Below are 54,968 nucleotides of genomic sequence, written 5' to 3' on the forward strand. Positions count from 1 at the left end.
TTGAGACAACAAGAATTATTGTAAAATTTTTTCCCTTAAAAACTTCTTCCTTATTGAAAAGAATTTCTTCCTAATATTTTTTAGTTGGAATGCATGCTTAAAACGTGAATTGATGCAAATATTACAAATAATATTTATTTTCAAAGTAATTTTAACATTTTTTGATGGGTACATAGTTTTACATTTACATACGTTGTACATGATAACATGTTGTACATGATTGTAAAACTATTGAAAAGTGCAAACATCACATCTAAAAATAATGTACGTGCAATTTCACTTCTAATGTGTTGCACAATATTTTTTTGTTTGTACTAATTTTTATAGTTTTGTAAGTTCTCGGTTTATAAGTCCTGAATGAATGTAGTAAGAATATCTCATGCTTTATTCGCTATTTTATCGATGTCTATTTTCACATGCTTTATTCGAAATATCGGTGTATATTTTTAACAATTATGATATTTAAATAATTTTTTATGTTTCACTCAAAAACTAAGTTAACGATTTTAAAACGTTCTTTGAATGACAACTTTCGTAGAACATAAGAACTAGCTTAAGAGCTTAAAATTATGCTGCTTAGATTCAAGCAATATTAATAAAATTTATAAAATTATAGTAGAGTATTACTCTGCTCGCCCAGAATACCGCTATTGAGCCTTGTGAAATTTTCTTCTTACAAAACACACCTGCAATTTGAAGAAAAATATTGTATGTTCCTCTTACTCTGCAATGTTGTAACACTAGTTTTTTTTTTGTTTCATATCCTGTTCCTTAAGACTATTTAAAGTATACAAAAAATTTGGTTTTTCTTCTCTGTTTTTTAGTTATAACATTCTATATATTTACGGCTTTCATCCTAGTTTTCTGGCAATTTTCATCTGACTTGTGATTTTTGTACATGCATGCATATACTATTTATCTTCTTGTATATATATATTTTGTTACTTCATAGGGTTTAATTTTTGATATATGCATGTACATAGAAGAAAAAAAATAAAAGAAAATAATTCAAATAATGGTTTCAATTTGATTCGGAATATTTTAAAATAGTAAAGATGGAAAAACAAGAGCAAAGAAAATCAAATAACAAAAATAAATAAATAAAAAAACATAGATTTTCTTAACATAAAAAAAAAAAAAACAAAATTTAATAGTTGGAAAATCGTTTTAAAATAGCTTTGCATTAAAAAAAAATAAGAATTCAAAACGAAAACATTTTTAACTTATGCATACATTTTGCATATTTGCAGGGGTGTGTTTGAAAGTTTCCATCTCATTTTTAGATTTTTTATTGCATATTTTTGATCATCTTCAAAAATTTTTAAATTTTATAAACAAATTCACAATTTTAAAGAAATTACTGGAAAGGTATTGTTCTTCTCTTGATTTTTTTTTTATTGAGATCATTGATGTATTAGAATTATTTCCAATTGAACTTGTTATAATCGAATTTATCGTTATAAAACGTGGTTGTTGTAATCGAACATATTGTAATTGAATATGATGTTATCAAACCTGTTACAATCAAATTTATAATTTATATGAGCAAAAAATGTGTAATTTTATATAATTTTATAATTTATTTGTTATAATCAAATTTATATATTTATTTATATATTATTGTGTGCTTTTCCTTATTATTTGATATTTAGAATATGACTGTTGTAATCGAACTTGTTGCAATTGGGTTTGATGAAATCAAACATGTTGTAATCAAAGTTATAATTTACATATTACATATGCATTTAAACGAAGAAATACAACTTGATTTCAAAGAAATTAAATAATTCCCCCGACAAGAATAGGATCTATCTTCTGGTCACTTTATTATACATTTCGTTTTTTAAGAAATAAAACAATTTTCACATTAAAATATAAATATTTTATTTATTTATATAATATTTCTTATATTAATACAATTTTTTTGTTTTTTGCTTGTACTTATTGTTTTAAACTTAGTCCTGATAGTTGTGTCCTAGAATACATTTACATTATTTTCTGCATATACATATGTACATTATATATTATTAGTATGATAAAGATTTGAGCATGTTATTTCGATATTGTAAAAAAACAAATTCCATTTTCTTTTTTTGAGAAGAGTGAAATTGAAAAAAAAAAGAATATTATAAAACAAAACAGAAAATTCTTTATGGATCTGTGAACAATTTATTTTTATGTCCACGTGTCAGAAACATGAGTGCAGATATGAATGACATGCAAAATTGCATATATTCACATATTATTACGAAAATATAATGCTTTTGTGCGTTTGTAACCATACACACACATTCATATACCTATGTTATAAATATATAAATATGTGAAGTTGTATGTTGCTATACAAAAATCAAGAGAAAAAGTAAATTGTAAATAAAAGTTTATGAAGTATTTCTGAGATGTGACGTCACTTTTGTTTTTTTGGCCTTCATTCGATTTTTGCATTTACTTTAATGGAAGAGCTTAGGAAGAAAACGGAGCATATCGGAGCGTTATTTCAAAAAAAAAAGAGAACTTAAAAAGTATTTTTTTTCATTCATGTTAAACATTTTAGTTTTCATGTTCTTTGCTTCGATTTTTTCCTTATTATTTTTTTATATTTTTGTAATTTAAATATTCTGACAAAAAAGAAAAAATATGTGACATAAATTTAGAACAAAAATTTTTTGTTCTCTCGAAACAAACAAATAATACATATGTAGAAACAATGCATTCCAAGAAGAAGAAGAAGAAGAAACAAAAAAAAATGAGAAAATTAAAAAAACAAGAATTGAATTTTAAAATTGAAAATTCGAAAATGAAATTTTTGGCCATTTCATCCGTATAAAAATACACAAAATACGTGTAAAAAAGTGGAGGAAGAAGAACAAAGGTGGTAAAATAAATGATCAAGAAACAAAATTTATTGTGAACGCAGCACCATATTTTCTCGAGTATGAAAATTGTAATAATGACAAATATTAGCGACGCTCTTTCATATTTTTCAATTTTTTTTTCTATCTTTAAAGGTACAACAATCATTGAGAAATGTGAATAGTGATTAAATGCACATACATATGCAATATTCAATCTTTTCGTTTTGTATTGGGGGAATGCATAAGTTTGAGCTATGACTACACTTTTAAAATGTAGGAAAATCTGATTTAAGTTCAGTCAAGTTCAGGAAGCTGAACCGGATTTTACTTCTAAAGACGGAACCAAGCAATATACTTGAGTATATTATAACGAAACAATTGTAACTTGAAATTTTAAAACAAATTGTACAAATTTATATTAATAGTAATCATACAGTTTGTTTTAAAATTTCCTGATTTTACGAAAATTCTAATGAACAATGAGGGTTTGCATTGGCTTATGATTAAAAATCTTCTAGACTTTAATTGTTTTGTATTTAAATTTTTTTTCGCCTTGATTAGATTTTAAGAAATATTGCAATTTATTCAGATTTGAAGAAGGTTACGCAGCAAACCTAAGGACATTTAGTATTATAAGTTCACCTCGTTTGTTTTTCTCCTATATGTTTGTTATTTTTCCTCGTGAATTTAAATATTTCAAGGATAGTTTATAGTTTTCATATTTTACGAATGTAGCAAGTAAAAAATTCCAATTCATTTGGTTTTCAAATTTCATTTTATGAGTGTTTTTTATTTTTTCAGTTCATTTTTATGAATTTTTGAGAATTCTATTGAATTTTGTAGACGTAAACAATAAATTCTTTTAATTTAAAATAAAATAAGAGTGTATATGCGATAAGAGAGAAAACATGTGAGGTGAGAGTAGATCTATGAATATTTATTAAATTTCAAGAGAAATTCATTTTATTTTTTAGAATTTTTGACTATTGTTTAATTTTTTTTGCATTTAGTTTAGTTCGGCGGGTATTTTTAACTATCAATCAATAATAGTTTTTAGTTTAAATTCATAAATTTTTTATGAGTAAAGTTTTTTTTTAACAGGAAACTTGTTTGTACTAAATTGGATAATTTTGTACTATTTAGGAAAATAGATTGATAGATTGAAGGTTATTATTGAGGTCAATTAAAATTAAAAACTATTTGAAATTAGAATTGACATTGTAATTAAATTTTCGGAATAAATTAAATTGAATTGACTATAGAATGATGCTGCGTAAAATGTCATAAAATCCAATTGTTTACAAGGATTCTGATTTATTTCATTACACTTTTCTTCCTTGTCAGGTAGAAATTTTACGAAAGTTAATCATAATTAACAATTGCCTTTAAAGTACTCAAAATTTTTATATTTAAAAATTTTATTCTCTATGACTCAAAAATTTAATTATTAAAGTTAAATACACTTTAATATTTTAAGAGGAATATTTCAATTTATTGTTAAATTTTAAAAAATTAATATTATAAAATTAAATTTATTTTATTAGTATTTAAGTATCGCCGCACATTAATTAATAAAACAGAAAAGTTAACAACATATTTTAAATTATTTTGTAATTTTATTACATTTTTAAACCTATATCGTATATTATGTATTATATGTGTATGTGCTTTCATATAAATTGTACGTGTGTCACTGTAACATACAAGCCACCCATTTATAAACATTTATTAATCATTTTTTAAAATGAAAATTTAACAACACCAACAAAACCAAGTAAAATATAATTAACGGTGTAAAAGAAAATTGGAAAATAATATATGAGAAATTGTAAATTTTTGTTTTTGTATTTTAGTTTCACATACACAGACACCTTTAAGTAATTTGGAGTCTCCGAAACCGAATTATGGATTGAAGAAGTGTATATGTATATTGTTATAGTGCAAGCTTACATGTCGATACATCCAAATTCTTAGAGGCAAATTATCCTAATGTGGTCGAGCAACTTAAAGTGCTCATATATTTTGATATATGAAAATTGCATATTCACAGAAAAGATGGACTTAGCCTTCCGAAGAATTTTTATAGTACCTTGAACAGTATTGAGTAGGAACTCAGTAATACTGTAATGTTGTAACATTTGTATAATTTACAATAATAATTATTGTCGGTGGAATATCTATCAAAAACGAAAAAACCACGAAAGCCGGACTGCCCATAAAAGTAGTTGAGTTTCATAATTGAATTAATTTTGAAATATTATCCTTTAATTCGGCAGAATAACTTTTTATATTATTCTTTCATTATAATTTTTCCATTTCAATTTTCATTATTATTTTCCATTGTAAATGGACAATCGTGTCCATTTTTCAGGCTATTGTCAATAAGTCTTCTATTTTTGATTGTTTACTACATTTTTTTTATTTGCCGTATGTTAAAGAATATCGAACAAAGCTCTCACAGATCCAATAAAGGAGAAAAAAAACAAATGAAAAAGAAGAATAGGGAATGGAAATTAATATATATATATATATATATATTTTTGTTGTACCATCAATTTATTACACTGTCTGCAGTCTTTTACAGAAAATAAAATTACTTTCAGAAATACGCATTTCAAATAATAGCAAAAAAGGAGACTCGCGTACATCTTACGACAACAATTTATATTTGTGTTAGTGAATGGAAAAAAGATTAAATCTATAAATTTAAATGAGGAAAAAATTATGGTCTTCCCCAGAAATTTGTTTGTGCGTAGGCTTACTCTTTATATGCGTTGATAATAATATGAAAAATTATTTTGATTAATACATGAACAATTATTATGTATTTGGCTGGTTACCTGTTAAATAATTTAATTTTAAGACAGCATACATGATAATTATACAAAATTTGAAAATAAATTTTAAAAATTTATTCATATTAAATTGAAAATTAAAGTCAAATTTTTCAATTGGTTTTGTTTTAGAAAGTTAGCAATGAAGTCGAATGCAGAAATAATATTGGAGGCAAGTGAATAATTGCTAGAAACTAGTTAGTTACGTAACTGTTCATGTAATGACAAAATTTCCGTGGTTGCGTAGGCTTGGGGCCAGGAATAATGTTATTGTTTGCACATAACAAACGAGTCCTCTCAATTAAATTTCTGCCGTATATAAAATATTGTGCCAAGCGTTAAATTTTGCGAGTTCAAGTTAATTTTTATCGAAATTTTTAATATCCTTCAATACAGAAAAAATAATAAAAGGTAATATTAAAAAAATAGTAATTATATTTACAAAAAAAGAAACGAGATCACAGTTAAAATATTCTCTTTCAACTGAAATAAATTTATCCTTGTCTTCATTGTCATCGTCGTTATTATTTTATTATTATTTTATTCTTGTGTTATTTCTGAATATTTATTCATCTGTCCCTAATGAAATTATTAATAAAATTGTATCTGTTCAATATAATAATATAAAATTTAAAGAAAGTTAAAGTAAAAATGTTGTGTATGTAGAATTTTCTTTCACAAATATTGTCAATTAATTTTTTTTAATTGCTTTATAGGTAATTTTCCGAAACGAATAACAAGTATAAGAAGAAAAAACAAGAAATACAGAGATACTTAAATTTTGTCAACAAATTAAAAATAAACTCAATACTCAATGTGATTTCAATTTGGAAATTTTGTTATTCTTGTAAGCTAATGGGAATTGAGGAACTATTGTCAGCCGTTATCATAAATATATTTGCAAACAATATAATATAATGAAAACGTAGGAAGAAACAATTTACTGATCGTATAATATGAGGTGAGAATTTGAAATACTTATTTTTTAATAATTTTAATTCAATATATCATTTTAGGTTTGAGTTTAAAAATGTGCTCAACGAATATCTTTTACAGGAATGTGGTTGATATTACAATAATTGATGATTATAGATGAAATTTTTTTTTTTTTGGACACTTTGGTGAGAATTATCTTGGATCTTATTTAGTTCCTGTTGTAACACATACGTTACACTCGGATGAGTTAAATTGTTCACTACCTTTCACATTACAAATTTTTCTTTTGTTAAAATAGACAGGCTACTTTTAAATTAGTCTATTTTGCAGAAAAGGCTTTGTTTTGCAGATCCAAAAGATTATGTTTTTTTAAGTAATTTCAAAATTTTAAATTAGCGTTTCCCTTCCAATTTGTTAAATACTTACATTTTATTGAAATTTTTAGAATATGCTCTTGCACAGTAATATTTAATTACTGTAATTTCTTGCACAGTAATATTATATATGAATATTATATAGGAAAGACATAATAATGTTATATATTTAAGATATATTATAATCAAAATATATTTATGTACCTTATTTCCAGTTTATTAGTTTATAGTTGGTTATTTTAAGTTTACATACAGTAAAATTAACATAAAGACCGTTTAATAAATATACCAAATAGATACCAATAATATTTTCATTATTTTTTATTTATACAATATGGAAATTATAATTATACAATAATATTGTATTGAGGTCAAAGAAAATTTTATAAATCATGTACATACATGCATGTTAAATGAACAATTTACTATTTTATTATTCGTATATAGTGCATATACTTATGGGGATAATAAATAGGCTTAAAGTAGTGGTAAAATTGTATTATTATTATTATTATTATTAAAGTTATTGTTGAATTATGAATGTATTCTTAATTGAATATTTCAATTAAATTTGTTTTAAATTTGAATTTTTTTAATGCATGCACAGAATTTAAACGTAGGTTTAATTTTGCTAAAAATTGTAATAAAAAGTTGTAAACTTTACTGTTAAGGCTATTAGGATTATTCATTAAGTGTTAATAGAAATGTGGTATGAAATATTATTTGATAGTAAAACATCATTAATTTTTAGAATTATTCGATCTTAGAGAATAATTTTAATAGGACAGTTTTAATTTTAAATATTTTTATTGTTTACTTCTTTTTAAATAAGTCTAAATGATATTATTTGTCTAATTAAATTTAGGTTACTTTAGACATCATTTTCTCATCTAATAAACCATAAGGAGGCATTTGACCTGTTATTAAACCATTATTATTATTCAATTCATTATTGTAGCCATTGTTATATCCATTACTATTAGGATTTCCAATTCCATAATAATGATTATTTAATGTTGTTGTTGTTTGTGTTGCTCCACCAAAAACATTGAAACCAATTTTAGTAAATTTTTGTATTGCTTTCCCAGGCAATTTAACAATTGAACCCCAATCATAATTTTTATGAAAAATATTATGAAAATAATTTTTATTTGGTTTTTTTGTTATAAATATATTAGATTTTATTGGTGTAATTGTTATAGCATCTGTATATAATGGTGTTAAATTTGGTAAATTTTTGCAATTGTAATACTCTTGACTATATAATGGATAGGTAGTTGTATATTGTGGTTTATGATACTGTAATTGTGGTCGTTGTTGTTGTTGCTGCAATTGTAAATGCTGCAATTCCTGTAATTCAAAATACTTTGTTGGTTGATCTTTATATCTTTTGACATCAAGTGAAAAATCAGCAAATGGAAATAATTTTTTTTTAAAACTAAATTCAAATAATTTATTAGATGTTGGAAGTAATTGATAGTTAATATAATGTGGTGAATAATATGATATTGAGGGTATTGGCGGCGGCAGTGGTGATGGTTTAAAAGTAGGTGTTGGTATAATTATATTTTGTTGTGGTCTTATAAATATATCATCGATATGATCACTTAATATTGGTTTATCATTAGTTATTAATGAAGAATTATTCATTGTTAATTCTTGTTTAGATGTTGTTGATGTTGAAAGTTCTAATGTTGATAATGAATCATTTGATGGTATAGGACTGTCATCATTATTATCTTGTGATGATATAATATTAATTCTAATTAATGAAATTATCTGTAATGAAAGAATAAATTGCATTATTAATTGACTAGTAAATCAATTATGACAATTTTTCTTGAAACCAAATAATTTTTAAGTTATTTATTCAACAATTTTTCTTGAAATTTGGAAAATCTTATTAAAAAAATTTTATACAAATTTAATTTATGTATTTATGTACGTTGTATTTTAGAAAAGTTTTCATATTAGATTAATTTTCAGATTGAAAAATTTTTCGAAAAAGGAGTAAAAAGTAAGGAGTTTTCCCTTTCTCTAAATGTCTTTTATTTTAAAAATTATAAAAAATAATATTTATTACAATGCAAATTTCTTACCCATTTCGTGTATTTTCTTTAATATTTGAATCTATGTTGCAGATTTTAATATGTTTACTTTATTTTTATTTTTTTTAATTTTTTTTATTCATTACTTCAATAATTTGTATGTAATTTTTAGTATAATTGCTTTACAAGTACATATATAAAATGAAATTAAGATATTTTCTTCCGAAATTTCTTTGCTAAAAAAAACTTGCGGGAATTTTAAGTATAGGTGCGCAAATAATTACAAAGAATTTTTTTTTGAAACCCTTCATTAAACAACAATAATTAAAAAAGAAAAAGTATGAACATTTTCATGAAAATTTATGAAGGAAATGTAAAATAATTATACGATTACATTACAATTGGGTTCTTGTAATTGTGAACACTAAAGTGTTTTTTTTTGTTTTCGAGTAATTTGGTTTAAATAATTGAAATATGTAAAGTAGTTTTTCGAATTGGTATAAAGAATTTTAATGATTTTAATTGTCACTTTTAAAGCTAAAAATTGTAAAATTTTTATTTAAGATTAAGGTTTTTTTCCGAACTGTGTTATAAAATTATTTGATAATGTTTTTTTTGATTTTGAATAACATAATGGACCTTGAATAGGATTCTTTGTGTTATTTCGGAGGGAATGCATATAAATATTTTATATATATTTTAAATCTTGAGAATACTCTTAGCAAGATAAAATTTTAAATGTTATTCATGTGTTGGTTGTTTTCTACGTATTTTTTTACTCCCGTGTTCCCAGCTTTTACTTTGCTCTCTACTAATTTCAATATTAACACACTGAATTTAACAATTTATAATTAGGAGATCCAAAATTCATTTAAAATAGTATTAGAATTCAATTAGAAATTATAGGAAATTTGTCAATTGAGAAGTTTTGGGAAATTTGTGATATTGTGATTATTAATGCTTTTCTATACTTTTAATTATTCAAAATATTGAAAAATTGGCCAAAAAAATTCAAATTGCACTGTAGTTAATAATAATAAACACTCATAAATGTAAAAAGAACCAAAAAATAAAAAGTGTAAAACAAAATACATAAACTCACCAATAATATTATGTAATACCGATTCAACTGAAATTGATTCATTGCTTTTCAAACTTTTATTTTTGTTTGTTTCGATTTCTTTTTCCACAATAGGAAAAATATACAAACAAAGAGAAAGAAACTTTTGCTGTTTAATATTATTTTTTTCTTCTATATTTTTCTATTTTCTCAATATTTTTTTTTTTGCGTTTTGTGTTCGCCTCAGTTCGATGGTTGGTTTGATGGTGGCTGGTGCGTCAAAAAATATTAATGATGTTTTTCTTTATTATTTTTCTTTCTTAACTTTGACTTATAGCTTTTCTTTTTCTCTTTTTCTGATAAAATATTGAAAATCTTTAATAATAATGGTTTTTTTTGGAAATTTTTATATAAACGTTAAAAATATTTAAGTAAAGAAAAACAGGAAAAAAGGGCTTTTTGCACAACACAAACATAACAAAAAATAAGAACAGAAAAAAATTTAAACGGTAGCGCGTTTTCTCTTTCTTATTTACTTAAATTTCGTATTTCTCTTTTTTTTTCTTTGTATTTTTAATGTGATAATCTTTTGGAATCTTTGAAGGATTTTGTTATAATTTTTTTTTATTTCTTGCTCCTTTTCTTTAATTTTTAAAAAAAGAACAGGAAATGTAATGATAGATGTTGTACACATAAATGTATATACATTAAATATAACGGTATATTTCTATTAAATTGTCTAGAATATAGAAGAATAACAGGATAAACTTTTTTTTTCTTTACAGTGCAGAAATGTAACTGTAAGTATTATAAAAGTATAAAAGCGAAACAAATTGAACTTTTCGAAACAAAATTTATCTTTCCACTGAAATGATTTCTGGAAAAAATAAAGAAAAAAGACAGAAAACTGAATTAAGAACTGGTAAATGGTTTGTAAATTTGTAATAAAGGTAGTAAAAATATAGTAGTGGTAGAGTAGTTTTAAGGAATGATAGTGATAATATGATATGAAAAGTATATAGACTACCTAACTATTATAATAACATAAAAAATAAAGTTTAAATGATAGAGAAAGAGAAAGAGAGAGAGAAATTGAATAGAGTTGTAAAATTTTATATTTTTACCACTTTTCTCTTTATTTACCATATATATTTTTACTGTTATATAAGAATTATTGAGAATTTCGATTTTTTTTTTGTTTTGTTTTGCTCTTTAGGGTAGCCGTATTATGATTATGATATTATATTAATAATATAAATTAGAAAAATATTTCTGTGTATGAAGAAGTAAAATTTTAAGTATATATTATTTAATTTTCATTAAAATTAGCAATTAATGTACTTTATTTTTATTTATATTTTTATATAATAATTCAGAATGAAAAACAATATAACTCAGAAACTGTTCATTTACCTTAAGTACTTACTTTTTAAGAAAAAATTTACTTTTTTTTTATTCGTTAAACACTGGTGTATAATTGTGTACTCCCAGATCAATTGAAAAATAATCCAAAATTCTTATATTATTATATTTGATAATATTCGTTTAATTTGACATGTAATCTTCTCAACTGTAATAATAGCGTCACATTATTTGCGTTCCATATATTTGTTTATACTAATCATGAGCAGTCAAAATAGAGCACAGTTACACTACCTGCAACAAATTCGTAAAAAATTTGTGCAATTACGTTATTTTTCTCCGGGAAGTGAAAATAGTTTTCCTTATTTATACAACAAATCGATTTTATGCCTTAAAATTTATTTTCATATTTAATTTTAATATTTGAAATGTCTTTTATACTACGTTAATATTTGAACAATAAAGAAAAAGCTGCATGAAAAAAGTTGTTATACCCCAAAAAAGTGATTGCTATGTTTTACTAATATACCGAAAAAGACCGTTCCATCTACTTATTACGCATATATATTCTTGAGTAGTTTGAACACGTTCCATTTGCAAATGTTAAGTGTAATATTAACGAAACTCTTTTGTCGTTGTTGGATTTTAGGTAAAATGGTAACCCCCAATATGTTGATACTTTTATATAGGTAATTCGTATCTATTTTTTATATTCATTTATAAATTCGATAAACTAACAACGAATGGTGATCCTCAATTGTATTAATAAATTGAAAATTTTTATATTAAAAAAAAAATGTTGGTATATGGTTTTTTTTATGTCGTTTTCCTGAACTAGTTAAAGTTTTTTTTTTTATTTTTTTGTAAAGTTAAACTTTTAAAAAACATTTTTAACATGAAATTTTATATGTGAAATATCGAATAGATCTACTACACTATACCATTATGTTGTATAACATTTATTATGAACTAATGTTAGTTAATTGTTATACATTTATACTAATATGATATGCTGGTACATTTCGTAATAAACTTTTATTATGTTGTTAATTGAAAAGAAGTCGATTAAATGATAGTAAATTGAAAAAAGGGTAAAAAGTATATTGTAGTAAAAATTATTTTTATCAGTGTATTGCAATATAATTCTTTTTTGTGAAACATGAAAATTATGATGGTCGAATTAATTTTAATTTAAACTTTAATTTACCTTGAAATATTTTTTTTTAAATGATAAACGTACAGTTTTAATTTAGTTGAAGTATAGTTGAATTATGGAATTTTATGTGGATGAGGTATATGAGATTATTTTTAATTAATTTATGTTGGAAAAATTTTTTGTAGAAAATTATTGTAACATTTTTATTTTACATGTAGTTCGTTCAATTTTTGGAAAGTTAAATATTTAGTTGAAATATTTGATTTAAGGTATTAAGAACTAATTTTTTAATAACATTTTTTTTTTAGATAAGAAGAATTTGAAACAGTATTGAATTAAAAACTACCCCGACTTCCAAAATGCAGTGTAAAAGTTTAATTATAATGCACTGCCGATCCAGAAGTCTGTAGAAATGCAGTCTCTACTAAAACGCATAGTTGTAATAGTTACTACGCAGAGAAAACCAGAAAAAACAACCGAGAAAAATTTTTTGCTGTTTGTACACACTTCAAATTAACGTTAGCAAATCTTGTTTTTTTAATTTTTCATTTAAAGTAACTTCAAATATGGCACTTGTCATGATTTCCCGCTGGTATAGTTACTGCAGTTCAAAATACAGTATAACTGCTTTGTGTTTTACTGCAAAGTAAATTTTTTAATAGGTTTTGCTATTAAATAACAAACTATCCGTAACCGCACTTTGGAAGCCAGGGATCGTTTGCTATTTACTAGTAATGGGACAGGGATAATATAGATTTTAGAAATTTTTAGAGTAATTGTAAAAGTCGATTTTATAGAAAATTTTAACTTCTTAGCTCTTTCTTTTATCTCTTAAAATTGATGATAAACTTTAAAAGTATAGTGATCTGCTCTTTTCTAAACTAGATGATGCACAGCATAGGTTTATTCAAATACTCACGAATTCTCAATTTTCTTTTACACATTCTAACACCTGATTTGTATTCAGACCCCGTTAATCGTTTTATTTAATGTCGTGTCAAATTCAGGTAATTTCATATTTATTTTTTATACGTACATATATAATAAATCCTATATTAGTAAAGAATATGAGAGTGTACCTTCATTAAATGCATTGCCATTATACATACCAAAATTATAAAATAAATAAAACAATAATTTAATTGATTTATCCCTTAAGATCTCATATATCTCTTATATAAAATGGTGTGCACATACATATGTAGATGTACATATAGGTTAAGTTGAAACATATTAAAAAATATGCATGTTCTAAAACTCCCAAAAAAAAGGTAAATTGTACTTTTTGTACGAAAGAAAAAAAATCATTTTATCGTTCCTAATAAACAAATCAAAATATATTTTATATGAAAAACGTATTGTAAAAAAATTTTGGAAGAAAAAATTGTAATAAAAAAAATATTGTAATATTTTATAATCAAAAATATTTTCAACAGCAAACAAAACAGAAAATAAAGAAAAAAATCCAAAAGACAGAAGAAAAATGGTTGTCCAGGGAAAAATTTTCTTTAAAAAGTTTATTATATTGTTAAAAAAATTTTCTTATAAAGAAAATAAGTTTTAATTCAAAAAAAAAAACAATAAGCCGGAAAAAAACTTGTTTAAAAATGTGAGAAGAAAATTTATTAATTATAAAATTACAAAGATTTACTGGAAAAATAAGAAGATGCAAGGACGACATAAGTGAATTCTACAATCAGAATATTTTGTTTAGCTTCTGTTTTTATAAAAACAGACCCAATATCGGTGAACGGTAACAGAGGACAATCTGAGTTATTAACCCAGTACAAAAGCGAACCGGCAAAATCAACTGTTCAGTATTTTGCATTAATGACTGAAACACATGCGGAAAGAGATGACGTTAAAAAAAGCCAACGGTAAAATGGGAATTCAGATTTTACCGCCGACTGTTGATCAAATAAATAAGATCAAATAAATAATATTTCCAATTTTTAAAATTATAACTTTATTATATAAGATTAATTGTACAGCATTTAAGATACTCAAATTGTAAAACTGCTTTTAAAATAGTCGTTTGACTATCTTAAACATATCAATTTGTATATGGAATGAAAATTTTAAAATGTAATTTAGTAACTTTTAATAGAATTACCCAATTTGTAATAATCTTCCTCATATACATACTTTTTAAATTCATATTTCCTTCCGAAGTGTAAAATTTCATTCTTTTAAATACAATATATTAAGTCTTAAAAATTCATAACTAACTTATAACTAATTTTTGGTAAAAAATAAGTAAGAAAAGTTACCACATAATACAAAAATACAATTTATGTGAAATATCCATTCAAGACTTACAATGTATAAGAGGTTGTGTAGTAGATTGTATTATTCAAAAAATGATATTTCACTTCTTTTTCATTTTTTGGTCCAGAAATGAAGAGAAGAAAATTCTTTAATAACAAAATTCTCAATGACACCTGGTCACATCTTTATGTGTATTAAATTAAAATTGATTTCTTTAGAAAAAAAATACCCAAAAAAAAATATTATGAGTCTTACATTTTAATAAAGTTGAGACTCTTTTCAGCTTTATATACCCTTATTTTTTAATAAAATTGATTGTATGTGACCAAGGGGTTCTCATATAATATTTTAAATTTTTTTTGAGCACATATTCAAAAGAAACTACTAATACTGAGGGGTTCTTTATCATACCAGTCATTTATAAGCATGAGAGTAAATTAAATACATACCTTATATACAAATATAAGAAAAGAATTAGAATTATTTTTTCTTTTTCAATTTTCATCAGAGAAAACAATAAGCTCAATTTTTATAAAGATCTCCTATTATGCAAGTATCAACTTTATATTTGACTAGAAACGTTAAAGAATATTGAAGTATAACAGTAAATATTCTATATTTCAAGAGCAAATTCTGTGGAAAGTTAATAATACCTACATTTTCATCATTTTACGTTAGTTGTCATGAGGAAAATTACAAAAAAAATCTATTCTTTTTACTTTGTGCTTTAAATGGAAACTTTACAGTGTTATTGACTTTTTTTTATACCTAAAACAAGAAAATTATATTTTAAAAGGACTTCAAGAAAATATTTAAGATCAAAAAATGGAAAAAAAAATTTAAAATAGATTTGTTTCAATAAAAATTTTGTGAATTTTTTTTTCTTACCACATACATAGGTTTAGTATCTGCTATTTTAGGTTAAATGCTATAAGTTAGATATGTAAGTATGCAATAGATGTGTGTAGTTTTAATATTTTATATTATGTAGATTAAATTGTATGTTTAAAATATTTAGAATATTTAAAATGTTATTGAAAATATGACCAGAGGCAACTTAAAAATTTATTTAATGTATCATAATTTTTTTTCTTGTAGATCGGACATATTACCATGAGTCCAGAAAAAAAAAAGGTGGATCGAACTAAAATTTAAATGGAACCGAAGAAATCTGAATGAAATATACAATTGACGTTATATCATTAAATTGCATTGCTGACAATGGTAGAGAAGTAATATTGTGAGAGGAGATTGACGCTAAGACGCCGAAGAAAATGCAATATTCACTTAGCAAGAGAGAGGAATGATGGTGTTGTCATCCTTATTTTTAGTTGCAGTATGTTATCAAATTCTGTATAATAGGCCACATCCAGTATATCAAATGCGTGTAACTGACTTTGGTTATGAACACCAGAGCAACTTAAAATACAAGTGTCATAGATTTCAATATACGTTCCCATCCCAATAGTTTTCGTTTTCCATTTTTTTTTGTTCAGGTTGATGCGTAAGTGATTTTTAAATTAAAAAACGTGATTTTTAAATCGTAATTGAAAATCCTTCAATTGCAGATGATTGCCATCTGATTGCAAAATTTTCAAATCCTATGATCGTACACACTTTAAAAAATCATGTTCAGAAAATTTGTCACTGAAAATAACTCTAAGATGAAATTAAATAAAAAATATAAGAAAAATGAAAAAAAATAAAATTAAATTTAAAAATAAGAAAGTAAAAGGCAAATATTTAAGGAAAAAAAATAAGGACCCTTTCTGTATACTTAGGTTTAAAATCAGATATTGATAAAATTCAATGGCTCCATTCCAATGGTAATGATTACATAGTGTTATTTCGATTACTGCATTAGATTACATATTGATAACAAATTTCTTCCTTTAAAATCACTAGGTTTACATAGATAGTAGGGAATTGGAAAAGAGAAAATAGTAAAAAATTTGGAAAAAAAAATTTACCATTTTGGTTCTTGGGTGTTTGTTTTCCTCTTTTTTGTATTAGGATATTGTTGTTTTTATTTTCTTGTGATTTTAAAGTACACAAGGGAATTAAGAGAAAATGTTGAAAAAAAATTATTTTTTTATATAATATTTTATTTTAAATTTATTGGCAATTTAAGAATTTCCAATCATTTATAATATTTTCATTTATGAATACATTAGGGTATGAAATTCAAGCTCTTTTGTGAGAAATTAAATTAAATTTTTATTTTATTTTTTAAAAAAATTTTCTAATACTATTCATAATGATGCATATTTGAATAAAATTAATAATAAATTACAAATATAAAATGTAAATCTTACAGGGAATTCTGATAGTTTGTAAAATATTTCCTTGCATTTTGAAATTTTTAATTTTGTTAAACTGATCCCCCACATTTAAGAACCAAAAATAATGTAAGAATAGTAATTCTTTTTTTTCGAACTCAGGTTTTTTTATAATTTTTCAGCTTGAAATTTAATTTCTTGCATTTAGAGAGCTTGAGACTTGGATCTATTTAATTTTATTACCAAATTGTTTCAAAAACTTCTAGTAATTTCAAAAGTTTAAATCGCATAACCTTGCAATCGTCTTTTCCTTGTTATGTCTGATCCTTAGAAGCGCTCTATACGTGTGATTATTTAAGAAGTATTTTATAGATTAGTAACAGAGGTTTTTTTTAAATAGAATATGAGAAACAGTTAATTTTTAGGTGAACAGGAACATTCTAATAACTTTTAAAGTATTCTTTTTTCGTACGTTTCATCTTAAACATTTAAAAAAATAATTTTTAACTGATTGAAGAAAGTTTTATCTTTTTCAGTCCTAAGTTGCCAACATTTAACTTCTTTGTATTTTTATGGTATCAAAGCAAATTTCTCTCCCTTTGCTCATATAGTTAAAATTTTGTAAGTTGCATCCAAATTTGGTTTTATAACGTATGTACAAACAATACACAATAATTATAAATATTGTACATGTCAGCCGACGAAAGAGATTAATTTTATGAATATTAAGGACATTACATAAAAGAAAGGATAAATTTTTGTATTTTTGATAACCTACATATTAATTCAGAAAAAAAAATTAATTTTATGATAACCTACATTTCATTTTCATATTATAAGTATTAAAGTCACAAAATCATACTGGTACCCAATAATTTTGTTCATGTTATTAAAATGTGTATGAATATATTAAAATGTGTACAACATGAGATATGAAAATGGACATGTTAAGATATAAGAATTTCTCTCTTAATTTTCTTCTCTTTTAATTTTTAGTTTAATAATTTTATAAGTTCAAGATATTAATGTATTATGGATACAATATTGTCATTGTAGCAATTTAATTATTATTAATTTTTAAAATTGCATAAAATATATTTCCAGATATTTGCCAAAATAGCTTAAAGTTTGAATTTTACACAATTCTAATAATTAGAAAAATTATTCATAATCGCTCTTTTATTTTTAGGGGTCAGAATCGGCGTCTGCTTCCAACTTTAACAAAAAATTCATTTGCTTGAAATTTGAACATTTTCAAAGTTGGTCGGAATTTGAACATTTTCAATGGTGCTCGGAATTGGTAAATAACGAAATTTTGATTTTACTTGAGCCACTAAAGGCTATATGTATGTACATAATGTATATAAAAAAGCAAGCAAAAACATATAAATTTATTTCTTACAAATTATGTACATAATGTTTTTTGTTATCTATGTAAAACAAAAAGAATTTGTAAAATTTATATTTTATTTTATAAAAGTTTTTATACTCTTAATATTTTATTTGTTTTGTTACCATATCACAAAAAGTTCATGTATGTATATGATAGGAAACATGATTGAAATGTCTAAATTTTTGATGGATTTGTTACAAAAATTGTACCGAAGTGAGTTTGTACCACTTAGATATACATATTTGTATACATATGTATATAAATACATATATACTTATTAATATTTGATATCTCGATATTTTTGTAAATATTAAAAATGAATATTCATAATATCTAATTTTATTTTGATTTGAAATGTCATCATACACTTGTAAAATTATTATTTTGATGATAGATTTAAAATTAAAATTTATGTATTTATTATATTTTAATAAATCAATTGATTTATAAATGTATTCATAAATGTAGCTGTAATATGTAAGTACATACATAGATGGGTTTATGTTGCAATAAAGTTTCTGTTTTGTCTCTTTTATTCTTAAATTTCAATTTAAAATTAGATTGTTTTAAAAGAATTTTATAATTTTAAATAACAATTATGAAAAACTAAAATAACATTCCGAAATTCAAAAACGGAGTTGAAAATTTTTATTGTAATTTCTATTTAATTCTGAATTATATGAATTAGATTTTATTTTATAAAAACGGTTTTACCGAAATTTTTAAAGTTCATCTAAATCATATTTTTTTTCACTAAATTTAACTTTTTAAATAAAAGTTGTTGCATCTAATAAAAGAATGTAATTTTTTATAATAGACAACTAGCAGACACTGCAATAGTTCAATAATATTCTGAAATTAAAATAAATTTTTTGTTTTGCTTTTTTTTTTTGCGTAATGCAATAAACATAGAGTATCTGCCTGTGGACATATGGATGAATTTTGTAAACAAATATTTCTTTTGTGGAAACCAATATACCCCTATAATTATTGTTAATAGTTTCTTGTTAATATAGTTAACACCAATCTATTATGAATGGCATATATGCGGTGTATAATAGTTCTATAACATGTTAAACATATGTATATTTAAAAATATATTTAGGAGATGTTAAACAGTTTTATATTTAGAATAATTTATTCTGTTATAACTTAGGTAATTAAGTTGAGATTTATACTGTTTTTTTTCTTTAATTAATAATCCTTTAATTCAACAAAATTTATAAAGTTTAATCATTTTGAAATGCCATTTAAGAGTGTTGAATTTATTCTAATTAGTAAGTATGTATGTCCATTAATATTAAATTTTTTCAATTAAATCTAAATTAATATAGAGAAAGAATTTAAAGTAAATATTAGAGTTTGCTAGGTTGTCTAAATTTTAAAATTAAGAGAATGTATGGTAATAAAACACTAAATAATCCTAATAATTTTTTTTTGCCCTTTTAATTTATGTTATAATTTGTTTTTGAAATTTGTTAGAAATTATTGAAATATTTAAATATTTAAATATTGTGAAAAACCACATTTTTGTTTACATATTAATGGGCAAATTATGGAAATACTTTGTGTGTTCGTTCAATTTCCGTAAAAATGATGGATTTGATGTTTTTTTTTAAAACATTATTTTATATATTAATTAATAATAATATTTGCATACGTACTGTAGATTGTTACGCTTTGATAACTAGAATATTGTTTTCAATGAAATTAAAAGAGTATATTTTAAAATAATAACATCTTTTTTAATATATGTAATTCTTTTTGTATTATTTAAATGGTTCAGTAATTATTAAATTAAAATATTCAATATTGTATTTATAAATGTAGCATATGCTCACCATGATTTTGTATTTAATTTTTTCTACATTTCCTGATTAATAAAATTAAGAGATTTAGATAATTCATTTATAATATGTAGAAATAGATATTTATAAAAATGTATTATTTTAATTAAATACTATGTATGTTTTAAAAAATTATGATTTAATTATATATGAAGTAAAAAATTTTATATTCAGTCAACTATTTGAAAAGAAGAAGATTTAATTCTTAGATTTTAATATAAAGTATATTGGATAAATAGAAACTATAACATTTTCCAATATAGCATGTTCGATAAAACTTAACTAAAAACAAAAGCGCATTAGAAAATTTTAACACGCAATAAGTTCTAAAGCATTTTTAAAGACGTTTTGAATGCTGCAAAGAAGTTACTAAAAAATCACATAGAAAAATGTAAGATATTAAGAATCTGAGAAAGTAAACTAGTTAATTTTTGTAGTTCATCTGTAATACGACACAAAAATAAATTTTTAAGATTTAAGTTAGAACTTTAAGTGCACATCTAGATTATTGAAAACCCCGAAGATTTAAATTTTAGGAAATTAGTAACACATTTCTATTACACCTTTTCATCTGAAAGTTATAGAATCTCAGTAATAAAATAAGTTGAAATACGATTAAGATCTTAGAATATAATTTGCATTACTTAGATTTCGTAATGTTCTTTGAACCTAAATTTTGTTTAAGAAAAAATTGTGAAATTAAAAACATATTTTATTCTTACACCTTGAACTTTTCTTTTCAATTCTTTTAAATATTGCATTACAACTGAATTTCAAATTCGAATAAAATTAAAGATGAAGACATTTTCAATATCCTTACTATTTATTGTTGTATAAAATGGGCTATAATAAAATCATATTTTGTCTTATGTAATGTTATTTTTGTAAATATTCTCACAAGGTGAAACTGATTTACTGCATTAAAATGGATCAAATGGCAATATTCGAAACAAAATTTGATCTCATGTCTATAATTGTGCGTAGATTTTTAAGAATAGAAGTTTTAAATTATAAAAATTATAATTACGTGACCTATGTGTAGCGCAAGCTTTATGTTTATTTAGTTTTTCGTTTGCTTTAATTTTTCTAAATTAGTACATAAAATTGGGTTCATAGATGTAAATGTTACGTTGATTCATAAGTGCGAATGCATTTTATACCGAACATTACGGTTTCAATCGAATTTTTCTGAAATATTATGCCTTATATTTTGAATATTTCAATTTTAAAATGAATCTTGTGCCACTTCAAACTAAAGTCTTCTACGAAATTTTAGATAATTTTCTTTTGTTACATTGTATCGTTTCCATTCTATATAAATACACATATATACATTTATTTATTAAGATACTAAAAGAGTCCTTATCAAAATTAGAACATTTTTTTAAAGGACTTTATTTGTGTTATTGATTTTATATTACTTTTTCTTTTCTTTTTTTAAAATAGAAGTCAGAATACATATTAGAAAAATGATATTACGCACCGAGAATCACAAAAAATAAAATAAATTTTTTTGAAAAAGAATTTTTTTTAAATATTTTGTAATGTAATATTTATGTAAATGTTTGAATACAGAGTGTACTAAATGCTTAAATAAATTTTTAATATTTTACTAAATTAAAAGGCAAAAACAATTGAAATTGAAATACTTAAGATGATATTGTTTTTTAGATTGAAGAAGTTCACACTCAAATGTAAATCCAAGTTAATTTTACATTGGTTAATTAATCAAATTGATATTAGATCTATTAACTTCTAAAAAAAAGACTGTGTATGATGTTCTCTCAAATTATTGCTTAATTATTAACTTGTAATGTCAAGAATTATTAGATATTCACGATGAAATAAAAGAGATTCACAACATATTTTCTTGATTGCAGATTCCAATATTTTCTGTCATTTATTTTCTATCGTATGTAATTTATTAAATTTAACTATGAATTAGAATTTTATATGTCCAAAGTTTTTTTTTTAAATTATATTTTATGATAGACCCTGTTAATTTTAATTCTAAAAAAAATTCTTTTACCTATATATACTTAATATAATATATGTGTGTACTTTTTAAGATATTTTATTATATACCAAAAATCATTTAAATCTAGAAAAAATATCGTAACAATTCAATGTCATCGTTAAGGATATGCCTTAATTCTGATTGAATATATTTAAAAAATTAAGGACATAAGGATATAATGATAATGATTATGCTGATTATGATGATGATGACAATGATTATACTGAATTATATGATGATAATGTTAAAAAATGATGATGACAATGATTATTTTTGTTTTCTATTCTTCAGAATAAGATTTAAAATAATGAAATCTAAAATATTTTCTTCTTTTCTCATTCTCAATTTTAATTTTGTGGAAAAAAAGTTAAGAAATCGTTTTTCATTTGTGAAATATAGGAAGGTGAATGAAGAGGAAATATTTTGTTGTTTGTGCTCGGTTTTTTTTTTTTTGTAAAGGTTGGATTGTGTTTAGAACAAAATGTGAAAAGAAAACAGGAAGAAACGCTAATACTTTTGTTTATTACTTTTCTGTTATTTTGTCTGTTGTTGTTGCTGTTCCTGTTTCTATCCTTGATTCAATATTCTTATATTCTGAGCCACAACTACACGGTCTCTTCTATTTTCTTTGTCTTCTATATATTTTAGTACTATTGTATTTTCTTTTTACAATTTTTTATTATTTAAATATTTTATGAATAAGGTAAGAATATAGAATACAAAATGAGGATTAAAGAATTTGAGAATGTTATAGATTCGCGATATTTTTTATTTTTATTTTTTATATTTTCTCGTTCTTTTACAGCTTTTAGTAGATATATTAACTTGCCTATATAGTTTACCGATGTGTTCGTAAATAAGCATCTAATAAAGATTACGCTATTATACATGAAATATTTTGATATTTTATTCCTTATTATCCGTGTTATTTTAAACGAATATTATTTTATGCTTTGAACTCTATTAGAGAAATCACTGTTTATATTATATTGAATTTAGAAATATATAGATGTTAGGAAATAAGTCCTAAATATGAGATGATTATTAAATAATTATTAAAAATATTTATTGTGATTAAAGAGAAATTTTTCAAGTTTAATAGGAAATCTCTCTGTGGAATTTTGCTATCAGATTCTAATTATTTTATAATGTATTCTTATACAAAAATCTTTCAATTTTGTAATCTGAAAAAACACAAACACTCAATGCTTACATAATATTTTCTTTTTGTGAATTTCAAATTCAACGAGATATAAAACAAATGTCATTTAACAAATCGATAAAGAAAAATTTCTGTCAGCTGAGAGCTTTCGCAGGATAACAAACTTGGATTATGTGCTACAAGGATAAAAACACCAAAAACGGCATTTGCAGATCTAATTTAGTACTACTGCTGTGAACTCAACCATTCTTCGATATTGTGGTGTGATTCCTACTGTTAACTTTTGATCTTTTCTTTCTATTTCTCCACATATTACAATCCAAAAATATATAGCAGGCGGCATCTTCTATTTCATGATAGTTTATATTTATGGGTTCTTCTAGTTTCTTATTCCGTGTATAGGAAGGCACAATAATATCCATAGTCCGACAAAATTTGTCTTACATAGCATGTGATCTCATTATAATATGCTTTGGTTCGAATCAAAATGTCGAGGAAATTATTGTTTTTTGAATTTACATCCTTGTACCAATTTTTATGTTAAAATTTAACAAAATTATATTTGTTAGTAGATACATATTATTTTCTATTCTATTATTTATGATGGTTTATATAGGATATTTTGTTGTTTTTCGTTTTGAAAAACAAGAATTGAAATTTCGTTGAATAAATTATTTTATGTTCAGAATTAGTATTATTTAATTGTATGTATACATATTGTGGAAATATTGGCTTGTTTGTTTATTGAGAGAAATCTAAGCGAAGTAAGAAGGAGACGCAAAAACTTGGATGAAAATGTGAAACTTCTTTTACAGAATCCAAATATAATAAATTTTTAAATTGATATTTTTTATGCTCTATGTAATAAATAGGCAAAATTTAAGAGTCCTGTATATCACCTCACATAATATATGAGATTGTTGTATCTATATTCAAAATAATATTACTTAATTCCGATATTGTGTTTTATCCTCTTCATTTTTCTATATATTTTATGACAGTGTATAATATGACTTGCTTTTCATTTTTGAATTTGTTTTTATTAATTTAAGGAATAAGGAATAAAGATGATAACAAAAAAAGGATGTGAGAGATTTTTGTCTTCATAAAATTTATGTATTTTTATACATTTTCACTTCTTGTGCTTTAAATTCCATTGCAGCGTCTTATATACCTATGTACCAATCCATATAGGTATGGAATCAGGACATGAGTTGAATTAATGTTACAAGAAACAAAAAAAAAAAATTATTATTAAGTTATTTTTATGTTTTAATTTAGCTTTAAATGTGTTTATGTATGCGTATAGCGTTAGGTATTCGAAAGTATACAACACATAAGAATATTGAGGTCTATAAATTATACATATGTATATTTTTTTTGAATTTAAAAATTATACATTTGAGTGTTGTTTTAGTACATACATATAATATTTGTGTTTCTATATAAAATTGTTATTATTACTGTTTTTTAAATATGATCTTTTAATTTTAATTCGATTGCTTTGAAGGGAATTGTAAAAAAATTTAATTTTTAGATTGTCGTCTTTATTATGACAAAATAATATTATGATTGTATTTAACATAAGTGTATTTTTTGTTTTTATAATAATTTATAATTGAATACACTCGTGAGAGAATATAACATGTTCAACTTGCGATTTTCATATATGAGCCGAGAGCAGAGGTTAAATTTAATCTTACAATTGAAATGTTATAAAATTTTTTTTTTACATGATTTATTAATTTATTAATGTATAAAAGAAAATGTAATATTGTTCTCGCAACTTTATGATTTATGAGTAAGAGAAGTTTGAGATTTTTGAAGTACATACATATGTACGTAAATATTTGACATTGAAATATGAATGAGAAGAAATCAAAATGACATGAAAATTGGAATAATTTAAATAATTTCTTGTTTTGCTCATGAAGACTTTTACAAGAATTAATGTACATTAATAGCTTCAATTTAATATCGGTGCAACAATTAACAATTCCTTGTTTAGGTTTATAAATGTTAATAAAGGTCGAAAATCCCATGTGAATAATAAATTTTTCTACAATTTATATATTATGTAAATATACCGCGACTTCCAAAATACAGAATATAAATATATTCTGCAATGTACTCTTGGTCCAGAATACAGTACGAGAATATTGTACAATGTAATTTCTACCAAAATGCAGCATTCGAGCAATTTATACGTAAAAAAAGCAGGAAGGGCAGCCGAAAAATTTTACGCTGCTTTTGGTATACACATCAAATCGATATAACCCAATTTTGTTTTTTTAAAGTAACTTCAAACAAAAAACAAGAAATGTTTAAAATTCATATGATTATCTGCTCCAATAGTTATTGCAGAACTCTAGTCCAAAATGAACAACACTTTTTTTTTTTATTTTACTGAAAAATTATAGTTGTACCGTTGTAAAATTTTTATATAACTGCATTTTAGAAGCTACGGATACCTTAAAATTTAAAATTATTAGCAAAAATTAAAAAAAATTATATAGTAAAAGCAAGACTTTTATTTTGTAATTTTTCATTTCCTCCTTATTAGCCAATTTATTTTTTAGACTTCAAAATTTATCGTTCAAATTTGTTTACGGAAAAGTTATGACCGTAATTTATATAATAACAAAAATCTTGTCTTATATACTTGTAGTTTCTTGGGATTCCTCTTAAAAAAATATTGTTTTGTGAAAATATTTGACTATAATTTCTGAATTTAATTTTTTCTCAAAAAATTTAGATAAATAAGATAAATGACCTTTATTTTATCCGAAAATATTGACAGTGGTGAGGCGTAATTATTTTATTTGAATATTACGGCATATGACTATATTTTTGTGTATTTTCTTGGAAATGAATTATTTTTAAGAAACAATGATTCAATGGATCTCTTCTTTTTGTTCATTGAACTGTTGAATCACTTTGATATTGAAAAAATAAAATATCTATTAAAAATTTTGAAAGTTAATTAGATTTAAAAATATAAAATTTGCTCAGAATACAAAGTGTTTTTATTCTAAACAAAAAAAAATCTTCTTCTCTGTTCGGTTGATGAACTATCATGTAAGAGATTTTCTTTTAAATTCCAATTCAATATTAAAAATAAACGAAAAACATAAAGCAATAAAGTGAAAAATATTTGAATTTTATGAGCATTTTATGTAACATTAAATTTTATTTTTTTTTTGTTTTGGGGTAGATAAAATTAAGTACTTAAGAGGAAAAAAATTTTTTATCAATTTATTTCTGAGAATTTTCGTTTATTTTCTCTACTATTTTTTTGGTGGAATCTATTACGTTTACTATGAATTTACCTTATATTGGGGTTGCCACACTTATGGGGTTAATTTTATGAATAGTATAAGTTGAATAAATAATAATTGTAGTTATGTAATTAATTATTAAACGAACTACAAAATTAAGGCTTCGCTCTCTACCGGTTGCTTTCAGCATAGTCAAAATGACCGTCATTCAACGTATCAAATGAGTTAGAAATAGGTTATCAAATGACGATCATTTTGGCTATGCTGAAAGCAGGATTAACATCTTCTGTTGAGTACGAAAAATATTTTTTCCACTTGGAAATTATACTACACGGATATGATGCTAGCTAAATTGTTTCTTATTTGACGAATTTGAAAATGAAATCACAGAACATGACTAAAAGCACTTGCTTATATAGTGTTTTACGTGTTACTAATAGCTATTATCCAATACCCATCCAATTTTCTTTTAATATTCCAAAATTACCGTAGCTGGTGGTCCCAATTCTTGTTTTCTTAAATTTTCCAGTATTGTTATGTGTAAATTATTTTAGGAAACGTGCGCTTAAGTTTGTTTTTGTTTCTCAGAAATTGAGACTGCATCGTGAAGAGTGGGGTGTTGAGAACCAGAGTGATATTACCGAAAATAAAGAAAAATACCACTGGTGCTTTTCCTTTTAAATACAACTTTATTTTTTCTTTCTTTCATTTTTTTTTAATTTTTTTTTATGATTTTTTTTGCTTATTTTTCTGTTTTTTTTTGTTTTTTACCTTATTAAATTATTATTTTCAATTTATCAACAAAAATTAGATTTCCTTAATTCAATTTGTTTTTTTTTTTTCAATTTTATTTATCCTGTTTTTTTCATTTTGTTTTTTAAATATTATTTTACATTAATAAAATTTAATCGCAATATTGAGAATTTTGGCAGAATGATTTGATGAATTTCCCTAAAGGACGTGATTCTGATTTGATAATTGAAGGAGAATTTAATTTTTTATTTTTAGGTGTGTGCGTATCCTGATGGACGTGAAATGCCGAATTGAATTTTCAATATATACTAAATATGATCATATATAATACAAGTTAAGGATTTTGTTACTGCAAAACTATAGTCTTGGACCCGTTAAGCCTTCACCATCGTAATATATTTCCTCTGAAAAAGGTATCCAGATCTCTTGTAGGAGAATTTTCTCACAAAATAGCTGCAGTCTGAATTTTTGGATGATAATTTGCGTTCTGACAAATTTCTTGAGAATAAAAAAAAAGTCCTTAGGAAAATTCAAATCATTTCACCAAAATATCATAAAAATAAATAAAAATTTAAATAATATTATTGTTATTCATTTTTTTTCTAATTTTCTTAGTTTTTTTTTATACAAAAATGTTGGATATTTTTTTTTTCTATACTAAACTCGATTCACATGATTGTGATTTTTTTTTTTAAATTTTATAGTTTTTTAATTTATTTTTTGATAATTTTTTAATTATTTTCAATATAAATATTTTGTTTTTATTTGCATTCTTAATTTATAATTTAAATTTTGCTTATTTCATTTTTGATATAAAAAACGTTATGTTTTATGTTTTGTTGTATGTTTTTACTTTAATTAATGTTCAATTTCTTGTAATTTAAATTATCAAATTTTCATTATTCCTTTATAATTATTACTTAAATATTACATATATTGAATGTACTGCATATATTTAGGAATATTCACATTATAAAAAAAAATATAAAAAAAAATAATCAAAAAAAATAGTTAATAATTTTTAAGTAAACAATTTTTAAAAATAGTCAAGTTGTCTATAATTAATAACATCTAATTGAGTCAGTTAAAAGGATAATGGTAAGAAAAGAAGATTTAGACATACTATCCGTCTTAGTATTTAGCAGTTTTATTAATATTTAAGAATACGTTTACGGTAATGTATTTAAAAATCAAAATTATTGCTGTTAATAACATTGTCAACTTTAAAAATTCTTCTGCATTTTGATTTTAACTTAGTTAATATTTTAAAATTTGCGATATGAAAATCTTTGATAGATATACAATTACTCCAGCCAAATATTTCAGAATTAAAATGTTAGATTTTTTTGAAAATATTAAAAGTTGTATCTGAGTTTGTCCGTCTTGTGCTTAATTTTTTCAGTAATTACACACATTAAACATACAAGCATATTTATTCTTTAAAAACACTCAATGACCTATCAATTATTTCTTTATTATATTTTAATTTGTTATATTTATTAAATTATTTAATATTTTGTGTCCTGTGAATGCCCAATAATTTTAGATTTTTATAAATATGTTGCTATTAAATAATTTTATTGTGTAGACTTGAATGTATATGACACGGAAATTTTAATTATTAATTTAGTATACAAATAAACCTGAATAAAACATTTTAAAATTATTTTAATTGTTATTTTAATATTGAAATTTTAAATAAAAGAAACAAAAATGTATAAAATAATTAAATTTTTTTTTAGAAGATTGTTGTTAGAATAATAATATTGAGTACTATTAAAAATTAAAATTGTATTATGCATACCAGTGATCGAATAATTTAATATTAAAATTTAATATTGAAATTTAATATAATAATTGTATTATATAAAATACAAGGAAATTATTATTTTTCTGTTCATATTACTTAAAAAATATAAGAAGAAAAATCAAATCAAATTAGACTTTTGGACAATAAAATTCATTTGTAGTTGCAGACTAAGAATTAAAACGTAATAAAAAAATTTGCATGTAATAATTAAAATTTTGAAATAATCTAGTCTTAATAGATTTAACACAAAATAATTAAGTTAAATATTGAAACAGTTTTTTAATTTTATAACATTTAAGCAATGAAGAAGTGTGAGTAAATTTAGTTACAAAGATTTTAATTTATAATAGAAAACAAATTAATAAATTAAGTACTATATGCAAATAAATTTTTAGTCTGACCCTATAAATTTTAACACCTTTTTTTTAATATCCTTTTTTCATTTAAATTATTATGAAAAAAAAACATTTTTATAATTAAATATTATGTATCAAATAATATAATTAATAAAATTTATATTTATGGCCACTATTTTTGTTCATTATTGTGTGTTTAAAATGATTATTAATTTCGTTTCTGGCTTGTTTTTTCTTTTGAAATAATAAATAAATTTTAATATTATTTAATTTATTGTTTGAAAAAGACATAAAAAACTAAGAAACAAAATAAAAAAATTTAAAACATAATAAAATGTCTAAAATATTTTTCAACATAATGTTTAATAAATTAAATTAAAATTAAATTAAATTTTTAACTTAGATTATATAATTATTATCAAAAACAAATGCATTGTAGCTATATATATATACATACATGTTTTATGAAAAGTATAATAAAATAAATAATTAAATTTGAGCTCAAAAAATATAAAGGGTTAAAAAACATAAAAAGTACACAGTATGTTTCGGTAATATTTTGGGTGTTTCTACACAATAAAATTTTATAAAATATTTTATAAAATATTGGTATTTCTTTATTAATTTATTGATATTGCATATTGATGCAATTACAAATCGATTATTAATTTTAGTTTTAAATTTTTTGATTTTAAATTCCAAGCAGTTTGTTATTAAATTTGTTTTTTGTTTTTTAAATTTGATGTTGAGTCAATGATACTGGAGCTTTAATATTTATTTGAAATATAAAGTAATTTAAATTGAAATATTTTGAGGCAATATATCACCTAAGTAATTGAGTCTTAAGTAAGGCAGTCTTTGAACAGACTAAACCTTCAATCAGGTTGATTGTGATTGCTCAAAATGTATACTTAAAATTGGAATTAAAAAAAATTACGAAGACTTTGATTTTAATTGAATAAATTGTAAATGTTTTTAACACAACATCCCTATCATCACTCATGTTCACATGTAATATTGTGAACTTGTAGAATTTTGTGTTATTATGAATTTGCTAATAGTAATACTTAGTAGTACGTGGGGATCACTCTCACTACTAATATTATTATATGATTATTTTATTCTTTTTTGAGCAATTCATTATTAAATTAAAGAAATAATAATCTGATATTGAATAGTAAGCATATTTCATGGTTTCCCAATTATTATTCATTTCTATTGACCCACATTCTTTTAGTTATATGTCCCTTGATGTGATTAGATTGGTAGAACGCATAAATCAATTTGGAAATTTGGAATTCAATACTGAAAATCGAAATATTTTTCACTAATATGTGAACATTCTATATTTTATATATTTTTATAAATATTTTTAATTATCAATGATTTTTTTTCATATTTTTCTTTTTAAAACATTTGATAATTTTAATATACAACATTATTCTTTAAGATTATTAATTTACATTTTGAGTTTATTTCGAGTTCTTAATGCTCATTATAAAGGGATGCTTTACTCTTCATCTCTCATCCTTATTTCTACATAGACTCTTTTAATTGTATTTTGAGTTATTCTATGCTTAAATGTGAAATGAAGTGTAAAAATAGCAGCATGTTTTACTTTCATAATTTTTATATTTTCTTAAATGAGTGATTGGTTTGTCGTTTTTTTTCAATATTTATTATGTATAGTTTTATGTAATAAAAAAATTTATATTATTTTTAAATTATTTTTGTGTTATTGAAAACCTAAATTGTTTCTTTGTTTTTTTTCTTTGTTCTTCTCTTGTAATTATCAAAAAAGTTTTAATTTAAATATAAATTTTTAGATTATTGAGGATATTACATTCTTTTTTTATCAGTTATTTTATATAATAAATTTTTTTTCTTTCTTTTTCTATTTAATATTTTAATTATTATTTACATAATAATAATAGTACAAAACAAAAAAAGATTAATAAATAAATAAATTTATAATTTGAAATTCAAGAGTATTATTTGTTATGAAAATAACTACATACTTATATGTACAAGCATTATTTGTTTAAATGCTTTTATGTGTAATTTTATAAAAAAAAAAAAACGAAAATAAATATATTTTAATTAAAATTGTTTAAAAACAAATAAATGAACATCTAGCTTACAATATTAAAGATTACAATTGATTTTAAATTATAATAAAATTTATGAATTAAAATAATTTAATCGACACTATTAAAATTTGAAATATGTTAAAAATAAATAATATTTTTGTTATAGCGATTGCAATACAAAACAAAAATCGGCCATTATTAAAATCATACAGAAATTATGATTGTAAAAAGTTAAATATAAAAATTCGAACATTATTTCACAAATTTTTAAAACCAAGTAATTTGAATAAGATATAAGGGATTTTCGATAATTTAATTTTAACTTAGGTCTTAATATAAAGTATGTTTGATAGGAATTTTAAAGTGTTTTTATAGCAACTGCAAAAATATTAATTAAATTTTGTGTAATTGTAAAATTAAGAAAAAAATTTAATATTCTATTATTTTTTAAAATATAAAGGAAAAAAAAGTTATTTTCTAGAAATTAAATTCTATTTTTTGTCATATTGTGATGTATGACCATTTTTCTTATTAAATACATGCAATTACTGTAAAAACTAAAAACATTTTCTTTCTATTGTACAAATATTTCACTTTTCTTTTTGTGGAAGTTCGAATCATTTATCAAATCACACATAGTGAAAAATACATATTTAACAAAAAAACAGACTGTTAAAGATGTCAAAAACCTTTAAATAGACGAGATGTGTGTTCAACAATGCATAAAATAGCAGCATACTGATTACAGTTGCTTTAGTTGCAAAAACGAAAATTGCAAGTAAATGTCAGAGACTTTAAAAAATTCTTTTATTTAGATATATTGTGGAATAAATGAAATTTCTTTATGATTTTTATAAATTTTTTATAGAATTATAATGTCATAGTTTTGCTAAACGTTTTAAAACAAAAAAAAAAAAGCGTTATAAAAAAGGAAATATTCAGATTCTTACAATTATTATAGAATTTTGAATCTCAAAAAATACAAATAATATTTCAAAGTAAATAAAAATTCTGTATAAAAACAATTTTATTATAATTTTAGAATAATTTAGATTTCATTTGACATTTTCTATTTGTCACAATTTTTTTTTATACATCCTGTATTTTTGAAATCAGGCATTCTTATTTCATTAATAAAATTTTTTTCGGAGTTTAGGAAACTTAATTATTTCTACTATTTATAATAAATATTTATTTACAAATGTTTTTTATTAAATATATTTAATTAATTTTATTTTAAATCTCTTTCCTGGTATTAATTAATTAATTTATATTAAATTCCTACCTAAGATATTTTTTTTGTATTTTTAATTTAAATTTAATTATTAATAAATTTTTTAATAACTAAATTTTTGTTTTTATAAATTCTTTCGACGTTTTTCAATTTTTTTTTTTTATTATTTCTAATGATAAACGATTTTTTTTCATTATAATTAATTATCAATTATAATTTTTTTTTTGTATGTTAAATAAATAGTTTGTTTTAAACTTAAATTTAAATATATATATATATATTTTTTGTATTATCAACATTATAACGTTATTTTTACATTTTACAATTTTGGTTTGTTTTTTAATTTTTATTTCATTATATGAATTTTAATGCTATGCTTTTGTAATTAAATTAAATCATTTCGAAATTGAAAAAAAACTTTATTAATTACAAATAATAATGTTCATGGTATAATTTAATTATTATGTTCGGAATGAAATGTCCTCAAATAGTCACCAGATACAATACTTAAAGTACTGGTTAAAGTTAGTGACTTATTTAGCACTAAAATTGGGCCTAAAATGATAGAAATTATTAAAACTTAAATTAAATAATAAACTATGGGAGATTCTGCTGGACTCCTATTTAGCCTCACTTTTTATCGTATATATATTTAAAAATTAAGCACTCTGCTTATTTCTTAAACATTAATTCTATTAACGTAAAAATATTACCAACGCAGTTACAGGGTGTTTAGACTAAACGCTATTGAACGTAATTGATTTGAATGTTCTAATTAATTTATATTTAGACAACTTGGATTTTTATCTGGCAATTGGTTCAGATTAAAAATAAATATTGTCTGCAAATAAAATTATTTAAATTATATTTGATTAGTAAAAAATTAATTTAATTTTAATTCAAGCTTGAAATGATTTAATTTAATTTTTATTTTTTTTTTAATTTTTGTTTTTAAATTAATTTAATTAATTTCTTTTTTTATATCACTTATAAATTTAGATTTATTTGTTAATTTTTTTTTTAATTATTTTCATAATTTTTTATAGTTTTCTTTATTAATATAAAATTCTACCTTATTATAATTTATTATTATACTAAAATTAAATAAATAATATTTATTAAATAAATTTAAATGTTATTTTAATTTTTTTAGATAGGTGTTTGATTTTCTTCTGATTCTAATTCAGGTTCCTCGGGTAATGTATAAACACCAGTTAAAACATTTTGGACGACTATTGATTGTTGTAAAATATTCGTTGGATCATATTCTACATTATTAATAGTTGTTGTAGTTGATTGTTGATCATTGTTATTATTAATTAAAGATGATGTAATTGTATTTAAATTATTACTATTTGTATTAATATTAGAATTAAATAATGATGTTTGCTCTTGTTGTGATTGTTGTTGTGGTAATAATGTACCAGTTATTGTTGATGCTGATGCTTGTCCTGTTGATGATGATACTGGACCAATAAAACTACTATTATTACTACTTAAACCACTATTAGTTGTTATTTGAATTAATTGAGGCACAACACCATCTAAAACTGATTCTGGTAGTAAACCACTACCATCTAATGATGTAGTTATACCGATACCAGTTAAACTACTTAAATTTGTTGTTGCTGTTGCACCAGAACTATTAGCAGCTATCGCAGCAGCTGCTGCTGCTGCTGCAGCTGCATTTGCTGATTGTGAACTATTTGGATCCATAGTTACAATTGGAACTAATTCATGTCCAATATTATGATTGGCGCAGTCTTTCAATACATGTAATTGATTCATATCGGGTTCCTGATTAAATATTAATGATGTTGGTGTACCTGTAACAAAAAAAAAATAGAAATTCTTGAATTTTAAATAAAAAAAAATATTTTAGTTCACCTACCCGTCACTAACGTTTCCTCGGTGGGATTTCGTTGATATAAATTTGTGTTTTTCTCGTAACGTCAAGATACTAAATAATCATTTGGATCATCATGTTCTTTATTGTTAATTGGTTTTTTATTAATATCGACGACATGTTTTATTCTATGTACAATTTCTTGATGTAATACATTAAAACACATTGCTGTTAATGCCATACCACTCATTATATAAATTGAACAAAACCATAATGTTGATGTTGATTCTTTTTTTAAGCCAGGAACTAAATCACCAAAACCAATTGTCGATAAGCTCATAAAACAAAAATAAACACCATCTAGTATTGGCCAATTTTCTAAACGATATAATACAACAGCACCAAATAATATATATATGATCATCATTGTCAAACATAATAATATTGGTGCTAATAAACTTAAACCATGCATTGATACTTTTGATTCAGATGTACTTAATGAATCAATTTCTGGTATTTGTATTGTATTATGATGTTGATGTTGTTGTTGCTGTTGTTTATCTGGTGAATGTAAATTATTATGTAACGAACCAGATCTAACATAATATGGTTCCTGTAATGCCATATGTTGTGCACGTAATTCTTCTTGTTGTCTCTTCTTTTTCATACGACGTTCTTTTTCGGCCATACGTTTTTCATCATAACAACAATAACCACAATTTGAACATAAACAACAGCATAATGCCTTTGAGAATACACCACGTGCTACTTTTGCTAATACACCACCAGTACTCGATAAATATATTAATGTTAATGGTATACCAAGTATTGCATATGCTAATGTAACAATACGACCTAATGTAGTCCTTGGTGCAATATTACCATATCCTGTGAATTATAAAAGTAATAATAATAAAATGAAATTTTTTTGATTTTTATTTTTGAATAAAAAACAAAAAATGTTTTTTTTAGGTTTCAAAGAATGAAGGAATTTTTTTTTAATTTTTATTTACACTATAAATTTATTTAATAAAGTGAGAATTTTTGTACATTGAAAAGATTTTATAAAATTAAATAGGACTGTAAATCATAAAATTAATTCAGTACCCTTTTTTTTTCTGTTTGCTATTGTTTTTCTTGGCTTTAAAAACGAATAATTCATTTGCAACATTTTTATTATTATTTCACTTTTAAATTACGAAAATATTTTCCTGTTCTTATGAACTAATTTTTATGTAATAATTTTGTCATAAATGGGGCCATAATAACAATGTTGAATATTTGAGTCTATTTATGAAAAATATATGAGCACTGAGAGAATAGGATGAATGGAGAATATTTCATTTTTTGTTCATTGCTGTCAAGGTAATTTAATCATAAATGAGAGAAAGAGAATAATAATTGCTATGATGTTTATTTTTCAGCTTTAATAGAGCATTAAATTTACGAAAAAAAGAGTTGCCATACTTGAAATTTTTTTAATCGGCAGTTCTCATGAATCTAATAATGGATAAAGCCAACATAAAGTACACTCCCATTTAACGCAGTATACCTCTACATCAAATTGACAATGTCAAATTTACTTAATAAACTTAAATAAACGTAAAGTTAACACAATTTTGTTTCTTTTTGTTTCAGGTAATTTAATTATAATATTTTTAGTTTTGTAGTTGAGCATGGAACGATTAAATTTCAATAAGAATTTGTAATTGATTCTACACAGGTGGTACAAATTCAGGGTTACAGTTCCTAAATTAAACACCATTCTACTTTAAATTTCTTTCCACGATTTCCTTAATTGTGCTTCAACGAAATATAGTTGAATAAAATATCAACACCCTTCTATTCAAAACAATAATAATAAATGTTTCAATTATTGCAAAATTGAAATAAATTTTACATTAACAGTAATTTTAAAAATTTATTTTATTCATAGTAATCAATTCCGGAATCAATAAATTGTTCTTTAATATTTTTTTCGATTTTCTCATTTCCAATACACTATTAAATTTTGTATCTTATTCAACCCTATTTTAGTTTACGACTTTACGTCTCTTAGCAATATTTGTAAGATGCATTAAATTTTTCGGATATGGTGCTGAAAAACTTTCAGATTTTTGCTTATGTACTGCACAATGCGGGATATATGCTAAGTATGCAGTGTTTGAAACTCAGTCTTTCAATGCATTTTGAATTCAAGATGGTTGTTCGAAACTGAAAATATTTGATATGAAATTCTGGAATTAAAATATTGGTGAATCAATTGTTAGACTGATGTTTTATAAGTTTTACCATGGAAAAGTGCAAATATTTTTTTTTAACTTTTCTTAAAATAGTGTGGTATTAAGAACAGGTTCTCGAGAACTGTTGATAATAAGTTTAAAATTATTAGGTTGAAAGCAGTAAGATTTGTATATTAATTATATTTGATATACATCCACAACATGACACACGGGGAGCAGTCCAACGATATTCCCGACATGGTCCTGCAAACCATAAAGGCTGGGATGGCTCGTACATACACAGTTTTCTCTTGATTTCGCCAAAGAAGCTTGGAATGAAATACCACTTCCAGTTATGCGACCCGTAATTCTCTTTGAGCTATGCCCAAAACAAAGAGTCTCCTCAAATTTACCACTAACGATGGTGACAATATCATCAACATAAACTTGGACATAAATTCATTGGCGAAGCAGCAAATGAAAGAATCATCAATCATTAATATCAGCGGATAGAAAACTCTACAAACGCATATCTTGAGGGTGTTTTGCTCACAGCATCCTCTGCAACTCTTGCAGACAATATGGTAGACATCTCTTCATGGCCCTCGCAAACCCTTGATGCAGAGTGTTAGCCTTCCCGATGTCCAAAAACGTACATCATCTTCAATAAACAAAATATGTATTTTATAATATACATTTTACCGTAACATTGAAAAGTTTTTAAAATACTGATAAGTTTTATGTATATGTTGTACTAAGATTATGTATATATAAATCTATGTGCAGTATATAGATGTTTATATACCGTATACACTACAAAATTCTTATAATTTCAATTACATTTGTATTTTATGATTTTTCAGTGCATTGATCTAATGTTATTGTTTCTTTAAATCGATAAAAAAGAAAAGAAGAAAAAGCAAATTTAAAAATCTTGTTGGTTTCATAGATTGTAGATATAAGAAAGTTTTCATATAAAAATCAAAACTAAATCGAAGATAAGGTTGCTTGAAGTTCTCTCCCTTTATAATTCCATTACTTAACTGTATTGTGCTTGTGCACAATTCAACAAACAGTTGAAGATATTTTTTAACTATATTTCATAAAATATATAAAGACGCACAATATTTACAACTATAAGATGAGGATCACAAGAAAATGAAGAGATGAAAACAAATAGAAGAATGAAGTATTCCATTAAAATCTTTTCAAATGCTTTAATAGAACTTTTTTTATAATGTCCTTTTTAGCATATCGAAAAAATTTTTTAATGAGAATATGCTGTAAATTTTATGTAAGTCTAGTCAATTTGCTTTAGTTAAGAAAATTTTGCTTCTGTTTTTTTTCGAAGCTTATTATTTAGATCGAAATGAGCAGAAAGCCGTGGGACAGAGCTAGCCTAATGGGATGAGATATCGCAGATTGGAGTTGGAGATTTAAACAGATTCCTCAAGAGAACCGAGTAATTTAGACAGACAACCTGTAATAGCACGATCAATGACGGGGTGATCGCAGCAAAATTCCACATCTGTGCTGATTCGGAATATCTACCACACCCCAATATCGTATTTCCTTGATTTATTTTGATCGTATTTCCTTGATGATTTTCCTTGATTTTATTTGCCTACTTACTCGTTTTAACATTTAGAATACCTACACTTGCCCTTAAAATTATTTATATTTTTCAAATTCTTTATGAAAATGGAAAATTTTAAGTAAACTTTTTTTTCTTTTCTGTTCTTCACAATTCCTTTCGATTTAAAGTTTATCGATAATTCTTCTTATTAAATCCCTCGTTCTTTCTATGGTTCTATTGTTGATTTATACTTACACACAATATTAAGTCATGTATGTATAGAATTTTACCCTCATTTTCTGCAAATTACTTTTTATAAAATTTATTTCCACATTTTTTTTTGTTTTTTGCTTTGCATTTTAAGTAAAACTCCACAAATAACTTATAGAAGAAATAGTAAATTTTAATAAATTCAAAAAGTTTTTCAACATGTATTACAAGTTTAAAGTGGATGTAAAATTTATATGTTAAACAGTGATTCCTGCCAACTTATGTCGAGTTAATATAGTTTTCATTTTATACTTGTTTTAACATCTATGGAAATATCATGTGAGTTTAATCAATTTTTTCTTATTAATATGGCCGAATCACTAAAAAGTGTGAATTTTCGATTTTCTAGTGTTCCTAATAATTCTTATTGTAAAAAAAGTAGTATTAGGTATTCTATTAAATTATTAGTTCATAAATCATATACTAAAATTGACATTAATGACAATTGCATGCACATTGTGTAAATAAAATACATATTTGACGAACGTCTAAATATATGCAAAATTATAACTTTGTTGAATATGAAAAGACTTCCATTGACATATGGTTAGTAATGTTGTCAATATGTACAATCATTATGAGTAATATTTTGACATTTACTTGAAATACGTTATGTCCGTCATTTTATTTTATTCCGAAATTTCAGACCAGAGGCAAATTATTTACATCTCTATTACATTTAAATTTAACAAAATAAATTCGAATTTCTTATATTAAATAAAAAAAAAAAAACAAATTCATATTTCCATAAAATTACACTATTAAGTTGTGAATATTATTTGAATATTTATAAAATAAATTTAGAAAGAAAATATAAAATACATACAATATTTAAGTAGTTGGCATAGCTTTAAGAGGATAGAAACTTTTAAATAGAAAGTTTAAATAAAAAGTTAAATAACATTTTGATTAAAAAAAAATTAAAGTTGTGTGGTTTATTTACATATACATATGTACATACACATACTTTTACATATAATATCAATTCATGTTCTCTATTTTTGAAAAAGTTGCTCTTTTTCTAAAGAGATTTCAATTTAGAATATAATTTTCAAAAGTTATGAATTCTATACAAGATTCAATTGGTTATTCGAACAGATGAAATACATATAAAAATTCACACACATACTAATTTGTGTATGAGCTATATATGAATTCAATAAAAAAAAATTGAATTAGTTTCAATTACTTCAATAAAATTTTATACATGCTTATTTTAACACTTGAAAATTTTTTTTTTTGCGAGAAAATTATTAATCTATTGAAAAATTTTATTTTAAACTTTTTTTTCCACCCAGAATGTGATTAGCCATAAACTGTAAGTTTAAATACAATGTCTAAGTGTTTTTGAATTTTAAAATTCTAAACGACATTGTCAGTTCTTAGTTTTTAATCTGTCAACGCAGGCAATAAAGAGAACTGGGCTGTTATTTCAATTAAATTTGCGGCTGTGTGCTACAAGTAAGTTTTTTTTTCAAAAAACTTTGAGAGTTAGACTTTATTAGAACTGAATTCTCCGAAAATACGATTTGTCATTTTTTGTCAAAGCGAAAAATTGAGAATAAGATTGAAATACTTAAATTTTCTATTCAGTTGAAAATTAATATTTAAATTAAATACTTTAAAAATATTAAATTTCTATTTACTCTTTAAAATTTTAATTTTGATTGAAAATAAAAAAAAATTTAAACGTGGGACGAAAATGTATACATATTTCAATTTCAATTGTTCTTTATTAATTTATTTCATTCATAGTCACATTAAAATGGCATTTTGTATGTATTTGCTTCCCATGCTCAGGCGACACACTTTTATTTTATTAGATATTCTATATATATTCATTTTATCAATGAATGTTCTAATTTCTTATTATAAAATAGAATACCTAATTAGTATTTTTCTAATGAAAATATTTTTGTATTTCAAAGTAAAAATTCCTTTTTAGAAAATATTCACACTGTAAATAATTATCTCGGATCTTAAAGCAGAAAAAAAAGGACAACTTTATTTTACTTCAATTAGTTTAAAAATGTCGATTGAATTTCTCTGTAAAAATGTATCGCTTATTATATTTCGAAAAATATTAAAGAATTCTTGGCAAAGAAATGCAAAAAAAAAAAAACCAGAAAATTCCTTGGAATACTTTTTGACACCTTTTCCCTATATTCATATTGCCAATGATTTTCCCTTAATATTTTCACTAAAAAGTTTTCTATAAGCGCGGTAATTTAGTTTCTAATTGGATTTTTCCATTTCTATAAAATAGAACAAAATTCTTCTAAAGGAATTTTTATACCATGTTGTAATTTTAATAAAAAAAAAAAATCAATATTTCAATTTGTTTTTACCGTTTAAACCGTAAGATTTTCATATAAAATGCCAATTATTTAAAAATGTCTACCACATTCCTTTTTAATAGCATGCATTGACATACTTGTATTCTTTCCCTCCTTTACCCCTGTTCACCACCCTCCCCCCCCTCCCGCAAAACTAATTTCCAATCTAAGAGAAAATTCTTCATCAAATATTCAAAAAAAATTGTGTTTCTTTTAACTTATAATTCTTAAAATCCTTAAATTGTGAGAGAAAATTTTAAAGAAAATATTTATTTTAGTGTAATTTTTTTTAACAGGTAAATTTAATTAAAAGTATAAGTATTTGTACGCGATTTGTATATGGTAGTATAGGTAGATTTTTTCGTTTTCAATATTTAGACTTGTAATTTCTTAAATAAAGCCTCCTTGCCCTTTAAATCCCTTGGAATCTCTTGAATTCTATGAAAATATTTTTCATTAGTAACAAACGAAATGTTTAAATATAAAATTATTTTGCATTTTACTTTGTCGTAGACTCGTTAATAATACTGGAATTTTACTAGAAATATTTATAAAACTGTAAAGTTTGAGAATTTTTTTAATTTTTGTGGTAAAACAGAAAATGTGTAGCGTTTTATAAAATTGTGATTGTGGCGTACCATTTGGGCCTCATTTTTACTTATAAAATATATTAGACTGGCGTCTGAAGTAAAATTATTCAATCGAGGTGGCTAACACGCATCAAATAACACTTAACGGATCGTTTTCCTACCGTACAGTTCAACAAAACAACTGTTTGCGGTAACTGTTTTTTCCTATATACCGTTTTAGAATATTAAAGTAATAAAAAAAATATAACAAATTTACTCTTACATTTTGTTCAAAGCATTAAAGGTATTCAAAGGAAGCGAAAAACAAAAATGAAGTAAAATTAAAATCGTCCGTTTGCATACCTTCAATGCTTTGTGCTCTCCTTGCTTTTCACCCTTGACGTTTTTCTATCATCTAAATTTGATGTCATTTTCTATTTTACAATTCTAAGAGGCTCACATTTTGTTTTTTACTTTTTTTTCTGTTTTCTAAGTAACATCCTTATTCTAATAGAATTCTTATTATCGCCTTCAACCAATTTGAGTATTTTGAAGGCATTTTTATTATTCGTTAAAAATTTGTTTGTATATTTAAAAAGTTTAAACAAGGAAAAAACAAAGAAAAACTGGAATAAAATAAAGAGAAAAATGGCAAAATAACGCAGGTGGGAATAAGAGTGTAAAATTTTCATATTTTTAAATAATTCTCATTCTATACCATCCTAAATGAGTAGAGCACAATCTAGATACGTACAATGATAATAGCCATGTGTAGGTACCTGTATGAGTATAGTATTTATAGTACACGTAAGAAGCAGTAGCAATTGTTTAGGCCTTTATTTAGTTATACTAAATTAAAAAGAGATATCAAAATGAAAACCATTGTAAATATAATTTTTTAGAATTTGGGGATGAAGTTAGAAACAAAATTTTTCTTTGTGGTTTGTATTTTGTTTTTATTTTTTTTGTTTCTGCGGTTTACTAACCTACAAAATGATATTCTGGAGTAGATGATAGGTTTATAGTAGTCTTAAAGAGAAACAGTGTTCAGTTGCTATTAAATCAATTTTACAATTATCAGTCATGTGTATGTGTTGAAGGAATAATTCAAAATTTCCATAAAATATCTATTGCACCTTTTGCACGATCGCCCATTTTCTCGCCTAGAGCACCCAAACTTTTGATGAAATCGAGCAACTTTTCGAAAGAAATATTCCATAACTGTTAATGCTAATTGCATGTTAAAGACTTAAGCGCAGAAAATAATTATTTAAGAGGACGTCAACCATTGCAAATCTTAGGGCAATTATTTATTAGAATATCTGTGTCACCGTTTAGAAACTATTACAATTTTATTAAACAAACAAGAAAATACTACATATAGTTGCCAGTAATAAAATTCTTAAATTAAGGAAAAATTTTCTGCCTCGTTATTTTAATAAGTTGTAATAATAAATGGGTGTAAATATAAAACCAAAAACAAAACAATAAATGAGATGAAGGAAGCAAAAACACAAACAAAACTATAATACCAGTCAGGAGGATATGAAATGTGTAAAAAAAAAAAGAAGTAAAAAATGTATTTACAGGAAGTCATTTTGTAGCTTCCTCTCTCCCACTCTCCTCCCTTCTCTTTCTCAATCTCTCGATGCTTATAAGTTTTCTATATAAGTTGTTTTTCTCTTACATTCTACATATATTTAAATTTTCCGTCAAGTGAAGAGGGTAAAAATCATCATCACCAAAAAAAAAACAAATATTTTAATGTTAAAAAGGAAATAAAAGTAAGCAGAAAAGCAAAAAAAATTGGTCATAATTTTCATGTCATTATTCTTATTATTATCGTTATTGTCCTGGTTACGAGTCCTGCTATTTATTTGTTCCTGTTAAGATTTGTTTATTTGCTTTATTATTGTATTTTTTTTTCGTATCCTTTATTATTACACTTCCTTATTATTCGTTTTTTTTTTCTGCTACTTCTTAATTTTTTTCTTTTTTTATATTTTATCTTCTTCTGTCATATTTTTTTAATACTCTACAACTATTCCAGCATTTTTATTGTGTTTTTCTTTACATTATTTCTCAAAATGTTAAACTATTTAATTTCTCAGATTATTATGAAAGGAGAATGTCTTTCAGTGTATTTTAATAATTTATTAAAATTTCAAATGACATTTATTAAAGATAAAAGTACGTTAGTGTTTCATAGTTTATAATTAATACTTTAATTTTGACATTAAAAGTATCAAATTAATTCACATTTGCACTCACTAATCATAGAAGCAAAATTGTCAACACTGTTTCAATACATGTCAAGTTATTTAATTGTCATCTTATTCGTTCAGATTTAACAAGTTAGTAAAGAAAGATCGTTGACTTATAGCAAGACGGAAAAATAAATCACAATTGTTTAACGGTTTAAAAATTCATAAGTTTTGTTTTATTCAGCAAATATAACGTAAAAATATAACAAGCAAAACATAAAATATAATCTATTTAGTCCACTTACCTAAGAGAGCATAAATAAAGTGTGCGTTTGTGTTAAAATGTGTACTGTAAAAAAAGTGTTACAATGTGTTTTAAGTGAACCTATATTTAAATCTATGTTAGAATTTACAGGAAAATTTTAATATTTTGCATTGATGACTTGAAAATTTGAATAATTTAATTATTTTTGATCGTACATCTGAATAATGTGCAACAAACACTTGTAATTTCAAATCTGTTGTTGAAAATGTTATACGAGTTCATAAGAGTGAATAATTTCCCCACCTAGTTTTAGCGAATTACTTTAACTTCTTGTATCACAAAATTTATTATAACTTCCGGAGGTTTCCATTAATTTGATTCAAATATAAATGCAGTCTAAGCTTGAGATTCTCTGTTTTTGCTACAAAAAGATAATAAAATGAAGATATTTATGTGAAAGCTATATATGTGTGAATATATATGCATCTACTCTGAAATGTAAATAATGACAATGATATTGTTATAAATTTTAACCAAATATATAAAAAAAACCGAAAAAAGGAGTTATAAAACAAATAAAATAAAGGACGAGCATTTTACTGTCATTTTTATTGTTTCTGTTTTTTTCCACATAGTTTTTGTTCCTGTCATCCTTACAATATTATAGTTTTCTCTTTTTTCTTTGTTGTTTTTTCACCCCCTTCAGCTTGAGATTTCCTGAATTTATTTTAAATTTAATAATAATTTTTTTCCCTTTTTTTATTATTTTATGGCTTCTCTTTTGTTCTAATATTATTTTAAGTATATTTATTAAAAACAAAACAAAAAAAAAAGAAAAAAAACAGTTGAGGGAAACTTGTGGAGAGAAAAATGGTTTAAAATTTTTATTTTTCAATTAAATTATCATTTTTTATAGTTTTAATAATTTAAAACGGAAAAATAGTAGTACCGAAATATTAAAGAGAAAAAATATTAAAAATGGATTCCAAATGATAATTTTCCGCATGGTTCAATTTTATAATAAATCATGGAAAAATGTTTTGAATGGTTGGAAGCATTGTTTTCTATAGTTAGCGATTATGGCATACATATTTGGCTGTAATATAAAATTATAGACTGTAAAAGTTGGATGAATCAATGTAGGATCAAGTGTAATTCTGATCCACTTATCAGTATAACCAGAACACAATTTTCAGGTTTAAAATAAAATTCTGAAAACATTGCAATTCAATTTATAGACTAATTATGTATTGCGAATTCGTACCGGGCGTATCATTTTACCGTGTATCTAATATGTAATATTTTACTTGTTGATATCTCGTGATAAAGCAATAAATTTATGAACACAAAACTTAAGCACAAGAACTATTTGCCAATTTGTTTTTTCTTAAGCAATGGCAGCATTATACAGTATGGACAGTATTTAAAAGTAAATTACCGCCATAAAATTTTTCATATTATCATCAAAATCGCGTACTTATCACATCTTATTTTCATTCGTTAAAGATTTGCTTGCAAACTCTCTTAATCATTTTTAAATTATTAAATATTAATCAAAAATGAATATTATATCAATGTATTGTATTCCATATATTGTAATCATTTCAAAACAAATGTAATCATTTCAAAACAAATGTAATCATTTTAACATCATGCCAACAACTCAATTCATGTACTTATCATAAATATGAAGTATAATACGCAAAGAAATAATTACCCCACTATACCTGATTAAATATAATTATAAAAAGGTATTTATTATAATAATACTCATAATTTTAAATGCTATGTTCATTTTTTATACCTGTCCTTCTATATCCTATTACAAATGTAAATAGAAATTAAAAAATAATAATCTATTCAACTTTTAAGGATATAATTTGTCCTGCAGAGAACAAATATACAATAGAATTTATAATATTCTTTTAATTTTTTCTCTCTCTCTCTCTCCGTCATATAAAAAGACCATCTCATAACAGAGAACATTCAATTCAATCTATATTATGTATGATGTTCTCTTTAAGAAGTTTTCATTGAGCTTTTGATATGAACAGCACAGCAACAAACAGCTACAGTACAGCAACAGAACAGAAGAAAAAAAAATCAAGTTAAATAAAGTTTTCATAAACATTATGACAAGTTTTGTAACATTTTGTAATTAGTATAATGAATAAGAAAAAAAATACAAAGAGTAAAAATGAAATATAAATAATACAGAGATACATATAAAAGAAGTAAAAAGAGAAGTGAAGGAGAAAAAAAATAATTGTCATAAATATTAACGAAATAATTCTATTTAATCAACCAAAGGAACACACAGATTAAAAGTGGAACAACAGTAACACTGTTGTGTTGTGAGTATGACACAAAAAAAATCATCAGATGACATTTTGTATATAATATTTATTTAACTTGTGGATTGTATTGTGGCAGTATTTTGCTGTTTGTACTTTATTAAATTTAGCATATAAATAACTGTTTATTATTGTTATACTTAAGAAATAAAAAGATTTTCTCATACAATTAAGGAAATTATTTTTTTGCCTTACATTTTTTTTGGTTTATTTATTTTTCCTTGGTTTATTATTAGGGATGATGTTTACATTATTAAATTGTCTAAAAATAAACATTTTCAATGTTGTTATTTAATTTTTTTTTATTTTTTGATTAATTTAGATTTTATAGAATGGTTATATCATAAGATTAAAATGTTTTATAGCAACATCTCTCATACATCAATTTACTATGTATGTAGGTCTATGTTTTGTATTTTTGTAGGTCTATGGCTTATCATCATGGTTCCATTCTACAAAATTCGATTTAAAGAGAATCAAGTATTTCGTATTGTAAATCATGTCACATATTCAGAAGAGACTAAGTAATATCTCAACAATTGCATGTAATGTATACCACAATACTAATATGACAGTAATCTTGTAGCTAATATCGTAAAGCAAGATGGATAACAAAATTTATATTAAGCAGTTTTTGGACAAGTCATCGATAATTTAATTCCTGTATTAAGAATAATGAAAAGATCAAAAGATTATTTGAAGAAAGAACATCGTCTTCTATACTTTCTATGAGTACAAAGCAGGAGAAGCAGGCAGGAGATACAAAAAGGCAGGAATAGATAACTGGTATCAAAGAAAATCTTGGTAGCGATAGCTAGTACACTAGAAAATATATTTAAAATAACGAAGATAAATGAAATGTGGCATATACAAAGGAAACATCAAATTTTCCGGGTGACGCAAACAAGGTAGAAACAATTTAAGAAAAACAGAGAGAATTAAGGGACAATGGAAATTTAATGTTAAAATAGAAATGATACATTCTCATATGGAGTTATGCGATTCGAATTTGCATTCGCCTTAGTGCGGTTGGCAGTGCGCCGAGTATTAAGGTATACAGTCCTACCAAAATCTATGACTTCACCGTTTCTCTGTTATGAAATTAAATTATAATCAATATTAAGCATTCATAATCTACGAAAATAGCAAAATTATACGATGGTAATTTCTTTATTTCAAATTTAATTTTCTTGTACAATTCTTTTTGCTTTTTTTTCCAAATAAATGTCTTTAAACAAATGAGTCGTTACCATATTAATAGTCTTTAAAAAATTCTCTAAATTATCTCAAAAAAAGAGTAAGAGAAAAAAATTTCTTTTAATTGCCAATTGTTCTCTTTTTCATTATTTATAATGTTTATACTTTTTGAATTTAAAATGTTATCACATTAACTTGAATAAAAGAAAAACGAAAACAAGAAAAAACCAAAGAGTGTAAAAGTAAAATGAGATTTGGAACAAAAAAAAGGAGCGAAAAACCACAAAAAAGCATTTGTCTGCTTTAATGAGAAAATTGTAAAATAAAAAAAAAAAAATAAAACGGAAAATGTGCGTTACCGTTATTATTGTGCTTCCTTCTTCTCTTTTTATTATTATTGTTCTTCTTCTACACGTAATGTGTTTTTTTCTCTCTTTTTTTTAATTATTTAAGTTTTAATAATAAAGATTGAGTATGAGAATGTACATAGGTATCCATCCCATCCTTAATTATTATACGCGGAGTACATGCATACATACTTCTATTTGCACACCTTTTCTGCAGATAAGAAATTAAATATTTTAATATTTAACGGTAGAAAACGGAATGAGAGGAAAAAAAAAATTAACATTTTTTTTTTTGTTTTCAAGGATTCCTTGTGTTCTTGTCTTGTAAAATATGTAAGTATTTTGGTTGTATATAATATTTTACAATTCTTGTGTAAGTAAAAACAATAAAAATGAATAAGAGTAGCAATCAACAACACCAACAGTAACAAGAGAAACAACAACAGTATTGCGAACAATATTACACAGGATAAACATAAATACTAGTCATGTTTTTGTCAGAAAGAATGAGAGTAAAAAAAAAAACACAAGAAGGATGGAGTAAAAAAAATTAAAAATAAAAAATTACAATAAAAAATGAAATAAAAACAAAAACTTTTAATTTGTGTTTTTGTGTTTGTTTTTTTTAATTTGTTTCTCTTTTTTTTCTACTTGTTGTTTATTATAATATTATCCTTAAATTTCTTCTTATAATTTTAATGGTAAGATTAAATTAAGCAGATAAATTACATTTTTATGAAAATATGGAAAAGTTTACAAGGGAAATTCAGGATGAAAAAATAAAAAAAAATAAAAAAACAAAAGGACGAAAAAGCAAAAACAAATTGTGTAAAAAAACCGAAAAGAACAAATATTGAAAATGTATTTATAATTTTTGTGAACAAGGTGGTAAAGTGGTAATATTATCATTTTGTGCTATAATTGTTGCCAGATTGTTGTGCTTAATTAAATTTTTAAAAAAATTTTAAACAAAAAATTAAAAAATGAATAACAATTCATCAAAGATTCTATAGCTACGATTTTAATTCATCATCCAGTTGAATATTTGTAGTCATCCAGTTCAAAACTAAAACAAAAATTTTATAAAATATTTATAAAAATAAATTTCAATCTCTGTTCGTTCGACCATTCATGGATCTACAAAAATCTACCACACTCTTAGAGGCAGCAAAGCATTATTTTAACCCACAAACAGGAGTTTTTACAGAATCGTTCCAGAATTTGAAATTGTTCTTTCCAGAGGAAAATGTTTAACCTATATCGTCTATTTACACGTTATAATACTATATACGATAATCAGACAAGTATTAGATTGCAACCCACAGAGACTGGAAAAGGTGGGTAGATACCGAAAAACTTGGCGATGAACCACACTTATAGAGACCGAATGGAAAATGGTGATCAGAAATAACATTACTAGCCCAAAATAGATTGCGATTCAGAGGATTTGTTTAAGCACTATGTTCCCATCGGAGATGAACAAAGGAGAAAAAATATCGTTCATGGTTATACCAGATTTTTAATTCATTGTCACGTCATATTAGATCAGAATCACGAAAAAATTTTAAAAATTTGCAAATATAAAAAGAGGGCGACTTAATTATCTGAAATCATAAGCGTTATCAAATTTTTGCATTCAGTAGAATGACGTATTCGAATGGTTAAAATATTGTGCTTAATTAACGCTTGCTGGTAACAATTAATTAATGATTAAAAATGTTATAACGCTTTGGTATAAGCCTACATACACAATATATAACACATAGTTGGAATAAGTATGATGAGAATTTTGGTATATTGTTGGTTTATTATTATTATTGCGGAATGGTTGCATTATAATTTATGTAAGTTTTTTTTCAGTTTTTATTGTATGTGTTTGTATTTTATGTAATTTATGTTATATTGACTTTATAATATTTTGTGTGTGTGTATTTTTATTTACATAAAATTTTCTATTCTTTCAAAAAATTTATGATTAGTATGCGAATTTGTAATTTTAATATTTTTTTTTTAATATAAATATGTATGTATGTGTATACAGAAAATCTTCTCTTTTCTGTTCGTTTTTATCTTCTTTCTCTGTTGTTATATTATTCTTATTAATATTACTGTTATCCTTATTAGCCTTGAATTTTTTTTTTTTTTGTAAAAAGTTGAGGTTTAGTTTTTTTTTAATTATATAAAAAAAGCTGTGGTATTGTAGAATTTGCATGATTATGGCGCCCAATATTGGGAAATTAAATTGTTTAAATAAGTTCATTGAAGTTAATATAATATTATCAATAGATTTAGAATATTAAAAAAAAAAAATTTAAAAAATAACAAAATAGAAATTCAACAACAAATTCAAAAAATTTAAGAAATTCAACAACAAATTAGAACATTATAGACTTCACTGAGCAATAAAAATTTTACAGGGCAATTTTCGAAATTATTTAAGCTTGTTAGAAACAATCTAATTTCTAATGGTAAATTATTAAACAGCATAAAATCTTTGTAAATCACATTATTCTGTATGTTATTCCTTCTAAATAAAGGCAATCGAAACGTGTTATTGAGCTCAGTTCCATAGATACCGTGGCAGTAGATAATTTTTCATGTTGAACACAAAAACAACAAGATTAAAATTCAAACTTTGACGAACCAACATCCACTTCGAAATTATTCGCATTGCTTTATTCTATAGAATTTGAAGCCTATTTTTTTTAAGACGCGCAAAAATCCAAATAATTCGAATAGTTGTATTTCGAAGTATGTGTACAACTGACACCATGTTCTACCAAAGTATCCGCTTTTTTTGTGCTTTTTTGTGCTATATGAGCTACAAGGTTCAATAAAACAAATATTTATATAGGAAACCTCTTGCTCTGTGAATTTATCTTTTTTAATAACTGTGAACTTCAATTCTTATTGCATTTCCTAATAACGTTTTATTTTGTAAATTTTTCTGTATTTAATTTTTGAACTAATTATGATGCACAAAAGAATATTAATTTAAATTGAAATTTACAAAATTCTCCAATTTTATTTTTTTGATGTTCAATTTTGAAAAATTGTACTTTCTATATTCATTAAATATTTTGAAAGGATAAAAACTTTTCAATCCTTTTTCTTTCGATTCCATAAACCAATATATATCAATTATTTTATAAGTTCCATTGAACAATAAATTTTATTTTCATTGTACAAAATAACATAAACGGTATGTATGTATATGTAAAGTTCAGTTCAACTTCATTAAATAAACTCTCTCAACTTTTTGACATCAGGATAATTAACTTGTTTTCCTTTATTGTAAATTCTCTCTCTTTGCTTTTTTTTGCTTCTAATTAACAGTCTAGCTTTAATAAATGCATATAACCTAGAGAAATAAATAAAAATTTATATATTACATAATATGTGCTCTTTTGTATATTCTTATTTACGGTCTCATATAATATTGTAGTTATTTACCATAAATATACGAAAAAATTGATTTATTGTTATTTTCCTGTATTAAGTCTATAGAGAATTCTTTTTCTTCTATATATGAATATCCTTACACTTAAGTAATAAATTAATCAAAACTTATGGGATAAAACTATGTAATATGCAAGGATATTCAATTATGTTTTATTGACCTAAAAAAGCTGAAAAATAATACAAAGAACAAAAAACAATAAAAATAAATAAATGACTATGTGTAGTAGTTGTGAAAAATATCTCTCTACTTTCAAACACTAAAAAAAAAAGTTCACTTTTATCATAAATGCAATGCATGCTCGAGAGAAAAAAGTATTCTAAATCAAAAATTTCCATTTATAATGGAATATTGACTATATGTCGGGCGCCAGTTTCGTAAATTCAATGAAAGTAATTAAGGCATTTTTGTTCGCATACTCTTATCTTTATTCACTTTAATTCCACTTTGCAAAAAATGCATATAATAATATATTTAACGAGATGTTTGGCTAAGCCCCAAGTCGGGTGCCACCGCGTGGGGTCTACCAAGTATTAAATTTCTATAGTGTTAACTTACCATTTTATAGCACACAATCGCTAGGCCAGTGGTAGGGCGTCAGTTTCGTAAAATTAACTAAATTAATTAAGTTCAACATCGGGCGTCAGTTGAACGGAATATTTTTAATGTATTTATATTTAACTTTATGTATGTGCTTTTATTTTGGCAAAGTATAAGAATTCGTATGATTTCTTACTTAATTATAAATTACTCTGTACAGAAATCTTAAAATTTTCCTGACTAACTATACAAAATAATTCTTATTTTGCAGTTGTATTTTGAATTTTTTTTTTCTGTTTTGGGGAATTTGTTGCATTGTTAGTCTATATTCTATATCTTGTTCTTTCTTAACTAAAAACAATCGTTTGCTCTTTTCTCTTTTGCATTGCGAATATTATTGTTTTTCTTTTTTTTTTACATTGAGAACTCAACTTATTGTCTAATAGAAATATTTTTTATTTATTTTGCTTTAGTATTAGGTAAACTCTTCTCATATTATGTTCATACAATAATAAAAATATTTCCTACCGAGCTAAAATATTTATCCTTTTTACATATTAAGTAAGTATGCATGCATGTATGTTTGTTTGCTTTAAAATCGAAAGGATATAAGATAAAATATTTTCAATAGTTTTAAACTACATTATATATGGAATCAAAGTACAAATAAAGCAGAGCAAAATAAAAAAAAAAGGATATATGGAACGTCAGACATCCGGGAACCATAAAAAATAAAAGAAATAGTGCATTTTACTAGCATTGTACATATTGTAAATACAAACACGTTCTGTTACATGTCTACTTTCTAATTTTTATTTATTAAATGTAAATGTAGAGTGTACCTTATTCAGTTGTTGTCATCGTTTATTTGGAACTTTTCTTTATAGAAATTATGTAGGATTGAAGAAAATCTAGTGTAGACTTTTTATATTCTCAAATTTTTTTAAAATACAGACAAAATTTAATGAATATTACAGATTTTTAGAGTTCAATATTACCAAAAGCGGTATCCAATAATGGACAGCCATCTGAAAAATATGCTATTGAATTGTGTGCTCTAGAAGTGTATTAGAAGGAACCTCAGGAGGAACAGGATATTATTTCATTATGTCCGAGAGTGGGGCCTCATCTTCTGATGTAGCGGGATTCAACCTGCGATGCTTTTTTGTTGTCCTGGTTAGGTATAAAAAATAGTTTTGATATGGATGCTAAGATATTATGGTATAGATGAAAAAGCCGATGATCTCGCCCGGAGGAGAGCGATAACTATCTTTAATGGGACAGGAATTATGCTTTGCGGTGCCATGAACAATGGTCCAGCGAGCCATAAATGACAAAGAAGGGGTGAACCAGGGTGGATCATTGGAACAATCGCTCGGGTCTTTTTCAATCCAAAAAAATTTATATCTCCCATGGAACCTTTAATTATATTTTTAGAAGTTTATTGATGGAAGAAATTTTAGACAGGAAACACCTTGTATCCATATATCCACATATCCTTGTGTATCGATGACACTAATTTAATTTTCCTTTGTCTTTTTTTTAAATTATTGAAATTTTGTTAAGACTTACAAAATTTTTTGATAAAATTTTTAGGAAAACTATCAAAAAAAATAATTGTTGCCTTTCTATACTGTAGTTTGCAGTAAGTGATCTACTTTTATCTAATACAAAGAGATTTATGTGCAGATACGTAAATGATAACATAAGGAAAGGGATTTCAAAGGATGATTCAATGTAATATTTAGGTTACAACCAAGAATTTAAAAAAAAATATTTTTGATTTTTTTTTTAATTAAAATTTATAAATTTTCAAAAAGTTCAAAAATTTTTTTTTAGTAAATTTAATTATTCAAAAAATATTGTGCAAAAGAAATTATTCACTTACGGTGGTCAGCCCTAATCAGCGAGAAAATGCAGAATTTAAAACTTTTACCCCGATTATGCCTTAATGGAACGGTTGGGCCATTGTGAATTAAATGTAACACAAACGTTTTGAAGGGCAACGGGTATATTGGCTCTACAAGATAGCTCAGAAATAGCCTGGAGAAATAGTCGATTTATAGATTAATGTTAAAACTTACTAACATTTTCTAAGACTTTACTAAAAATTTAAATAATCTAATAGGTTCTACTTAGGTTTCTTGTATTGACTAAAATTCACTCTGCCAAAATGATTTTTTTAAAAATTTTATCATTATACCGGAAATATCATTTTTTAAATCTAAAAGCCAAAAAAAAAGAGGAAAATGTTTAACTAAATCTTAAAAAAGAATTTTTGAGTGGGGGTGTGAGGATTTCATAAACAAATTAATGCCTTAAAAAGAATAAAAAAAAGTAAAAAATTGTGTTGTGTGTTTATTTTAAATTTTTTGATGATCCTTTTCTGTAAGTCTATATATGTAGATCTTTAAAAATTATCCTTATTGTTGAGTACTTTAGATACTTTTGTTCAAAACAAAATTAGACCAAAAAAAAAAAAACAAAATTGTCTTAAGATTTACAAAATGCCTTAAGATTGTAAATAAAGTTTTCTTTCTTTTTTTCTTAAAAACAAAATTTATTCCTTCTATTTATAAGGTACTTAAACTTTTGTGGTATTAAAATAATTAAACGTTTTTAAGGCTCATATGTTTTTTAAATAATTTTGAAGTGTGGAAATAGGGAGGG

At 23.8% G+C, this 54,968-nt stretch overlaps 2 protein-coding genes across 2 annotated transcripts; both read right to left on the bottom strand.

Moving 5' to 3' along the window:
• Positions 1 to 33,458: 33,458 nt before the first annotated feature.
• LOC129607710 (probable serine/threonine-protein kinase DDB_G0267686) lies at positions 33,459 to 35,138 on the bottom strand. Its single transcript, XM_055518874.1, has 2 exons — positions 35,004 to 35,138; positions 33,459 to 34,938 (listed from the first exon to the last, which is right to left on the bottom strand). The coding sequence occupies exon 2, from the start codon at positions 34,898 to 34,900 to the stop codon at positions 34,262 to 34,264; it is 639 nt and encodes a 212-aa protein (XP_055374849.1). The 5' UTR covers positions 34,901 to 34,938; positions 35,004 to 35,138; the 3' UTR covers positions 33,459 to 34,261.
• On the bottom strand, positions 35,065 to 48,788 carry LOC129607775 (potassium channel subfamily K member 18-like). Its single transcript, XM_055518949.1, has 2 exons — positions 48,782 to 48,788; positions 35,065 to 35,846 (listed from the first exon to the last, which is right to left on the bottom strand). Exons 1-2 carry the CDS (start codon positions 48,786 to 48,788, stop codon positions 35,065 to 35,067), a joined length of 789 nt encoding a protein of 262 aa, XP_055374924.1.
• Positions 48,789 to 54,968: the final 6,180 nt, after the last annotated feature.

Source organism: Condylostylus longicornis, unplaced genomic scaffold, assembly GCF_029603195.1.
Source record: "Condylostylus longicornis isolate FDR11 unplaced genomic scaffold, ASM2960319v2 ptg000028l, whole genome shotgun sequence".
In the NCBI taxonomy this organism is placed as follows: domain Eukaryota; kingdom Metazoa; phylum Arthropoda; class Insecta; order Diptera; family Dolichopodidae; genus Condylostylus; species Condylostylus longicornis.

Bases quoted from the DNA above. Each gene is read 5' to 3' on its own strand.
- LOC129607710 (XM_055518874.1), bottom strand. From the start codon at position 34,900: ATGAATCAATTACATGTATTGAAAGACTGCGCCAATCATAATATTGGA.